Here is a 66396-nt window from a genome sequence, read left to right as displayed (position 1 = left end):
CGACACACAAAAGCGAATCCGATGCAGGCAGGCAACCAAAAAGTTAAAACCCCACAAGCGAACCAAACAAGCGAAAGCGAAAATTCCCGCGACAGAACAGAGAGTTAGAGAAACCAACACGCTGTGGTGATAAACGAATGTGAATGAGTGGATTTTAGAACGCTGGTGTCGGACGCGGGTATCGAAACCAACGCTGGTAAAAAAAAACAGAACAACGCGAGCGTGAGGTGAGACAAACGCGCGAAAAAACAAAACGAAGGAAAACTCTTGCCCAAAACAACAAAAGTGAACCAAGTGCGGTGTAGCTAGCGTACGATCGCGAAACAAGACGGAAACGTCCGTAACGAGGCTGCGGCGCGGTAGAAAGAAGAAGAAAAAACACAAAAAAAAGCTCCCGGGTGTGTGTGTGTGTGCGCGCCGCGTAAAGGCGTTTAGTTTGGCGTAAGCGCGTCCAGCAGCCAAACCAAAGGCAACCGAGGAAGCGGAAAGCGAACGAAGTAAAGCGAAGAAGAAGAAGAAAAAAAGTCCCACCAACCAACAATCCCACACCTCGCACAGCACATTATCCTTGCATCTAGAAGAAGAAGAAGAAGATCGCGATCGCGAAAACGAGCGTGGAAAGCTTTTTGGATCGTGCATTTCCACACGACTCACACTCACTCTGCAATAACTCTTTCGGACCTAGCTGTGCTTGAGGTTAACAAAATTTTATCACCCACACCCCCTTTTTCCTGCCCTTTTTTTGGACCGTGTGTGCGTTCATTTACGTGTAATTGACAAAAACAAAGATACATCGCGAATTCCCGTGAAGTCCGCGAGTGCAAAGGTTTCCATTCCAAGGTAGAAAGTGAAAATCAGCGTAGGAAAACTGCGTGTTTGAAAAAAAAAAAAAACGAAACGAACGAAGGTACAATTCCGTGCAACCATTTTGACGATCGACGAGTGTGTGTGTATGTGCGCGCGATCGTGCATGTGTGTGCGGTTTTTCGTCTCCTCCACGCTCCATCCGTGATGATCTTGGAGCTCTGGTGAAGGTGACGCGTGTTCCGGAAAAAAGCGTCAAGGCAGCAGCGTCTCTGGAGTCAGGACGAATCGAAAGGTAAGTCGGCCGCAAAATGTCGTCACATGTGCGACAGTTATTTTTAGGGGTCTCTTGTGCGTGTGTGTTGGTGTGTTTTATGCACAAAAGTGCAGCACGCCCGAGCGTTGCACAAATGCACGCCCGCGTCTAGACGCAGCGGGACACAAGGACACGCCGCTAGCGAACGGTATTTTTGTGACCAGACGCCACCAGAAGGCGACGATCCTGTTAGTCTGCAGCATGTGCTGACGGTCGGGGTTTTCTTGCTCGTTTTTTGTTGGTGCATTTCCAACCAAAAGTATGCCGTTTCGCTTCGGAGAACCAACATCGACATGCTTCCTGATATTCGATCTTTTTACCATCGCCGGCTGGGTCTCGATGGGCTGCGAAAAGGACGAAGGACGAAAAAATGTGCAACCAATAGTCGGTAGAATTTTTGCAAACACAAAAAAAAGAGAGAAAAACCACCCGCAAATCGCTCTGGCGCCCTTTCTGCGTGCTGATAGTTTCCCGCAGGACGCAGGCCTCTTTCCAAAGGGCAGCAGATAGCGTACGCATTTACACAAGATACGGGTGTCTGGCCACACGCTGTCCGCTTTATCGCTGCCCGAGATTGTGCGCAACCTCGAGCTGCGTTGGTGACGTTGAGCGGGAACCAACGTTCGTCACGTCCGCCGCGACCGAGTTCTTTTTGGTGATTAATTCCGGCCTCTGCACGCTGAATTGCGCAATCGAGGTTCGCGTTCTCACCAGACAACCTCTAGATGGGAACATCGGGACGCTTTGAGGTGAATTTGCATAATGCGCTTGGCATCGCGGTCCCATCCTTTCACCAGGGTCGTCATAATTTGCATAAGTTCCCGTACGGTAGAAAGCGGAGAAAAGCGTCCCAATTTCACCAAAGGGCCCTTTACCAACAAGAAGCCCTTTAACCTCTCGCGACACCGCTGGTGGCATTTCGCGTCGCAACCACAAGGGGTGTCCCAAAATAATGGCGAAAGTGATGCGTTTGTTGATGCGCACCTTTGGCCCACGAATGAAGCAACAAAAAAAAAAAAATAATTCACCTACGAAGGATGCGAGCAAAAGAGAGACGACGGAAAAGGATGCACCCGAGGGAAGGATCGAGATCGAGAAGCAAAAAAAAAAATCACATCCCAATAAAAGGACGAACCGCATTCGCGCACTGATGATCTTCGAATAGACCGAGGCGTTGCAATCCGATGCAATGCATCGCCGTGGGAAAGCAAACTGATGCTGGGTGCACCCGTATGTGTGTGTGAATTCGTCCTGCTTTTTGCGGGTGACTCGTCGTTAGCTCGTGACCAGTGCAGGTCCTGAAACTGGCTTGTGCGAAACATTCGACCTGCGGGGTTTGCGAGCTGCCGGAGTTACGGCAGCGTGTCCTGAACATATTTGCCGGCCTCATGTGGGTGTGTGTGTGTTTCGCAACATAATTAATGGTCACAAGGGCAGGGCGGATCGAGATGCCGGTACTGTAACGCATCCCTGCGGGTATTTTTGGGTCGATAAATCATGACGCGCTCGCGCGATTGCCGGACAATGAAACCCCTCCCGATAGGATGCTGGGAAATGCTGCCGATCACGGATCATCGTCGACTTTGTGACCGTCCGATTTCGATCGGATCATACCTGCCTTGGTTTTAAAAGTACGATCACGGAAAGGGAAAGAGAAAAGGACCCCTTCGATAGCCTTTTTGCTCGATATTGCACAACGCCCGCGTCAAGCTGCCGTCCTTTCGACCTCTCGACCTGTTGAAAAGGGACGACTTTGAAGCGTTGATTTATTTCTCGCTGCACACTCCCGTTGACCTGCACCTTCGGGACGCGCGTAAAGTGCAAAAATCCTCCGCTCTAATCCCTATTCTATTTCTGCGTTTGTTCACCTTCCCCAGGGACCGTGTGTGTACGTTTTTTTTGCCTTTCCTTGCTCTGTTTCTTCTGCTCCTTTGGCACTCGAGCGGGACGAAATTGGCATTAGGTCGCGCCGGACGTGCCGTATTTATGCGTTACGACCAAATTAGGACATCAGGAAGTGGATTATGGCCTTTAGGGAGGGCAAGTGAAAAGAGGAACAAAAAAAAACAACAAACGGCCAGAATTCCAACCAAAAATCTGCACTCGAGTTTCGGAGAACGCACAAGTGGCTCGTGTGTTTTTTTTTCTGTGCTAGCTTTTGCCTAGACTTGCCAGTTCCACTGGCCACAATACCAAACGGTACCCGAAGGTTCGATTTTCGGAGCCTCCTTCAACGGGCGAGATAAGCATCAAACCTGCCAACGGGAAGAGAAAAAAGAAAACGGCAAAATTGGAGGTGGATTTGCGAAAGCAATTCCCTGACTTGCTTCCATTTCCGCTCACCGACACTACACCGATCGTCCACACGGTCACCGGATCCGGTTCCCATGGACCCGGTTTTGCGCCACGATTTCCACCGAATGTGTGCGAAAAGAAGCACAAGAATGGAACGATTCGAGCCCAAAAAAAAAAACAACCCCACACACAAACACACACACCTCAAATCCAAACCGTAAAAATAACCCCAAAAGTCAACTCCTTCGGGCTCTAATTTGGGCAATAAAATCGGCGCAGAAGCATGGTTTCGGTGGTCACGCGATGTTGCAAACTCTGCTCCACGCGAAGACAAACCCCCCGAATCAGATAAGCGCGAAGCGTAGGTGCCACAAGTCGCGAGGGACCAGCCCTAGCGCCTCATTTCCGGCCGGTCAGCTAAGACGCGGGCGTGATAAGACGCTCGGATACGGTTCCGAAGGGATATACGGTCCAGGGAGTGGACGGAATGGGGCGGCCGATAGCGTCCGGTGGGCGGTTCGTGTGTGGCGTTGTTTTCGCACGATATTCGCACGACAAAACCCCGGTGCCCGTGGTGTGCTTTTGCTCCCGCGGTTCGTCTCGTTTTTCGTAAACAAAAGTCACGTTACCAGAAAAGCCCTACAACGAGGGGCGTGAACCCGGTGGAATGCGCGCCGGGGTGAGATAACACCGTGTGGTAGTGGTGGTGGTGGGTGAGCGAAGGGACTCGTTTTTGTTGGATGGAGGCGCCGTGAGTCAGCCTGGTGTGTTGCGGCCGAAAATGGCACCTCCGCCTGCACCTTGATTGCGATTATCACCACATTCTTCTGCGCGCGTGATTCAGGAGTCCGGAGGGTGTGAGCAGACGAAGGGCGAGCCCTGAACACCCGTAAACAACGTGGAGCCGTTGGGTGGCAAAACAACGGCCCTGCCGCCGCTGGAAGGTCACCGTGGTTTTGCGCGCCACAATTGGAGCTTGTTTTCGCGTTCTGATCCGCGTGTGCCAAATGAAATGACGGCGTTATGAATCCTCATGCGTGTTGTGCCTTTTTTGTGTTGTTTTCCACCCCCTGGTTTTTACGGGCTGGGTGTTGAAATATGTTTACACAATGTCGGTTTTGGTTTTTGTGTGCGCCATTTTTTTGTTGTACAAACGTCAAAAAACTATACAGTTCTCTCACATCCTTGTGCTAATGTAAGCTTCTTTTTTTCTGTTACTTTTTCTTCTCCCCATTGCGTTTATGACCCATAGTAGAGCCGCAGGAAGGTTCCAGACATCTCGTCAACCATTCAATAGCGACAACACACAAACGGCCTTCAAAATGGGTAGCAGCGAAGGGCAGACGTACTGCCTGCGGTGGAATAACCACAAATCGAATCTGGTCGAAATACTGGACGCTCTGATCAAGATGGAGTGCTACGTTGACTGCACGATCTACGTCGACGATCAGGTGCAGTTCAAGGCGCACCGCGTGGTACTGGCAGCGAATTCACCCTACTTCCAGACGATCCTGCAGGACGTCCCGATGGACCACTGTAGCATCCTGTTCCCGGGCGTGCAGGAGTTCGAGATGCGCGCCCTGCTCGAGTACATGTACACGGGTGAGGTGAACGTGACGCAGGCGCAGATCCCACGCATCATGAAGATCGCCGAACAGCTGGAGGTTAAGGGTCTGTACGATATGGCCGACCTGAAGGGTCGCTTTGACAAAATGGTCGACGTGGAGCATCTGATGCGGGATCGCGACCCTGCAACGACGCTACTCGCCAGCAACAACAACTACAGCGGCAAGAGTGCATCAGCAACAGGACCTGCTGGTTCCGCACCAGCGTCTACGTCCACCTCAGGCTCGTGGAAGGACGCACCAGCGACGAGCAGCGGTGGAAGTGGTGGACACTACTCCCATCATCCACACCAACATCAGTCCTCGCCAGTCATCTCGACCTCGACGAATATCTCGATCGCCCAAAGCAGCAGTGCATCGCCTCCGTACTCGTACAAATCGCCCTACTCCAGCCTCTATTCTCGCAGCCCAGGAGCAGTGGAACGGGATCGTGAACGAGAAGAACGCAGCCGCGATCGATCGTCATCTTTCTCGCATACCTCGGCCACGTCTCCATCGCATCGCATCCAGTCCACGTCCGGTTCGTCAGGATCTTCGGTTTCGGCACAAATCGCACTGCAATCACAAGCTGGAAATCACCAAACGGCACCTCATCCATCTGGTAGTTCCTCCACCGCAACTTCGGTATCCTCGCAACCCTCAACGGCGGCGGCAGCAGCTGCTTTGGCCGCCGGATGGTCGGGTCTTGGTCAAACGCAACTGCACAGCATGCTCAGCTCGGCGTACGATTCCAGCACGGACATGAACCCACTCAAACGCAAGAAACTTCAGTCAATGTCGAGTATGCTCCGTGACACACCGATCCTGCGTAACGTGCTGGCACAGGCCAACCCGGCTGACTCGTCACAGTCGACGGGCGGTGTTGGATCCGGGGCAGGATCTTCGACATCCGTGGCCACCATCCAGACGATCCAGGGCGGCATGAAGAGCGATCCCGAGCGTCCTAGCAGTCATCACTCCAATGGCAGTGGATACAAGGTATGTGTTATTGGAGGGACATATATTATTTTACATCGTTTGTTTCGAAGTATACCTTTCTGCAATACTTCAGCACATTTAGCATTTAGAGTCCGCTGTATACAGAAGCACCCAGTTCCAAATGTTTCTAGATTTCGGATTAGTCGGATATCACGGATTCTTTTTATAACACTTGGGAAATGTGAATCAAATATTGTGTCCTTTTGACAGTTGGATTGACGGATGTACTATATTTTTCACCGATAAATAAACATTGCACCATTTAACGGAGTGTCCTTCTCTCTCTCTCGGTTTCTTCTATTCCCCTCCATCCGTGCAGTCAATCAAGGAACCATCGCATTCGCCGTACGCCGACAAATCGTTTGAAGATGAGCTGCTGGATTCGCCGCACAATTTTGGCGGTGACGCTCGGTTGGCCTCATACGTGCCACATCAACAACAGAAACCAGAGTGGAAGCGCTACAAACAGTACACGCGGACGGACATCCTCAACGCGATCGAGTGCGTGCGAAAAGGCATGAGTGCGCTGCAGGCTTCGCGTAAGTTTGGCGTTCCTTCGCGTACCTTGTATGATAAGGTGAAAAAGCTCGGCATCACTACCGGGCGTCCGATCAATCGGGCGTTGAAGCGATCACCCAGCTCGAGTGGTAGCCCAGCATCCTTCCCGTACGGGTTGAGTGGAGCGAGTCACATGTTTGCTACCGGTAGTGGAACCTCAGGTGGTGGTCCACATGGTAGCGAACATCATCAGCAGCTTCCCTCGCAATCGCAGCAACAGGACGACGAGGCATCGGCTGCAGCAGCAGCAGCAGCGGCGGCCGCAGCTGCAATGGCGCACCACGAAGCCGGACGGATGATCAAGCTGGAACATGGAAGCCACCATGGACTTCCGCCAACGATCCCACACCCAGCTGCAGCCTTGCTTGATCCGTCTTTCCTGCAGCAGGCTTTGGAAGCTCGTGGTGGGGACATCGCTGGACGTGAGGCTCTACATGCGATGGCTTTTGCGGCAGCAGCTCACGCCGCCGTGAATGGTATGAGTACGTCCCCAGGTACACACGGCACTGCTAGGTCACCTAGTCCGAGTGCGCTGATGAAGTACATGCGCTCCGTCTCGATGAGCTCCCCTGAGGATGATCGTCATCATCCGATCCAGCTCCGTGAACGGGATCGTGATATGGCTGAGCGGTCACACGCTGAAGATCATCACCATAATGGGTCGGATTCGGTAGCGGCCTATGGAAGGCGTGATCACCATCCGATGGAGCAGGATTCGATCGACGAGACTGGTAGCGAGTGTGGAGGTCGGCCTTCTAGCGTGGGCGGTCCTTCCGATGGCCAGGATGATCACGTGGAGGACCTCTCGATGGGTCCGAAGCGAGACTCGGAAGAGCGTGGTCCCTCAGTATCGCCACCTCCATCGACGGTCGTTCGAGCGGCGCGTCGATCGCGATCACCATCACCGCCGGCAACTGAAACCAGTCCGCGGGTATTGCCACCTCAGCAGCAGGGAGTGATCGTACCGGCACCTGGCAAGCTGAAGGAGGACTACAACATCCCGATCAAGCGGGAGATCATCGCTGACAGCAACGCGCCGTCGGAGTCGTCGTAGGCAGAGGATCGCGTTCGTTCCCCTGAAAAAACCTAGTGTCCTCAGGGGGGGACCGAAACGTAGACAGTACTCGACACTGGATTCGTACTACAGCACTGTGAAACAAACGAAAGTAGAGCAAAGATAGAAGAAACACCACAAACGGGTAACTAAGTTCACTGAATTTTAATCCTTATTATTTTTACTAGGGAGTACGTTAAGATAAGTTTGGCAATTTGTTGATCCCACCATGCTCTACCGCGTAGGCAACAGCAGGTACCGTACCGCACTCTAATTCCTTTATCTTCGGTGCCGACATTCCGGAACCGGAAGCTAAGTGAAGATTCCTAAACGTGTGTTCTCGCGATCCTCGCGAGGACGAACGCGCGCGTTGCAACACGAGTTACCTTGAGGAAGTTACTGAACCCGAACCCACCAATTTAGTTACTTTCGCCTTTCGCGCCACAGAAGTTCTAGAAGGTATATGACGCTTGATTGCCGAATTTTATTCTACTCTTCTGTTTGGTGACGGAGGCGTTTAATGCGCGCTAGTAATGTAGCATACCAAACCACCCCTAGGTAGGAATGATCCCGCGGGAGCGGTTTAGGACAATTTAGAGTATCATAATTTATAACCACATCCACCACATGAACGCTTCTCGTGCAGAATCTCTACCTTCGTAAGCATTCTCTGCGCCGCCTAGCAACCGAGAACCGATAGACTGATACGAGAGTACTCAAATAAACCAACCAACCCACCAATCCAACCGGCAGTTGATTCCACAGGCATCGAAGGATCGCGCGCTAAGTAGTTCATAAGCGTGTTTGTGCGTTTCTCCATGCTTTCCACAACAGCAGAAGTGCAATAGAAGCCAATCGGACGGACGAACGATCCACCCGATGATCCACCATCATCACTTTCTTCTTTCTTCGTCGTTTTTTTACGTTTAGGTAGGTTTCGATCATCTTAGATGCGTTGTTTCTTTTATAGCGTTTATGATTGCGTTTAGGAGCGTAAGCGATTATTTTCCTTTTTGGTGGAATTGAACCACGTGTGTCTTAGATCCTTTCGTCTCAGTATCCGGTTCCGCTACACTAACCGAGAGGCAGGGGTTAAGCAAGTGCTCTGCACGACGTATCCTTTGGATGTAAGGCTCTATTGAGAATGAACACAAATAAAATATTCAGCAAAAAATTATAACACGGTTACGAAGTAAACCTACTGTGCATTTAAAGCCCGCTTCTTGCGAACGGAATGCTATAGACCCGCAGCACTAGAACGATTCAGGCATCTTTTCCTTAGCAAAAAAAAACAAACGAAAGTAAGCTATTTTATAGGCAAAAATGCATGTTCATAAAGTAAGCGAGTAAACCTTGGTATCACCAAAATTGTACTATTATTTGTAACGTTGCGTGTAAGTTCCGTACACACTTTAACTTTTTTTTAGTAGGTTTAGTTTCCTTTCTAAGAAAGTTATCTCTCCCTCTCCCCCATTCGCAAAACCACCACCGGTTGGAATGGGGTGCCTTTTCGCCGCTATTCGCTGATTCGGTGTACTAATTAGTTTGTAACACTTTACGGTTAACGTGACACCCAAGACGACTGCGTGTGTTTTTTGTTGTTATTGTTAAAAAAGGGAAAACGAACGGAACGATTCTACCATCGAGTGCCTATAATTATGATGATTCCTATATGAGTTTGAGGTGGCGGCCGTGAGCGTGTGTTGGAGCTCGAAAAAGGGAGTTCCTGCATTTGTTTAACGTTGTTTCGCGCTCGGTTCGAGCGGATAGGCAGGAGTAGAGTTAGTCCTCGTAAAACGTTCTTCATCAAACCTCTCCTATTAGCTAGTTTGGCTGACCGTACAGTAGCGTACGGATTATCGATAAGGACCTACAATATGCATGTGTATACATTTAAATGTGAAACGGTAGGATTTTATTTTGCGTCCCTCAAAACGAAGCCATATCCTACTGGTGGGACGTAGGGAAATGGGGGAAAGGGTTGGAAAAGCATACATAAATCAAACTATATAAGCTGAGTCGCAAGCTAGAAGGAAGCGTGCGTGTATAATACACGAAACCGTTGGTTTTTCTCATCGTTCAGATCAAGGAAATGTGTTAGTTGAATGTAATGCAAAGTTAGATTAAGCGATTATGATGTAGCATACCCTCTAGGTGTTGATGTAGCGATAATGCAATGATAATAATACTGGAGAGCAAAAAAAAAGGAAGAAAAAAACGAAATACGAAAAAACAATGCCATATAAATATATACACACGTTTATGTTTACGCATAAACCATATCTATCGTGAAGCGTGCGGAACGAAATCAAACTAGAAATCAGGCAAATGGGCAGGGTCGTGTCTGGGTATTGCGAACGGGCCGGCCGGGTAATGGTTAAGAACACAAAATGATATATGATTATTATTGCTGTACCAATTATAAGAGTAATTATTGAAAAGACTGATTAAGATCCTGTTTGTTGTTACTAGACATTGGGCTTTAACACGAGTGAACGTACTACAGAACGAAAGGGCGGTTCGAAGTACGAAGACAGACGCAAACCCGCGAAGGCGCGATTAGGTGCAAAGGCAAAGGACCCGCGAGGACACAACCGCGATTCGGTTACGCGAGTTATCCTTGTGACGCGCAAGCAAGATTCCCACCATCCGTAGTTATATCCCCTACTCTCCTGCATTACGTTACGCGCGGATACGAAAGACTGAGTTTAATATTTACCAACCCACACGGGTCGGAAACCGTAGATGGCCGTTTCATTTTTCGCAACACCAGGCTAATTCGTATTTATTTTTGTTTACTGTTTTGTCTCGTTCAACATTCACTTTCTAACAGCCTAAGCAGCACAATAGTTCTCTTCCTTTTGTTCTCTTGCGTAGCTCGCAGGCACCGAGTCGGAAAGGATAGGTTCAATAGGTGTTAAGGAAGCCGAGTAGGGGATGGACGGTACGAGTCCTTGAAATGTCCGCTGTCGATTCGAAGTAAAAGTAAAGTGCTGGGGCGATGCAATATCATCATTGTAATAGGCGGGACGTCGGCGTCTCGTCGCGACACGCAGGACATCCTCCAGTATTGCTAGTAAGCCAGCAGTCGTCTCGCAGGAGCTGTAAAGTCTGTACGGTAGGGTGACCCGGTGGCGGCACCAAGCCTTGTAATCCAAATTAAGTTTGTGAAATAGTCATTGAATTATTTAGAGAAAAAGGGAATCAGGTCTAGGCGTAAAGGAGACGTTCGAGTTTGGCACGATGCGACAAGCGGAAGCCCGTAGTAAAATGGTTAATAAAGAAGCGTATGCTATATGAACTACCCATGATCGTGCTACTGACTAGATCTGTCTGAATGTACATGATGCGCGATATTATGTTACCCGGTACGCGTAGAGGTGTTTGATTAATTGATTTTGGCACATAAAATCTTCATATCGCTCGAACCGTGCCGGAGCAGGGTGGTTTAGGACGTCATACGACGTATAGAGTAGAAAATTGTGAACGTTTAGCATATACGTGGAATGTTGCACAATCAACCACATTACATCGATATCCGCATTTGGAATACCATGAGCATAAACATAATAAAATCTTTGTAGAAACATTACACAGATTGGGCATTGTTAAATTTCTTTCACTGAAAAACAAATGATTGATAGCGTTTAAAGTAAGTTTCTTATCCGATTACTTTATGAAAGAACTGTCGAATTTAAACAATAAAAGCATTATGTACCGGTGGGATTTCCCTTTTCTCCTCTGCATCACAGAGATAAATCTTCTTGTTCCTGATGCATTTTCCAGTGCCTCCGGAAGCTTGGTTTCGTTACGAATACTTTATCACAGAGATTGCAAGCGAGTTTGCGCTCTGCAAAGTCCCTATGTGAGTGTTCATGCTGGCGCAGATTAGAGGAACTGGCGAACCGTTTCTCACAACCTTCCTCGTTGCAGAAGAACGGTTTCTCTCCCGTGTGTGTACGCTCGTGCTTAATCAAAGCCCAACGAAACAGGAACCGCTTGTCGCACAACTTACAGCCGTACTTACGATCCTTCGTATGGCTCAGTTGGTGAGTACGCAGGGTTTTAGCCAGCGCAAAGGTCTTGCCACAATCGCCGCATTGAAATTTTCGCTCATCGGAATGCGCAGAAGATCGATGAAGCTTCAGTTTACTCGAGCTGATGAACGCTCTTCCGCACTGCTCGCATGTGAACGGCCGAATCTTTGTGTGCGTGCGTATGTGCACTTTCAACGAAGTTGTTCGTACGCCGCATAATGGACACATCTTTCCATGTGGCTTCTTGTCGTCTTTGTGATCCAAGGGAAGGATTTCGGCTCCTTCAATGCTAAGCCTAACGATACGCCGTGATGGATTATTTGGTTTTTCAAAATATTCCTCTTCTAAATGTTCGTAATTTGGCATCTCAAAGCAGTCTTCCTGTTCGTCTACATCGCTTCCCAGCACTGGTGAAATTTCATCATCTGAATGCAATTGTGTTGTACTAAGATTAATCTTATCATCAACTACGGGACAAAGCTCTTTTGCTTTCAGTTGTTTTGTATATCGATTTTTATCTCTTATCAGTTCTGGTGGTTGCTGAATAGCCTGTAAATGATCGCTCAACTCAGGATACGATTGAATCATAAGCTGCTTTTCCAAGTACAATTTTGAATTTTGTACTGTTCTCATAAACTTTGACACGGACACCAGTATCTGACTACAACTTTCGCACATCCAGTTTGGATAATTATCCTGGCGCGAGTACTAGAAGAACAGCATAGTATTAATCAATGCGAACGCTTGATAAATTATTCGATGGAATTACTCACCGGTATATCGAGAATCGTGAGCCCATGTTTGATAGCTGTACTGATAGTTGATATGCTGCTATTCACCAAGGATGTAGAGATTGGTTTTAACAAATCGAGGTTGGATTCTAAGCAGAATCGACAAACACTCCTATTTAAACTCCTACGAGTAGATTCTCTTGAAAACATTGTTCTGTATCGGAGTTTTGTCGCATGCGTTTATATTTCAATATTTATATACAAAATAAACCTTCAAATAATCCACTGGTTTGTTATTGTTTACATCGGGGTGGCATTTGACAACGTTCTCTTACCACCGGATGGCAACACTGCTCCCCATGTGAGGGACATTTTGAATTTAGCAATAATTTTTAAAATACAAGCTCGTAAAAAATCATTTCCAATCGTCTTCAATATCACGTGTCTTGGATTTTGCATGCTTGTGTAGAACTCACTTGACCATTAGTCTTATTTTCATGTTTAAGCATCGGCTCGTGGTTGATGAGCACCGTATAACCACCACCTAATACCGTCAGGACCATTGTGCATCGGATTTTTGCATTTGACAGCTTTCACTTAAATTTTTTTGTATTCGTATTTCTCGCACAGCAAAATGCACAGCTGAAGGAAAAAACATTTGCGCCGGTCTGTGAAATCTGTGTACGAAGCGATAATATAAACATTTGCTATGTAAATGATCTTCGCCGTCCGTGGAGCATAGTTTCCGTGTGCCGTCGAAACGGCGCAATCGTCGCAGGCGCGTGCACTCTCGGGGGCTGAAGCAACAGTCGCACACCTGGGGTTGTATCCTCCCCATCGCGGGTTTGTAGGTGAGCACAAACGAGGCAAACAAAGAGTGTTCGGTTTTGTCGATCGGTCACAAAACGACGGCGACCGCGAAAGGCACCTTTGACTTTGGGACGACTATCAAGGGGCAACCAGCAGGACGATTTTGGGCTGGTGAAACCCTCCTCTACGAACGTGGCACGATCGGTCCCGGTAGAGTTTTCATCGTTGTTGCTTCGACCCAAGGGTATCGCTAGGTGGTAGGTGCCAGCTGTGGGACGAAGTGGAAGTGCATTCGGGCTCCGGTGCGTAGTTGAAAAACAGTCCCCCAACAGAGCCATCAAGGAGATTGTCACAAACACACGCACACAGCCATAAACGGACGGGTTTCCTTTGGGGTGGAAAATTTTGCTCCAGCCTTGATGCGAAGAACGGTTAATCTGCAGCAATGGACGAAACATATCTGAAGAATCTCGAAACGGCGGCCCATCTAATCATGGTAAGTGTGGGGGAGTATTGCGAGTATCCGGGAAAAACAAAGGGAACGCAGGACCTTGGGATGCGTGCGCGATGCGTGTTGTTATGGGGTCCGCACGGCGCAAGGAAAATCGATAGCTCGTTGTTTTGCTTGCTCCGCCCAACTTAACCCATCCCAGTGTGCTTTGGCTGGCTGGGAAGAAAAGCGACCGTTCCTTTGTTTTGATTGCATCTCTTTCCACCCTGCATCTGTTTTTGTTCGAGTTTTTCTCCCCGCGATGTTGGCCCAACCGAGCTGCAATAGTAACTGATGGGGGTGTTTTTTCCTTATTCTTTCGGTAATAAAAAAAATAATATTACACTGGCCGCCCTCCTCCTCATGCGCACTAGGCACCGCCGAATTCCATCTCCAACCAGCAGCGCCAGGAGTCGGAGTCGATTTTCACGAGCTTCCGTAAGACGAAAACACCGTATGCGCTCTGCCAGGCGATCTTGGAGAAGTCGTCCGTCGATTTGGTCCTGTTCGAGGCGGCCGACGTGCTGAAGAAGGCCGTCGTTGGAGAATGGAAGTTCATCGCGGAGCAGGACCGGGCCTCGCTGCGTCAGTACCTGCTCAACTACGTCATCCAGCGAGACGTGCCGGTGTTCATACGGGACAAGCTGCTGCAGGTAGTGGCGATCATGATCAAGCGAGCGAGCCTGGAGGATCACGGCGTGGAGCGCGGCCAGATTCTGGAGGAGACGAAGAAAATGCTCACGTCCGGGGAGCTGAAGCAGCAGATTTTAAGCTGCAGCATCATGCTAGCGATTCTGGAGGAACATTGCAACATCGTGCGATCGGATGACACGGGACTGAACACGCTGGAGCATTTTAAGGCGAAGAAGCAGTTCGAAGAAACCGATCTGCTTAAGACGTTCTGCATGACGCTCCAGGCGATGGTGGACATTGTGAACGGGTTCGATACGTCCAACAACATGCAAATGTATTTCTTCAAGCAACTGCTCACCGTGATGGAGACCGTGCTGACGTGGGGCTTTCTTCTTCCCAACCTGCGGAACGTCCGCGTCCGCCACGCACTGTCGAAGAGCATCATCGATACGTCGGAAACGGTGACGAAGGCGTTACACGCTCCACCGCTTCGCTTGCAGGGTCAATGGAAGAGCATAATCTTTGACCCGAAGGTGCTGGAGGTGTTTTTCCACACTTACTGGAAAACGCGCGAAATTGAAGATCTGCAGCCGAAAACGCTAACCTGCATCTTGCAGCTATCCACCCTTCGGGGTCCGATCGTTACGGAAAATGTCGACGAAAGCATGTCCTATCTGGCGAATTACCTGACGCACTTCCTTTCGCTGATGACGAAGTAAGACACGAGGACGAGTGCGAACCAAGAATTTGGTCTGATTTGTGTTAACATTAATATTTGCCCTTCTACTTTCAGCATCGAAATAAAGGACAAGGAAGCGTACAGCTTTTCTCTGATTCTGCGCAAGTTATTCCAGTTCCTGCCCACAGGTATGCTTAAGATGCTACCGAACTCCCTGTTCGATGCAGCCCTGCAGCAGTGCTTCACGCTGACGATGAAGTTCTTCGAACAATCGGCGGCGGAAGAATCCGTAGCGCCGGACGAGGCCCTGTACGTTGACGCCCTGACTAATATGCTCTGCATATGGATGTCATTTTTTGACGATAAGCAAAATTTCCCTGTCGAACCTATGCTACCGTATATTACGCAGATGTTCGAAAAGTACGTCCAGTGCCATTTGGCTCCACCGCAAGGCATCCGTGGTGCGGGCGGTAAGGACAACGATGCCGGTGAGAACGAAATCACCGACATGGAGGAGTCAGATCGGGAGCGTTTCAAGGAGCAGCTCACCATTATGGGCATTTTCGGACGGCAAATTCTCCTCCATGCGCTCGGTTTGCTGGCGAAGCTGTTGGAAGACCGCACGAGAAAGCTCGGCACGCATCTGCACATGCTGCACGCGTCAAAGTCGCTCTCAATCTCGGATGGGATGAGTTTGGAAAATTTGTTCGAAGACATCCACTGGCTGCTGCTGATCAGTGGGCACGTGATCGCATTGGAATCGATCGGTGAAACGCCGCTAATACCGGAGACGATACTGACGCTGTGCAAACAGCAGATTGATTCTGGTGCGACAGACGTAACGAACAGCATGAAACTGCTGGCGTCACCCAATCAGGATATCCAGGAGATACCGAACGCGGAATCGAACGTTGATCCGGTGATACGGCTGATGGCGGCCGGGTTTCGGTTGTGCGAACTAGAGAAGACCGCCATCGAGGTGCGCATGTACCAGTTCCTGAGCCCCGAACTGAGCGCCTCCGTCATGTGGTTTCTGCGGCATTGGTGCGGAACGTACGTGATGTCCGCGTACGAACCGAACGCGAATCATATTTTCTCAAATGCGTTCGGCATCGGTACTGCTGGCGCGTTGTGGGTGATAAATTATCTGCTGAACAAGATATGTCTGAACGCGCAGCATCTTCGCGGAGAGCCTGCCGTCATGGAGGAAACGATCGAACTGCTACTGTCGCTGCAACGGAACCGCCATCGTGCACAAACCATCTTCAACTCGGAGTACTTCCGGTCGATCTGCGATCTGAAGAGCTTCGACCTGCCACTTACGGTGAAGCGCAAGTTGTTGCGGGGTTTCGTCACAATCGGGAGCAGCGTAGAAGGGGATGAAGTACGTAGCGAATACATCATGCGCATCGTGTTGGGCACGAAGGAGAAGTTCAATCTCCTGCAAACCACCCTCCAGCAGCATGCTCACGTGCACCAGAGTGAACAGTTTAAGCAAAAGGTCATCGAAGTCCTGGAGGAAACGATTGGTTGCGTAGAGGGAGCATTTGACAATCTGATGCTGACGCTGTTCAACGAAATTCAACCTATCTGCAAGCAACTGAGCACGTTTATGACCGTGTACAAGAACGATACCGTAAGTGGCACGATCCGGGCTATTCTATGGAATTCAGAAGCGATCTTTCACGTATGTTTCTTTGCTACTCATTCCCTGCGTTGTAGGTGATTGTGGAGCTTGTGCTGGAGCTGCTGAATGAACTGGAGCGATCGGCGGAGGTAAAGGAGGTACGAGTGGCACTGCACCAGTACAGCATGGACGTTATCTGCGTGTACGTGAAGAACAACAGCAATCGCATCTCGCTCGATCCCACGAACAGCGAGCGCGACCCGCAGGATCTCATTCTCATCTTGAAGCTTATCCACGGGCTGAGCTCAAGCAGGGTTGCCAATGACGAGGAAACGTTGCAGCAGGCCTCGGACGTTTGCATCTACGGGTTGACGAACATTGTGCCGCTGATTACGACGGACCTTATTCGCTATCCGGAGCTGTGCTACCAGTACTACATCACAATAACTTCCTTCGTTGATTCCAAGCCATATGTGGTGAGACACCGCGATGAGTGTAGTAACGAGCAACGCCCCAGAAAAGGCTAACGTGTGCTTACGTTACAGGTACCAGCGTTACATCCCGACTTTTTGAAGCAACTGGTCGCCTCGGTAGAACTAGGGTTGACATCGTTCACATCGGAGGTGGAACTAAAGTGTGTCGAGTTTATTGAAGCGTTCGCGCAGGTCGTCCGCCTACATCAGAATCCAGAGGCGTTAGTCACGCAGCTGTTACAATCGTTCCTAAAGCTGATGCTCGACATGACGATCGGGCAGAAGATCGACTGGAATAACACGAGCGACTGGTACAAAGCGATGTACACGGTCATTTGCTGCTTCCCGCAAACGTTCAAGGACATGATCCAGAGCTTCCTGCAGGAGCACGTGGACAGCAGCACCGACAAAGCGAAGGAGATGATTGGCGACAGCCTGATGCGGCTGAATCAGATAGAGTTTTTGAACATGCGCTTGATGAAGGTTCGGTTTGTCGACTGGTACGATCGATTTGTTTCGCTGGTGAGTCTTATGTATAAGAAGTAGGACAAAACAAATCGGACCTAGGCGTTCCACTTAAGCTGCCCTGCCAGGCAGAACGCAAGGAAACGAAGCGAAGGGAAGCAATTGTAAGGGGACAGTTTTTTTAAGCAAACGCATTACGCACGCTACGAAATAGGAAGCTGTAACACCAATCTTACGACGCGAAGATTAAACATAAGTACCCTAATTTGGTTCTACGGTATGTCTTCGTGGGGGAAATTTTGTTGTGCTGTTGCTTAAATTTCCCGTTTGCCATTTGATTTGATAGATAAGATTGTTTGTCTCACAGATGTACAGTTCCTTTGTTTGCGTGTACACCTTAGAATGTAACAACTCCGGTTCGGTGGCAGTGTATGCCGTTTAGAAATGTGTAGGGAAATGATTAGTTATGATTTGAAATTGAGAGAGTGCAGATCGGTTCGGGCATACTATACCAGGCAGATGATGGTAAAAAATGACAAAGAAGAGTATTTGGACGAGGATAGGTTTACAGACATAGATAGAGGAACCATTACTTACACTAAAAAGCATAGCTAGGGGCTTACTACAATTGTACGAGAACGGACACTCGGCGCGGATAGTGAACAAGGGAAGGTAGTGCCACTTGAGCGAACGCTATACTAGAGTCGGAATTTGATGCGAACAGGACCACGTCGGTGGTATCGGGGAGTTCCACGATCGATATGATTACACGTTGTTTCCAGCAGTTCTAGGCAAAACGGTGATACAGATTTTTACAAAAAGCATCGCACTTGTGCACATTATCTTTTTTATTTAGATAGTATGTAGAACGATTTCGAAATCTGCACGATTTTTCTGCATCGCGACGCACAGAATCACCCTATGCAAAGGGGAGCCGAAAGGAAAGGGAAGATTTAGCGCTACCGATGAGGCGACGATAGATTAGCATTAGTCAAAACGCCCCTTTTCTTACTTCTTCCCTTCCTGTTTCTATACATATTTACCCGTATTCGAATGCAAACGCTAAGGCGCAATATACTGTTATCCTCTCGACCTTAACGCTGAACGATGGAAGGTCCTGGAGTGTGCGTGCGTGCGGAGCCTGCCCGGCAAGTTGTGGGTCTTTTTTATAAACTCTGCTTGCTTTTTGCGTATGCGGCTGGCGATGGTTACATTCTCTAAACCCCAGAACAACCGTCTAGGAAACTAAGAGTGAGAGGCGAGCGGACAGTTGAGTTTGGTATTGTCGTTATTTAGTTTATTGTCCTTTCGTTTTGTTGTCGTTATTTGTATCCGGAATCGAGTACCGACTGGAGCGAAGTAGATGTAACAGCAACAGTTGGCGAAATTTGGGTCGGCCACGGTTGGTCTCTGTGTGATATTCGACTATGATAGAGCGACACAACACCACGAAATGTCCACGATGGAAGCGAGTCGTATCGTAGGACGAAAATATGACGGTAACTTGGTAGCAATTTTCGCGTACAGGCAACGTGAGTTTTGAAAAAAAAAAGACATCAGTAATCGACGTGGCAGAGCATGTCGTTGTTTTATATGCCAGTTTAGTACCATCCAACGATGTCCGCGGTTATAGCTAGATTTGATACGAATGTGAAGTATTTTCGATGGTTTAATCGCTACTCGTAACAGCGATACTTAATTTGGCACGCCAGACTCGAATAAATCGATGCACGGAACCACGCCGGTGTACGTGTGTGTGGCTGACAGAGTGTATTTATGTTGTAACGTGCGATAATTGTCTGCTATCAGGAAATGAACAAAAACCGAAAGCTGAAAGGATGTTCAAATAGGATAGCTTTTAAGTTTCGTACCACGTAGAAGAATCTACACACTCGCATGCTTTATGTTTTATACTGATACTATCGTTTAAGAATTCGTTTTTTTTCTCTCGAAGAACTTCAAATCAAACATACCATGGCGATGCAATAGTAGCGTTCTATGGTCGAAACGAACGACAGATCAAATCTTAATGATCAAAACTCCTCATTCAATCGATATACAATTATCGGTGTGATGACGATGACAAGTACTAAAGTGAAAACAAAACTGCAAACGAAAACTAAAACATCTTAAACGAATCGCTGTTCAAAAATACATTTGTTACGGGATTTGAGAGTTTGAGCAGTTGAGAATGTGATCGTATTACACTACCTACAGCCGACATAGCTACTGCAGCCGCGCATGCAGGCGGATTGAGTACAAATTACTACAACGGGCGCTATGGCGAAGATCACAAAGCAAATAATATATAAATCGAAATTACACGCCACGATTACGTGTAAAATATCACTCTGAACATAAATGATGTGATCATGGTTCTTGATTAGAAAAAAACTTTCCAAAATTTGCAGCAAAAGAGAAAAAAGCAGACTGTCCCCTTGGGCGTTTGCAAAGTCAAACTACATAGCATTTAACTACGGTGGCTACCGGCTGCTGCTTTGTTTCTCCGAAAAAACGGCGATGATCGAAAGGCCCACTCGGTTTTGGCGTGGGTTTCATGGGGTCAAGTGTTACGACTTTCTGGGGATATGGGATGTGAAAATAAATTTACCATTCGGCTATAACTCAATAACAAAGCTAACCAAAAGACAAACGAGTTGTTTTATGCGGCGATCTGTAAAGCGCGAAAGAAATTCCCTTTCACAACTTGGAAAGCACGTAACATACGTTTTATTGTTGAGTTTTGTTGCAGTTTCTGCGTACGAGGACTGGACGAAAGAAATTTGTACGGAAAAAAAATTACGAAACTGTAATTACATACGTACGGAAGCATATGCGACACATTTTCCGGCTCGTAGATAACGAACCCGTACGGGGTAAGCATTCTAATGCGATGCACAGGTGCTTGTGCAAGGCTACTAATCGATAACGTATCCAACTAAAATCCATTATTCTATAACGAATTCGCCACGAACGCGGGCTTAAGCATTGCCAGAGAGAGCGTTTCCATTGCTTATTGCTGAAAGAAAGCGACACAACAGCTGTACGGTCCTCGAAAGCGCGTTCTTTCTTCGTATTGCAGCTACGTCTTGTATTGCGAGCAGAGCTTACTCCTTAAAATAAACCCGCTTGCTCTTAGAGTACGTAAAAAATCCCCGGCCGGCCGCAGTTCATAAGGACGAGTAAACCAGGTTAGTCACCGCCGTTTGAAGCGCGTTGAGGCGACTAGCCGGTAGATTTGCTTCGTCGATTCGTTGTGCAAGCGCTTCAAACAGCAGTTGGGTGCTGCTTCGACGGATCCCGCAGTTGGCCTCTAGCTGGATCGCTTCGGCCGCGGTTTTTATGATTTTAACGCATTCCGACTCGATGAGATCTAGGTGACGTTTCCGGCTGCTGGTGCCGGTGCCAGTTGGAAGGTCAAGCGTCACCGTAGTGCCGTTACGAGCGTCCGTAGCCGTGTATCGTTCGGTGTTAGTGATTCCGGAGCCACATTCTACGGCCACAGTTACCGGGGCATCATCACGCACGAACTGTCGCGAAATTGGATGTTCACATTTGATATCCACATAACGTTCTTCGCCGAGGTACATGCCGTCAAGGAAGTTTGCAGAGGATCTGTCGGAGTAGGAAATGAAACCTTTACGTCACTGATTGTTCTACGTTTGATGAAGGTGTGATGTGAACTAACAGTGATGCTTTGTTGTATCCTTGGAGAAACGTCAAGCTGTCGAAGTATCGCCATTTCTTCGGTTGCTCTTCATCGGAGGTCCCACGGGCCGATTGTTCAACTCGGCTCAGTTTAATGAATTTGTCCCGCAAACTTTTCCATCGTCGTTTGCATACTTCCACTGTAGGAAATAAAGAATGCAAAATTTGTAGTCACATTATTACAGCTGATGTGCATCTAGATAGACTGCGCTTAAAACTACAGGATACGGTGGAGTACCTTACCTGAGCAGTTCAATTCGTATGCTATTTGCTGCCATAGTCGTTCCTTGTCGTTTTTTCGTCGGTAATTTACATTCTTCACGTTGTACAGTACCTCGTTTGCGCGAACTTTTGCTATCAATTGCTCTTCGAATGTCATATTTAATAGAACGTGTTTGTCGCTTTGTGATGCTCAATGAACGGTTTGATGCAACAGAAACAATTGTTCCGCACATAAACGTATTTCACAGTAATATCACCCGGTCAACCAACCAGCTGTGGGATCATTTCGTTCGTTTTTTGCCTCATTTGCAGCAGTTGAGATATTGATCTTGAAACCAGATCAGCAATGTGAGATTCGATCGTATCTATACTTTCAATACATTGTATGAAAGACCACATGTAAGAACCACCATTCAACCTAAGAGCTTCACTAAACCTACCCGGATATTGTTTAAAGATTGGCTGAATTATTGCTAGGAATTTTCACAGACGAAACCGATTCTCTCATATACGACGCACTATGAACAGCGACGACGAAATTATTCGCAATCGGTCGCAGAAGGCTAAAATAGACAAACAAACTCAATCAATTTCCGTCACTTTTCTTACCACGAATAAAAAAAACACAATACCACACTAACCTACCTTCTAATATGGGTTTCAAAACTATAACAAATTGATTTGGTTTGCAGAAAAAATACTAGAATAAAACTTATCTTGCAGTTGAGTAATTTGTGCAACTTTTCCCTAACAACAATTCACTCCAAAACAATCGTGCACACACGCCCGCATATATCCATGTTGTCATAACAAACGTCAGATGGGGTGTATCAGGATCATTTTTAATTACAAAATGTCAAGCATGCAACCGTTGGTATGATTTTATATTCAAATCCCAATTTAATCGATTGATAGGATCGAATGTCAACTATTTATCGTTTAATCTGAATAAATATGTTCTTTATAAGAACTACTTATTACATTTTTATGGGTAAATAATAAAAGGACATATTTAAAACGTAATTTGTACGAGTTTATTCAGAACGTTGAAAAATATATGTACACTCTACTTGCTAGTTCCATTACACGGGTTTTCTACAATCCTTCGAATCAGCCGTTACGGCAAAATATCGCTTCAACTATATAACAATCTATTTGGCGCGTCTATGCTACTCTACGGAGCAGACAGCTTCCTAACTTTGGCATTGAATTTGGTATGGGCGCGTTTTGGGTTTTAACATCTGATATCTAGAACATCGTCTTTTAAAATGTAGGAGTCTTTTCTGCAATCCTCCGCTAGGGTATTCAAATTGCTATAGCTTCCCGCCAAGGGAGCGAAACTAAACGAGCAAATGGCGTTCCCGCCTCAAGAGTGCTCTCTTTGCATCGGTGACCGATTTTTATGAGAAAACATCCCCATAGCTACAAATGAATAAAAACAGCTCAACAAATGGTACTGTTGATAAAATCGTAACAGCTTAGCGTTAATTCCGTTTTCTTGTTCAGCTTGATAAGGTTCAGTTTGTATTTAATGTACTCCTCGACCCAGGATTGCGTCAGGTCGAGGTACTTCTCCGGCGGTCCTGGCTGATAGTCCCGGAAGCCAAACACAGGAATGGCCGCTTCAATTTGCGTCCCATCGACCCAGTTGTTGTAACTGTTGATGGTGATAATTTGAAGGTTGTTTTTCAACGACGTGCGCCATCCGACGTCAAAGTACTGGCCGTTCGATCGATAGCGCTTGATGTTGGTAATACCATGGTTCTGGTTCACATTGCGATGGTACTTACGGCGATCGTAATACCCGGGTCCGATCGTCGGCACGAACAGTAGACGATAGCTGTCAGCGAACTTCTTCAACTGGTTCCAGTTCTTCCACGTGGCAGCGTAGTTGGCACCGTTGCTCGGTAGGTACGTGTAGAAACCATCAAAACCCGCTCGTCTCACCATGGACTTGTGGTCCTTCGAGGTGATATGCGCCAGTACCACGGCATCGTAGTTTGCACCACGAATAGTAAGAATGCCATTTCGGTTCAGCAAGCGCTTCCATTCGGGATCCGTTATTCGGTACGCCTTCCGGATGTAGAACAGGGGAAGTTCGCGCTTTTTCGACAGGACATTGTAGTAACTGAGTGTACTGCTGGTGCCTGCGGGGCCCTTACCAAATCCATCCGTGAAGTACTTGATATTGCTCCGTATACTTTCGATCGTTCTGTCCGTGTACTCGAGTATCTCGATCGCTATCTTTAGATCGTATTGATCCGCCACCTTGAAGATCGTACGCAACAGGTACTCCGAGAAGGTGGGCTGCCACCCGAGGATCACTGTGCCGATACCACAATTTTGAATCTCGTTGAAGTGCTCCCGTACAATCGCTTCGCTCGTGTTGTACAATCTCCTTTTCGGGTAGAACGCGGTGTTGATCACGGGATCGTCATTTGGTTTGAACGACACAGAGTTGTTTTCGAAGATGCGTGCAATTATCCGATCGCTGGATGGATGCGTTGGACGCGATTTGTACCATGCGACCGTACCGTGGTAAAAGATCTGCACGTTGCGATTCAGCGGGAAGGTCCGGTTGCGGTGTTCCGACGGAGGTACGGTGGCCGTATGTGGGTTGTTATTACCGACGAGTCGCTTGATTTTATCACGAATGATGCGCTCCTTTACCTGGTGCTCGTTGTACTTCTCCGGAATGATCGTCTGGCTGCGCCGTAGCTCATAGGAAATGACGTTCTGGTAGCCCTCGTTGGGCAGGGACAGAGGAGCTACCTCTTTTTCCGGCGTGCTGATGGTTGCGTAGAGGCAGAAGATAAGGAGCAGAAACGAAGACACACCAATCAGGCAGACGAACAACTTCATCGATTTGATGCTGCTCAGCTTTTGGGCTCCCAGGGAAGCCATTTTGGGCGATTGGTTGGGCGGTTAGCTAGTTCAATGGTTTTATTGGTTACATGCTGCAACGCTTTGATAACAGGCACCACGGAGCGTAAATTACGGACACGAAGGAGCAGTTTGCTCGTACGGGATGTTGTTTTCGTGAGGGAAACTGACAACCGATAAAAAAGGACACGGAGGAGTGGACAAAATCGAAGGATACCATAGGATGTGCGCATGTGCACGCGTTCGGGCATCTGTTTGTCTAGCATCTTTCCGGCAGGGCATGAGAAAAAGATAGGAGATACGGCTGCTGCGTGAGAACAAAAGGGAGTTATCGGAAATATTGTTTGTAAACAAATTAATAATGTACAGTTTTCAGCAACCTGTAGGCTGTTGTTCCACAGAAAGAAACTGGAAGCAGTTGTACGGACCGTTTGTGAGCAGGCTTTTTAGTACAACTGAAGCATTCCTCATTCATAGGCTTTTGCAAGAATCTTTTTCAGAGAAAGTAAATCAAATACATCCTTGGTAATGATGTCCTTTTCCTTGTTGCTTACATAACGTCCTGTTTCATATGTTCAAATATTAAACGTTATTTATGCTACAAACCGCCAGGTGGCTCTGTGACACTACAACGTCAAGTAACGAGCTAGTAGGAAGAAGACATAGGTGGGTAAATAACGTTGAGCTGTTGGGAAAGCACGTTTGTTGTTTGTTTTCCAGGATACGCAAATACTAGCCAGAATGCCGCAAGATACAAAAAGAATAAACGGGCCAGAGGTTTCTAAATCGTATCTGGTCCACATCAAAGCTAACCAAAACAAAACGTTCGAAGATCGGTTACAGGAAGCATTCAGTAAAGATGGAAAGCGAAAAGACGGTCGATTACCGCAAGAAAGTCGCAAGTACTGTAAGTAACCCAATTTGAAAAATTACCGCGAGTAGTGAAATTACCGCTTATGTCTCGTCTGTTTGTAGATGTAAAAATTGGTGTGGTATCAACGGCTAAAGGATCCGCGTACGTCGAGTTGGGTAACACTAAGGCCATCGTGTCCGTTTTTGATCCTCGAGAAATACCGAAACAGAGCAAATTTAGCGGGCTCGGTGAGCTGTATTGTGATTTCAAGTTTTCACCGTTCGCCTCGGCACAGAGGAAAAACCCACAAACAGATGCTCGCGAGCGTAGTTTGGCTACGGCGCTTACTAGTGCCCTGAACCCGTCCGTTTGCCGGCATCTGTTTCCAAACTTGCAGATCGATGTGTTTGCGAACGTGCTGGAAGATGACGGATCGGCACTAGCCGTTGTAATAACGGCTGCTGGCCTGGCGCTGGGCGATGCCTGCATTCCTATGTTTGACATAGTAATTGCGACGTCGGCCGGCGTTCTTGGAAATCGCATTATAGTGGATCCGACGGCTGAAGAAGAAAGCTTATGCATCGACGGACATACGGAAGTTAACCACGGTATGGTGATGCTAGCAAAGCTACCAACGCTGGACCAGGTTACGGAGATACGGCAGTACGGATATATGGACACCGATACGGTTTGGAAATCGTGTATGCAATTGAACGAAGCCTGCGGTAATCTGGTACCCATAGTGCAGCAGGTATTGGCGACAAAAGTTAAGAATCGGCTTCAGGAAATAGCATTGCAATGCGACGAGGAAGACGAAGGTGAAGAAGTTAAAAAGACAGATGATGCCGAAAATGACAACGAAGATAGTTGATGGAATAAATGCTGTACAACAAACGAAACCATATGAACATATGTACCGTACGATCAATGTTTTATTACAAGCCCAAACGAATTAATCCTCCACTTTTTCCGGCGGCGGACCACAGGGTTGCAGCATTTTTTCCATCATGTTGAAGCGAATCCGTGCTTTCGACTCGTTTTCAGTGACCGCATAGTAGCTCAGCATGTCGTAATGTCCGAGGTAGCTAGCAAGTGAATCGCGGTGTTGATTCGTAAGCCACTCGTACTTTGTGGTGTCCGCGTGGCCTGTTCCGATGTATTTACTCTGGAGATGCTCTAGTTGACTGTGGATGTTGTACCGATCGCCCATTGTTGAGTTTATTGTCGTATTTTTACGCTTCTAGCTCACGAACTACGTGAAAGTGTTTTCTGCGGACGATAATTTGTTTATGTTTGGTCCAGGAGCTGTCAATTACGAAGTGACATTTGGTCTACAGTGCTGTACACAGTATACTACACACAACAGCACATTAGCGCCCCTTGCGAACGATAGGGAAACTTTTCAAAGTTGGTATGTTCAAAATATTCAAACGTAATGATCAATTCGGTGTGTCAAGATCGAACGGGCTGAACAAATGAATCCTTGAGAACCATTTTGATATACGTTTATAGCTGTAGCACGCCTGAAATATATTCAAACAACGTTGCGCTTTGAAGCGTGCTGAAGGAAAGTTGTTTGTGCAGCTGGTGTTTGTTTTTGAATGCGAATGAATTGCTTGTTTACGGCACTTTCAAAAGCCTACACACAGGGAGATATAGTCCCCAAAGTGTGAAGGATTTTAATTCAGTCGAGACCATGAGCTGGTTTCAGGTGGCAGTGTTGATCGTGTTTTGCTGGGTATTTCCAGCTCACGCAGATTGGTTCGAGTCGTGTGATCGTCAGTTTCAGCTGGCAAATGTAGCCGATGTTACATTAAATTCTCCCTTCTACCCGGCAAACTATCCAGCGGGAAGCTCCTGCCGGTTTGTGGTACGTGCTCCACCAGGTTACACGATCCAAGCCACGTGCTTCCTCAACATGATCAACCCAGGAGCCCAATCCGGTGCTTGCACGACAGATTTCCTGTACATTTCCACCGAGGGTTTCGCGTCACCGGTTGGCAGTGAATATTTCTGCGGCAAGGGCAACGTTACGCGGCAGTCGCTGTTCAACAAGATGACAATCTCATACATTTCATCCAGCGGTACCAACTCGGGCTCGTTCACGTGCCGGTTAATTGTGCAGCCGCAGCAGTGCGATTGTGGGTGGTACAAAACGGCAAAAATCGTAGGTGGTAGCGCGGCAAGCGTTAACGAGTTTGCCTCGTTTGTGGGGTTGCTTGATCCGTTGACGGCGAACGTCTTCTGTTCCGGGGTTTTAAGTAAGTATGCTTCCCAAAAAGCTTCCATTCCTGTTGGTAATGCTCAAAATTCCTCTCCTTAACAGTCAGCCCTCGGTATGTGTTAACTGCAGCTCACTGCACGCACGCCATTCCAAGCGCGAGTCGAGTAAATGCCCTCGTTGGTGATCATGACTACCGGAGCGGACTGGATACTCCCTATTCAGCGATCTACAACATCGACCAGATCATTCCACACGAGGCGTATAACGAACAGACCCGTGACAACGACGTGGCGTTGTTGCGCACCGTCACTGAGGTGGACTTCAATCGGGGTGTGGGACCCATCTGTTTGCCCTTCATCTTCAACACGTACAGCTTCGCAGGTCTGTCGGTTGACATTGCAGGCTGGGGGACAACAACCTACGGTGGGCCCATGAGCACGGTCTTACTCAAGACAACCCTCAGTGTGCTCCCGAACAGCGGCTGTACGGCACCATACGTCAACGATCAGAAACTGTGCACTTTCGCCGTAGGTCGGGACTCCTGTCAGTACGATTCCGGAGGTCCTCTGTACCTGCGCGGAAGCCAACGCATGTACTCGATCGGGATCATTAGCTATGGGTCGGCATGTGCGGCTTCATCACCCTCAGTGGCGAGTCGCGTCACATACCACCTGAACTGGATCCGTCAGAAAACCCCCGACGTGTTATATTGCGTGAAATAAAGACAGCTGTGCGATTTATTGATAACAGTAGTTCCATTCGGGTGTGTTGTTCATGATCCACTGCGTGTAGTAAAGGACGTTTGTGCTGACACTCGGTGCACTTGTTGCGCACGCGATCCCGTATCCAATCGTTCCGAGAAGGTATGCTCGTTGGTTGTACGCATCGGTGTAGAACATCGGACCTCCCGAGTCACTCTGACAGGTGTCCTTGTTGGGAGTGAGCGTACACAACTGTTGCGTGGGCGAGTAACTTGGGTAAAGCGAAGTACACTGCGTTGGGTTGACGACCGTCAGTCCCACCTTCATCGGGACGTTGGATTTGGGAGCGCCATAATCGAGAGTACCCCAACCAACAGCCTCAAGCTGAACACCGACAAAAGAGGCACCAGTGAATTTGAGCGGAAGACATGCCGGTCCAACACCCGTGTTGAACAGTATCTCTGAGCGAGTTCGTACGATCGCGATGTCGTTGCTGCTGCTGGTGGCAGCTGAATTGTAGCCCTCGTGAATCTTAATGGAGGCGAGCAGTAGTAGAGCAGTGTAGGGTGTTTCCGATCCCGTCTTGATGTCGTGTTCTCCCACGAGCAGCGCCAGGTTGGGGAGTGATCTTCCCATATAGCAGTGAGCAGCCGTGACCGCGTGGTAGTTCGTTACTGAAATAGGACGTATTAGGAATCAGACACTTGAGTGTAAACCTGACAGCAAGAAGAGACGCCTACTGATCGTCGCACCGCAGAAGATTCCTTCACCACTCATCGACCCATCTACCAGGGCGGCCATCATAGGGAACTCGTTGACCAGCGTCTCCTCTCCGTTGACGATCTTGCGCTAATGAAAAATGGAACAGGGGAAGGGAAGAAGTTGATGAGCTTCCGGCCTACTTTGATGTTGACGATCGAACGAACCGTTCGACGCAATCCACACTGGCACTCGATCTTGGTGGCGGTGCAATAGAATCGTCCACCTTGCGTTGCTCCGGGAATCTGTAAGGCGACGACCAGCCTGTTCGAGGTAGACTCGGTGTTGAGCACACCAGTGCCACAGTAGGCCTGTCCGTCGGAGAGACTGCTTTGTCCCGTCTTCGACACCACCAGTCGATCGGTGTTGCAAGAGGTGCTCTGGAAGATGACGGCAGACGGGTTTTAGACGATTATATTCTGCTCGAGAACCCGCCGGTTGGAGTTCTCACCATTGGCAAGGAAACGTCACTGCAAGCGAGAGCAATCCGTGAGCCTTGGGTTGTGCTCAGCGTCCATCGGCATTGCGTATAAGCCGGATAGAATCCACCGTAGTACGGCGAGTAGATCGAGAACGACTGTCCGCTGGTGACATCGAGCGCATAGTCACAACCGGCGTACTGAGCACTGGTGAGATTCGCAACGTCAAGCACGATGCAAACAAGCCATAAAACCGCTCCTGGAAGAGAACGGCGAGGTTTACGGAGAAAAGTCTTGGTTAAATGTTTGCTCAAAACCTGCCCCCCCCCCGGTAGATGCCGGTACCGAGAACTCGCTGGTAGGTACTTCCGAGGCTGACCTTCGCGAAGGCGCTTTCGCGTGAAAGTCACCAAAATGGCGCAGCTTCCGCAAACCGACACGAACAAACCAGCTCATTAGCCGGTGCGCACTCGAGCGCCCTTTAATTTGCAGATCACCAGGAAGTGATATTTAATTACGGTACGGAAGCAATCAATGAATTCCGCCCGCATCTTCCCACCCACCCCTACAACCTAGCGTACTTCCGGTACCGACTGGCTCGGCTATTTACCGAAAGATAATTTTAAATCCATTTTCGTTATCCGTTTGTTCGTCTTCTTCTTCTTCTTCGTCGTCGTCGTCGTCACTCCGCTTGTGGAACCAGTGATGGTTTATTTTCTTCACTTTCTCCTGTTTCCGGTGCCAAGAAATGCGACTTCCGTTGGTTATTAATTCGAGCCTCGACCGCTCCCACGTGCTGTCTGTTTCCAGGCCGAGGGGGCCAGAAGTGAAATGAATATTTAGCGCTCACTTATTAGTCGTTCTGTTTTTATTCTATTCTCATTGTGCTTTTCCCTGAGGCGGTGGAAATTCGCGCGCCGGAAAAGCGCCCTCGAATGACTGCCGTTTCCACTACACAACACTCCCGATTGGGTGGTGACCTGAGCTTGCCCTGTGCCCTTTTTTTTTTGGGACGGTGATTTTCGACCGAACGCGCCTGAATTAAACTGCGGGTGCTGGCGAACCCCTACTGGCCGCTACTGAACCGCTCGGGATAATTTCTTTTGCGTTTATAGTGCCCATTCCTTGGTCGGACTCGGCCGGCCCCCTTCGCGGATCGGAGACTGCAAGCGGATAAAGATAACCAGATAAGCGCCCAGTTGGGGATGGCGAATGCTGGGAAATGTTTATTTCCTTCTCGGTTCTGCTGACATGGGTCAGCTTTTTTTTTTATTCGAAGCGAGAGGAAGCCCGGATTCGGGTGTCGGTGGGTGTGCCCTATTGTGCAGTCGTAAAGATAAAACAAGTAAATATACTATTTATATATTTATCTTTATACACGCAGACGAAAAGCGGAATCAAATTGATAGTGAGTGAGATTTTATTTGCGCCCAGATGACGGGGGGTGAGAATTTTCATTTCATTTCGTAGCAAAACTTTCGAATTCTTTTAGTGGGCATGCTTGCAATCGTCCCTTTCGCTGGGGGATGAAAGCGTAAATTGCGTAGGGAAGGAAAAATTCCTTCCCTTCCCGAGCGCCATTACTGGGGGTCCTCGTGGAAAGGGAAGCGAGAAGGAATCTCGAGAGGGAGCGTTTATAGTTTCGCATAGTTCAGCCCTGCCTGGGTGTTTGTGTGAATATGTGGGTCACATTCTATCACGTGGCTTTCTGGAGGGGCAGCATGGCGGTTAGTTTTAAGGCAGCAGCAACATATTGAAATGAAACAAACAAAAAAGCGTAGATTAAAAAATCCGCCCAGTCACAACGATATCTTTCAGCAAATGGTGTGCAAATGTTCGGTGAACCAAAAAATGGGGTCAAAAAAGTGAGAAGAATGGCGTATTTTGCTCGCTTCCTAGTGAGATGAGCTTTTTCTCCCCCAGCTTTGATAACAGCCTATAATGGAGGGGGCGTGCAAAATGGGTTAGGATTATTACCGAATACTTTTTTGCTGCTGCTGCTGCTGCTGCTACTGCCGCTCCTAATCTCTCAAACGTAGGCTTATAGAAAAGCGTCCTTCATCAAGCGCCGTAGCAAAAACTGGACGGGTCATGAAAGCCTCTCGCTTTGAGAGGGTAATTCGGATGTTAACAAATGGGACGTGTTCGCAAACAGATAAGAGGCGCACCGAAATTCAAAGAAGACAAGCACGCAGACAGCACACGCACGCTAAACGGGGTGTGGGTGTGTGTGATAAGACATTTGGGAGGGGTTGAAAGGTACATTTTTGCATATCATCACGCGCCCCCGGGTGCAATACAGTGGTGGGTTTTATGCGCCCCGAACAATCATCCCCTATTTCGTTTGGGAGAAATTAGGAATGGATTTTAAAGCGTTGGCGGGATAAAAGGGTTTTTGTGGATAACGCGAACAACGAATGTGTGTGAACTTCTCCCTACACGAGGTCCTGTACTAGGCATACCCATCGAAGCATGCCAATCACATCTCGCGCTTGATGAACAATTCACTGTTAAACGCAAAATCGAGTGAAAACAAGGGCTACTGAGTTATGCCTTCGCAATCGCATTATGCGCAAGAGAAATTGCCCATTGTTGGTGGATTACGATTACACAGAGGCAGGAAATCGTTTGACAAAAATTTAATTTTACGCTCAACTAATTTGACGAAAATTTACGATCTTTTCCACGCGTTTCCCAGGTCTTACCCATTTGGAACGTAAATATTGAATTTAATTGCAGTGAAGCGCGGAATAAAGTCGAAAAAATAAAAACAGTAACGAAAACAAAAGAAAAAAAAAACGACCCCGAAGCTGATTACGAATCCGCGAACCGGTTTTGCCGCGCTAATGGATGGAAAATTTAATGCCACTTGTTTCGGTGCTTGAAATTATTAAATCGCCCCGGATACCGATGGGGATATTTTGTTTTTTTGCTGCCTGTTTGTGTGGTTTAGGTGTGCACAAAGAACAATCGCGCTGAAATGCGAATGTAAATTAATAGTTTTTTTTCACAACGAAGGCTCTTCTGCCAGTAAAGCCTTCCGAATTGGGTCGGTTGGGTTGCATAGTGGTAGAGCCACGCCAACGCAACCTGCAGTACGGCCCATCCGACCGTAAATGATGCGGCAGTAAAAATCCCACGGGCTCTGCTGAGGCGTGCATTACGTGGTGATGATTTATGGAACCGTTTTCAGCTTCATTGATTCACCGGTGGGGCTTCCGAGGGCTTCCGGTGAGTTGCCCAGAGGGAGAATTGTTGAGTGAGAGAAAAAAAGAAAATAAATTGTACAGTTTTTACAATGATCCGCCATGGTCGGGTCCCGCTGAAGGGCTCAAAATAGAGAGCGCATCCTTTATGCTGGTGGGTGAATATGTATACACACGCCGGTATTAACAAAGAACGTGTTGATTGAAAGGGAGCAACAAAAAACGGACCATTGCAGTTTCGGACAATTTTTTTTTACCCTGCGTTATTTAAAGCTCTCTGCATTAAAGATCCCTTTTTCCACCGATCCTGGGTGGGTGACTCGCGACAAGCGCGAATCGATTAATTTGAGCGTTCATCTACCGCAGGCCACATGTTCGGCAGGTCACCTCCGTAATCGAGCTGAAGCTAGAGGGAGCTTTTTCCACCCATCGTCCTATGGAACGTTTGATCGAGCGTTTGTGTCACTTTTCACCCACACACGGTGGAAAGCCATCCATCCGGGGCATGGCATGCGACATAGGAAGGGTCCAATTTTAGACTACGTCAATCAAAAAATAATCAAAAAACTAACCTTCCCTCGCTTCACATAGAAGGGGGAACCGGTTCTGCCAAACTTGCGCCCAGACGCCTGCCCCCCAAACAGGGGTGTTATTTATGCTTCCTGCTTGCAGCCGGTTGCAGCATTGTTGCGCTTTCCGATCGTTGATAGGGCGGGTTCTAGCTCCACCTTGCGGGCCACAGCGAACGTATTTAAGTATGCAAAGTACACCGCTGGCTCGTTAGTGCGCTGCGTGCGGTGGGAATTCACGCGTGGGTTCGGGTGTTTTTCTGCGTTTTTCGCACAATTCACGTTCCTTTAAAAACGCCCCAACGCACCGGAACAATGTGGCTAAAATTGGTGCGCCTGCTGGTCGCGTGTGCCGGCGTACGCCTCGTGCAAGGCCAGTGTTCGTTTACGCTCGATATGAAGTTCGGTTCGGTGTATCAGCTTATCTCGCCCCAGTATCCATCGAATTACCCGCCCAACCTACAGTGCACGTACTTCATCCGGGCACCTTACGGGTACCGGATCGCGCTCGATTGTCCCACGTTCCAGGTGCCTAGTGTGAGTGGCCAACCGAAGCCTAGTGGCTAGCGGATAGAGCGCAGGTTTTTTTTGTGTGTGTTTTAAATGTCTTTCTTTCGTGGTTGCACCCAAAATAGAGCACCAACTGCAGGCTGGACTCGTTCATGGTGTCCCGCGGTGGCCTAACGGACTTCTCCGATGCGTACACCTACTGCGGGGCTGGTGAACTGCATGAGAAATCGAACGCCAACCGTCTGACGTTGCGCCTGACGTCGGCCCCGACAAGCACCGGGGGGAAGATTTTATGCAATCTAAGCATCCCTCAGCAGAGCTGCGAATGCGGGCGTAAAAAAACGGTGAGCCAACGGCGTTTTCCCGCGTTTTCGGTATCTCCAATGGTTACTTTGTGATTTCTCTCTACTACCCACGGGCGAATCCCCCTAGCAACGCATCGTAAACGGAGTCGAAACGGCTGTCAATGAGTTCCCGATGATGGCGGCTCTGATCGATGTCAAAACGAAAACTGTCATTTGTGGTGCCACTATCGGTGAGTAGAATTGCAGCCGCTGGTTCCAAAATTACCCGGTACATGTCGATTTTTCCCTCTCAACCTTAACCCTGAACCCCGTTTCCGGGTGGGGGATGCACGTGCCCCTATTTTCCGCACTCCAGTCACCAACGAGTACGCGCTGACGGCGGCCCACTGTCTGTTGCAGCGCGCGACGAACGATACGGTGCTGCTGGTGGGTGATCATAACCTTAAAACCGGAAGCGACACCAGCTACTCGCAGGTGTACGTGTTGGCGCAGTTCCTGAGTCACTCGGGCTTCACGCTTAAGCCGGTGGCGAATGATATCGCGCTGGTGCGCACGCAACAACCGATCCAGTACAATCCCGGCGTTGGTCCGGTTTGTCTACCGTGGCGCTACACGACGGAGTCCTTCGACGGTAGCAGGGTCGAGGCGACTGGTTGGGGTGACCTCGATTTCGGAGGTCCTCGGGCTGAGGCGCTCAACAAGGTGCAACTGACCGTTGTCGGAAATGGCGAGTGTTCTCGCAGGGTTGGATTGACGGTGCCGTATCAGCAGCTCTGCACCTTCACCAGTAACCGGGACACGTGTCAGGTAAGAGGTGGTGGATTTTTTGAGTTTCCCAAAAAGTCCTGGAGATTGAACAGAGATTCGTTTACCATTAGGCTGATTCCGGAGGACCACTGTTCTACACAAACGCCACAACCGGGCTGCTGTACAACGTGGGCATCGTAAGCTATGGGTACGCGTGTGCGACAGATCGACCTAGCGTTAATACGAGAGTCACCGAGTTCCTGGACTGGATTATGGCCAACACGCCTACGTCGTTCTACTGCTACCAGTGACATGCTTCTACAAGCTTTTTTAGAGACGCTCCAAACACCCAACACTCCAGATGGTGCCCGGATGGGGCGCCGGAGTGAAGGGAAAGTAAATATATACACAGAAATGAAAATTGAAAACGATATGTTTGGGAAAGATGATTTGCTGCCCTTGTTTGGTGGAGTAAAATCCCACCGAGATGCAACGCTCGCAGAAGCGCCGCATCCTCTGTTCGTTGTGACCGGAGTAATGACAAATTGTTTTTCCTAATTTTATGGAAAATAAATGCAACTTTCCGTGTCCCCGCGATGGGAAGGACGCTTCGGGGTGGCGTGTCGGTCCATGGTTTCGGTCTCCGGGACGAACCCATCGTCGAGAGTACGCTCGCTTTCCGGACACGGTACGGACGTCCGAGCTGGGTCGAAAATCTGTCCGTACGGTCGGGAAAACCGGAAGCAAACGAAGGCCCACAACATGAAGTAGAAGATGAAAAGAAAAAAAAACAGCCCCACCTCGTTGCCACCCGAAAGCAGCGAATAAATATTAAAACCAACTGTTACAGACAGCGGGCTCGAGAAGCGAATCGCGCCCAGTGGTAGATTTATGCAGCCCCACCACGAATCCGGCTGCTGTTGGGGTTGCATCCTCCCTCACCACTGGACAAAAAGGTGTAGGTGTCTTTCGCGACGATGCGAAATGCAAAAGCCCCGGATTGACTTTATCCGAAACCCGGTTACAACTCACCCACCCACCACCCACCAAATAGTCGGTTTTCCTGAGCGGTCCACAAAAAGACGCGAGTTTTTCTTCTGGGCTCAGGCAAAAGGGCTCGCACCCAGGCCCGATCGCTCGGTCGTCTGTGACTGAGCTGTTGGGCGTGTTCCGGGAGTGCTGACGGTTTGTTCCCGCCGAAGGACCAAACGGGACACACACACACACACGTCCTACGGGGGTGTGTACGTGCGTGTTTTTGTGTCCTACCATGGCATCGGGATATTTCCAGCACCGGAGGTTTCCACGTCTGCTGCTGAAGCCGACTTGCAAGCCGTGTTGCAAAAAGTGTGTAATGAACAACAATGCGCCCATGGTTCCGATGGTCCACGGTGGCGTACGAAAGAGGCCGGGGACTCGGGCGCACAAGGAATTAGCGTGGAAATGATAGTACATCACGACGGTGCCGGCTGTGCTGCTCGAGAAACGCGAGAGTGAGTGAAAGAGAGAGGCGAACGAGGCCATGATGCATTGTGTAGCTGGTTCGCCGGCCGTGATGTCGGCAACGCAGCATTCCGGGTGGAGTTTTTATTTATGGTTCGAAAGCGCGAGGTTTCATGCCGACGAATGCATCCGCTTCCACGAGGCCCTGTTTTGGAGGAAGAAAACGCGCGCGCGCGCTCGCAAGGACGTAGGGACAAAAATAAAACAAAAAAAATAGAAATCGTGGAGCCGACCGAAAAGCTATTCACCGTTGAATTTATTGCAGATTGTTGCAACTGTTTTTACACCAACATTTGATGCATTTCAATTGGGATGCAAGCGCCCGGGTGTGGCCGAAACGTCCGTTGGCGTCGTGTTTTGCTTTCGAGAGCTTTCAAACCACACCGGCCAACGCGAGCCGCTGCGATTTTATTTCCCGGCACGGTCCGTTTCGGTTGCGTCCCGGTGGGTCCTTTTGTTCCGTACGTTGGTTCGTTATTTTTTTTTGCGGGGGCGCGTTGTGTGATAAGAATATTTTGACAGAAGGTTAACGAAAATCGCTCATTTTACAAACGCGTACCGACGACGGTGGTGCTCGCCGCGTGGTGGGCATACAAATGGAAATCCTCGCACCATCGTGGGGGTAAAAAAAAAACCCGTTGCAAAAAGAAGGCATTCGAAAAGGAAACAAAACGACAAGAAAACCGGCATGTCCAACCGGAACGGAAACGGAACGCATAGCAACGAGCTAACCCTTGCCCTCCCTTTTGCTGACGGGCTAACGGGTTTAAAGGATCGAGATTTTGGGGTGAACCCGCCGTCCCCGCCATCCCTTTCCATGAATGCGGAATTTATCGTTTTCATTAGTGCGCCACGGGAATTGAAAGCAACGCGTGGAAAGTCGGAAGGGTGTTCGGGAATCGTAATCGGGCAAAAAAGAAGAACAGCAAAAAAAATGATGGGGGGCTTTGGGAATTTTTCGATACCGTCCATAAATGGCGCTCTGGAAAAGCGGTCCGGCAATGAATCACGGCACGCTGCGTGTGTGTGTGTGTGCGTGCGTAAGTTGCAGCGCGTATGATGAATGGCTCCGGGAGGGACATTTCGGGACCTGGGCCTGGGTGGTTGTGAATAATGCATCCGCTTTACTTATTGAATAATGGATCGAACCGTGCTCGAGGGCCTAAAAACCTTAGATTTCTGATGTGATGGAAAGATGCGCGCTTGGGATTGAATAGAAAAACAACCTCCACGTTTGATGAAATGGCAAAGAAATGCCTAAAATCTCCTTAAACAACGTACGGCACCTTTCGCCGGCTTATCAGCGGGCGCTAATTGACACTCAACTCGCAATTAGTGTCAATTTTATTGACACCCATTCAGCACCAGACCCCGATGAGTTATTACGCCCCGAGTAATTGCGACCATTCACACGGGCACGGTTGCCTTTTTGCCACGTAACTCCTCACCGGGTTGAGCGACTAAAACACTCCGCTTCCCGGACATGCTCGAATCGCCGCTGGGGTCAGTTAATTATCTGTGCCCCTTCCGGGAAACGGTGCTTTTGGCGAAAAATCAATTACCGGCGTGCAATGGTAGGATCTGCTTGCGATGTTCGTCGTCCCTTTTTACCGATGGCGTCAATGGCGCGCGGTGTGGCAACGGCTTTTACAAACAAAATTATCCTAATCCAACCGTTTAGTAGTGTCGAATCGATTCTGGGATGAGAGGACGGCGTGGTCGGAAAATTAGGGTGTCACCATTCAACCCGGAGCACTAACGGTTACGATGGCTGTGACATTCACCACGGACACCGGGTTGTCGTCGTTAAAGTGTCGTTTCGATTACACCACCCGGCCCCGGGCATTGGAGCTGCTTTTCTTTTTTTGTTTTCGATCCTCCCAAACCGTCGGGCAACAGGACCTTCGACGCATGTAGGTTCATGCTTTCTGTCCACCTGTCGCGAGTGGGTGGGCCCCAATGTGAAAGCGGTTTTGCGAAGCGTTTCATTACCGGAACCGGTTCCGCTCGTGTGGTGGCGGTTGCTGCTGTTCACTTCACCGGCCACGCGCGCTCCATCGATGCATGGTGAAGTGAAATTTCATTATGTGCCAGTGAAATATCGTAATCTCGACTACCCATGGTGGAAAATTTGCGGCCAAGAGATGTGAGCCGAAGCGGCGGTTGAAGCGCCAACGGAAAGAAACCAACTTCGACTCCCGTTCGAGTCAGCGGTTGTGGGTTTTTCCGCTGCCTTTTTTGTGTGTGTGTTTCGCGCGTGTCCTCTTTTTGTGCCGTTTCTCTTTTAAATACACACGCCCATTCGCCGCGAAGCGTATCGGCATCGCGTGTGCGTGAATAGACGCGTGACTGAAGCAAGCAATGGCGGCTCTAGGATGTTTCGTTAATGGATTAAATTAAAATAAATAACGAGCAACAATGACGTGGAAATGACAAAAGTTTTGCGCGCGCGTGCGTTCGTCCTTAAAGCGCTACAAGCTGTCGCCTTTTGATGCGCACCGGAGGCTGGTTTTAAGGCGCGGGAAAACATGAGGCCCGGGAAAACGCGGGCGCTCACACAAAAATCTGCCGCACATGCTTTAAATTAAGGGTGAAAGGGTCCACAACCACCGCGCCACGTCGACTTTTGGTGGTGTGCTTTTTATTTTCCTTTTACTCTCCCCCACACGCTCGTACGTTGGCTTCTGCGGGCTTTGATTTATGGGTGATAATTAAATTGAAATCCGAAAATTTAATTGTTTCCTCCCGTGTACCATCGGGTGAGGTAGCGTTGGCCACAGGAAGCGACGTGGCCGGGGTCGGGTTTTATTTGCATACACTGTATACGGCCTGTGTGTGTGTGTGTGTGTGATTGCACCCCAAAAGAGGTGGAAGCTTCCGTGCAGCGAAAAGTGCGAAATGAGAGATGAAATTTATGTATTTTATATCTGCACGTTCGTTCGGACTATATTGGGATTCTTCGTCAGCGGAAAAATAAAAGCATAGCCGCACTGGTTAATCGGCCCCCGGCAGCGTTTGCTGCGATTCCGCATCATACTCAGTGCGTTGCCATTGCGACATAATTGTTGTGTTTTTTTTTCTGTTGCCCTGCGCTCATGTTTATCTTTTTCCTCTTTCACTAGCTGGGCGTTATTGCTATCTTTTTCACTTTCGATCCGATGCGATGGAGGCGCCTGGTGCCGTATGGCATGGCAGCTTCGACTGGCCCGGCGTTGATGTTGAGATTTTTGTCAATTGAATTAATTGCACCCGGACCGGGTTCGCAGCGTGCCGTGGCCAGTCTGGCCGGACATGGCGGCACGTCCTTCTGGGTTATTGATGAGCCGGAGACACGCAGACGCCCGTGCCGCCGTTTGCTGTAGCTCGCGGTCTGATTGGGTTTGGGAGGCGAGTGAAATAGTAATCAATTAATTACCGCTCGTAACTGGGTGCTTCGGGTTGCGAGTTGTTGCCGGATATGTGTAGGTAAAATCGTAAACGCTGAACCAGCGCGGTATATGAACGGGTAAATTGATTTCATGTATCTCTGACAGCACGGAAGAATTTAGGACCACGGAGAAATCGCCTTTTTTTCAAGAAATAACCTGCAAAGGAAATGTTGGATCACAGTGGATAGTGTAATGGGTAGCATAAGCTTGTTTTTAGTGTTTTTTTCACGAGAAATGAGCCTTGTTGGTTAATTGAATATAAATCGTACGTCAATATTTCATGAGCCTCTGGCGTGGAATTTTCCAAACAAGAATTTCAAGGAGCTTTTTTTTATTTTAATGTTTATTAAAAGTACATTTCAATTAATAGTTTTCCGTCGACTGCTTTAACTAAGGATTAACTGTTACAAGATGCGCTGAGTTAAGCGATAACAACAAATTAATTACACGCAACCCCGAGCGAGTGCTGTTCATGTTTGTTCGCAAAATGTTTGCTCCTTTCGGTCCTTCTCGGTGCAATTACACCTGATTGGTGTTATTATTGCACCGGGACCGCTTGGTCGTTGGACGCACCGGTGAAGAGGCAAACATGTGTTTTATGTTGAATGTAAATCATCGCCGTCGATGCGATGGTTCCACCATCGTGTGCCTTGCTTACATTTCGTCGATTCGTTCTCTGGTTTCCGAGAACGGAGCGAACTTTTGATTGAATTTCGTCATCGGAAGCAGCAAAACATGCAGCACGAGCGTATAATGGGACGTAGGCGAGCCGGAGGCTTAGTAGCAGCAGCAGCAGGAGCAGCCGGTGGGCGGTTGGTTCAAAATGGCAGCAATTGATGTAAAGTGCCGCTTGTCGTCGTTTATATTTACTTAAACGGTCCTTTCCGACCAATCACCGGGTGAATGTGGCTCATTTTTTGGGACCCTCCCCCAGTCTTTCGGCAGGCCGTAAAATGTGTAAACATGTTAACATTTTTTTTGTATCTGTTTACCCAAACACACACACACACCCACCCACCCACTCATACACACTCCCGCGCTCGATCAGATTCGCTTTAAACGGTTCCTCGATCCGTGCTGGAAGTGGCGGAAAATAATAATAAAAAAGAAGATGAAAAAAAAACTGTCTCCGAATTGAAATATGCATTATGGATGGGAGCCCGAGTGTGGATGGATGGATTTTTCACCGAGAACGCGCGGGATGGTCGTGGATGTGGAGCGTTGGAAAAGTTACAAATCTAACTTAACTTCCTCGGGCGCCTCCACCGGAGCTGGGCTGGGAAAGTAAGCTGCCACGCTGGAGGGTGGTTGACGGTGGGTGAGAAATCGAAAAACTTTCACCACTCACTGCACGCTATTTGGCGCCATTTGGCACGGCGATCGCTGCACGGATGATTCATGGACATCCGCCGGCGGGCGGTCGAAATGGATGGGTGGGCAGGCAGCCATGCGTGAAAATTTGATGAGCACCTAATACTGGTAAGTGACGCGACGAGTCAGACGACGGGTGACGGGCCGGATACTTACGCACGGTACGTTTTTTTTCTTCTTCGATTTATCTTCCACGCGCGTTCCGCCATTTCTGTTTGCCCACGTGAGCCGCGCTGTTCGATCAATTTCGCTTTATTAATCATGCAAATAGACCGGTAACGGGGGACTTGTATTTGCGTGCGTACGTTCGCCGAGATTCCCGGTGGGTTGGCTGTAAATGAAGATAGACTGTAACTGAACGGGACGATGGTTGGGAACAAACGCTACGCAACGGTTAACGTGAACCATATATTTATTTGATCTGCGCAATGCACGCGTACAAATGACAAAGAATATATAAACCATCTCTCACTCCTGTATTACTCCAGGCGCATATGCCTGGACGCACCCGGCAATGATTAGAAGGCTCGTTTTCAGCTCGTTCTCTACTTTTATACCTCTTTTGCACAGTTCTTTTTTAAACTTTTTTTTTGCCAAACATGGATCAATCAAACGCGATGTTTAGATTTCTCCTAATGGGAGAAACATTTGCAGCTGTGTGCGATGGTGTTTCGCATGATTTGCTTCCATCCCAGGGATCGACATTCGCAAATAGTTGCTAGTGTCCTGAACGGTTTCGGTCTCGGAGGAAAGGGGACAAAACACACTTCACCCGTATCGGTTTCGTTGCATTTTTCCACCCTCGGAAAAAAAACACGGTATGGCGATTTGCAATGCGCTCCAATCAACGCCAGTTGGCTCGATGATCGATAGTGGAACCGTTTAGGAACTGCAAATAAAAAGTTCAAATTCATTCTTTAAAAAAAATATGGTCGGACAGATTAAAGGCGAATCCCGGGACATGTGTCCTTAGCTGTCATGATTTTTTTGCTCTCGTTTCGTTGGGCCATTAGAGAGGACATGTGTCGTTTGTAGCAGAAGTTTGCTGTTTGTGGGTGTCTCCGATAAATCAGTGTCATGGGGGCGTTTGCCTAATGCGATGGCAAGGGCATCGCAAATCACCTCGATCAAGCGCAGGTAAACAGATGCAGAACTGTGCCCGTGATTCTCTTCTTAAACAAGTTTAAATAAATAAATATAGTTGTTTTTTTCTTCTTCTTACGTTAAATCCCAAACGGGAGTTTGTTATGACTGTCTAACTCCTCGACGTGGTGTTCTATACACGTTCCTACGTCTAGTAAGTAAACAACACGCGTTCAAGGATCGGTGTTGACTCTCCAACACTTGACATGGACACTCGAACGTAAACAAAATGGAGGGCAAGTTTCTCCTGAGAAAGAAAACTTTGACTTCCTTCTTTAGCCTCATACTGTGGCCGGCTTGTAGTGAGCCGGATGTCCTGATAAGCTATTTTCTTCTCTCTCTCTCTCTCTCTCTCTCTCCCCAGATGTTTTCCATTTCCTCTCACAGCCCTTGCACACGCACGCAACCGTTTGAACCCTCTGGGAATGTGGAGAAAGTTCCGACAAACGCCATCGCTGCCCGATGGTCCCTGCGTTTACGAATATTGCTATTGAATAGTTAGCAATTAGTTCCCTCCGGTTTTGAATGGAGCCACATTTTCCCACCCTCCCTCCGGTGGGATTCGGGGGGGGGCCAAAAGTTTACTCCTTCCCGGATGTTTGCACCGTTCTCACCGTTCACTGCCGAACAAGGACGAGAGTGATCGATGACGAACGCCCCGAAACTGATACAGAGCGCCATCTGGCGGGCAGGCGCCATCTAACGAGTCCTTATTGTGCTGTTGGTTTTTCCCGGAAAAGTTCGCCCCCCCCCATGGCGAGGATGCATTTTTCATTGCACCCTTCGCAACCCGCACAATCACGGTCCCGGGCTTCGTTGTCGTCGTCATCGAACCGGCAGGTGGCAAGTGTCGTGAATAATGAATGCCGGAAAAGTTTAACATAATTTTCCTTGCCCTCCGGCGCGCGCGTGTGTGTGTTTGGGTGCTGCAGGAGTGAAGGAGTTTTCCTTGGCTTCTCGGCGAGCGTGTGACTAATGTTTGACCGATGGTTTTAAATACCCACTGGACGAAGGCTCCGGAGCAGCCTTACCACGGAGGGGCGATGAAAATGGCCACTCGTTCGGTCGAAACTTTCGCAGCATAATTATTTCACGCTGATAATATAATTTGCCCTCCTCGCCCAACCCTCCTCTTTTTCTTCTTCAACTTCCTCCACTCCGTTCGCTCCACCAGGGGACCGATCGAGTGGAAAGAAAAATTGTTCAATTATTTTTGCTTAATTAAAACCTCTCCCCATTCACCGTTCAGGGAGGTCCGCGAGCAACGATGGCTCAATTCTATCGTTCTCTTATTCCACCATGTTCTCTCTCGTACTATCCAACGCGCTGCCGGGCTGCTCAGCCACACTGCCCGCTAGGGCACCGGGAATCAAAAGGCTGCATGCCGCATCAGGGAAGCCATCTGGAACTGCTCCTCGGCCAGCATGTGCCAGTAGGGATGGTCAAGGATGCGGGAAACTTCGCGTTCGGTTGCTTCCATCGACGCGGATGTCGTTTGAAGCCATTGGTAGAACTCGTCCGTCCATTCGGGACACCGGGGCCAATCGCAACCGAGCCGGACGTGACGCCGGTTCACGTACAGGTGGCGCAGGTTCTGAGCGGATCGAGCGATCAGCAGGATCGTTGCCGTCGAGACGCACTCGCGGATCATCTGCCATTTTGCGGATTGAAAGGACATTCAGACGGAGTGAGTTCGAGGCTTTCGGGTGACTTACCAAGGCGTTCAGCCCGGGACAGGAGCGAGCCAGAAGAAGGAGTAGACTATCCGGGCGTTCCTGGAACTCCCCATCCGGAGGTTCGACTGGCAGCTGCTCATGTCCGTAAACGGTCAGCGTGTATTTGTAGGCATCGACGGCCGCAACCAGCTGGTCTGAGGTAATCTGTTGAGGAGTGTTAAAACGACGAGTCAAAAACCGTGCAAAAACGAGAGAGAGATAACGAGGGAAATTCCGTGTGAAAATGCTACCGTGTCCGATTGTGTCCCGGGGTTGTTGTGGAAGTGGCACCAAAACTCATCTAAAACCCACCCGTTAACACTGCAAGCGAGAATCCGTGAGCCAATTCCGGTGCTGCATATGAATGCGAATAATCAACAAACTATCACCAAACTTAATTAAACACTCCGTGCTTCCTGGTGGGTAGAGCTTTTTCAGTGGGGCGTGGTATTGGATTGTGTTCTGTGTTTCTTTTTTTTTCGTGCCTCAAATTTTCCATTTCCCGTGAAAAAGGGTGAGCTTGTAACGTACGCACACCCCCCCCCCCCCCCGGCACCGAACTACAATGCGGGTGGGTGTTCGCGGTGTACGGTGGAGGCAAATAATTTATCACAATCGTTCGTCCTGGCGGCGTGCGCGCGCGGTTTGGTTTCCGTGTTTGTGTTTGTGCTTGTTACGGCTGTTTACCTTAACCGGTGCGGTGTTTTGTGGTTGCCCGTGGTTTATATTGTTTGCTTTGTACTAGAGTACTTTTCTTTTCCCACCCCTTCGCGCTCGGTGTGTCGTCTTTGTGTGGGTTTCCCCGGCACTAGCTTCGTTTGCCGCGGGTACTACGGGTGCGCTTTCCCACCGCAGCCACGAGGGTAGCTTTAGAAGGTGCTTCTGGCTTTGTATGGGGGCAAAATTTGCGATAAAGCTTCATCGTTTAAGCAAATAAACTTCGGCTAGTTTGGGAGAGATGTGAGATCATTTTACAGTGCTCTGAATTAATGTCCATTTGATAGTTAAAAGAACATGAAGTTTGAAATAGTTCGATAGTAATCTGTCAAAGCTTTGAGAGTATTAAACAACATTGTGCTCTGTTATATAAAAAAAGTTACTACATTAAAACATCCTCATTGTTTCCCCTGTTTGTGTGAAACAATATTTTCCATTTTTTTGTTTTGTTCCCTAACAAACACTTTCATCTGCAGGTAAAAGCTTTTTCGCCTCACCCTCACTCTCCAGTGCATCGACAAAAGGGGACTGAAGCACTCCGGCGAAGGAATTATTAACAAGCACTCAGATAAAGTGAACACCGACGGAACGAGAGTTTACAGCCACCGGCGGCGCTAGTGACAGGATTTGATTGCAAAAACTAAATAGAACTTGCCGCCAAACAATGCGCCACCCGTGCGGGAGTAATGATATTCGTCTAATTTCGCAACGGAGACTGGTTGGAGTTTCGCAGCTCGCAGTTCGGCAGAACGCTTGATGAAACGCGACCGAGAAACGCCTGGGATGCTCACGATCGAGCATAAATTGTCACCATTTCACGTCTTCACGGTGACGTCGCTAAGTAAATTCCAGAAACGCATCACACACAAAACCCACACGGCCACGACATATGGCCACATCGGACCGGACCTCCCCACGCGGAACCGGACAACGGAACGGTGGAAACCCGGAACATAGTTACCATTGTTTTGGGCGTCTGATAAATCATGCTGGCGACCGGAGCCTCCGGTTGCAGCAGCATCACGGCGTTCGTGGTGGACTCGACGCGTAGGTGCACCCGCAACCGGGGATTATCCCGCCGGACGACGAGCCAGGCTTTGGCTGAGCAGGGGCTGATGGCAAGCGCGGGTGGTGTGTAGCGATTTTGCAGCAGAGTGAGATGCTTCACCTTCGAGTCGGCGAGCAGCGTCAGCACGTCGTCGTCAACGTTCTGTGGCGAGACCTCCAACACCTGCGGGGTGAAAGGACGAACACCGGGAGAGAGCACGACGACAAGGGTGATTAATCGTTTTCGGTTATTAAATATCTGTCGCGCTCGGTGTGTCCTTGTGGGAGAGCGCGTGAGTCAATAATAAGCTGAACGGTCGGGCCGGGTAGAGTCAATTCTAAACGGGACACACGCACACACACACATAGACACACGCACGTGCTCGTACTCGAAGCGAAAAGGACATTCGCCTCGCCGCACAGGACGAGGTTACAAATTGAACGGTTATGCAAATTGGCCGTTGCGCCTTTAAGCGCCCGGAAGGTAGGCAACACGCCATACAGCCCAGCGCACCGACACGGTTTTGCTCTCCGGTGTCCTAATCCAGGACCTCGGTTTGTTAAAGCGGGCGTGAAATTGATGATGAACCGTACGATAGTGAGCGTGGGTAACGCCTTTTTCCCACCCACCGTGCTCGTGACCCCCCGTCATAAAGCAATGGAATTAGCGCCAAGGTGCTCCGTCACGTGGAATCCTGGAACCTGGGATGATTCAGCAGTTGAGCGTCGGTTCGTTGACAACGTTAGCGCAAGCGAGTTCACCGGCTGATTGGTATCAGCTTTCACCTCGACCCTTGGTGAGTCGTCACCACTCACCTGTAGATTGAGGAACAACCCGATGTGCATGATGGGACAGTGGTACGAGGTGACGTTGACAAGGCAGAGTCGCCGTAGCACGAGGCAACACGACTCAAGGACCTCATCCAGCAGGTGGTTCGCTTCATACCGCTCGAGGATGAGATCAACCAGCGAGAGCGAGTGTAGGTTGGTGAGACAGAACATGAGGCGTTTGAGGGCTGCCAGAAGTTGACCGCCCGTTCCGAACAGCTTGATCGATTCCGGGTCCTCGCTCAGGGCCATGTTGCACGGGAACAGGTAGTTGAGTGAGCGAATGCGTGACCCACAACCGACCCACTCGCGAGGACATCCGGACGTGCGTGCGTTCTGCTCCATGGCCCACGAGATGAGTGACATGAACTGGAACATGTTGTTGAAGCTGACCTGCGGCCGAAAGTCGAGCCCCCGGATTAGATGCCCAACTGACAGCAGGCAGCTCTGGAGACGTGAGTGATCGAGTACGGGTTGCCAGCCGGAGTAGTAGTTGTACCGCATGCGACCGAGTGTTGCGTCTTCTACCAGGAAATTGGACCATACGTGCGGCAAGTAGAACGCCCTGTACCATCCGTAGCAAGTCTATCGGGTTGAGAAAGCGAGAAGGATTTCGTTAGTCGCAAGGGTCATCAGCATCATCGTCATCGAGAAGTACCCTACCAGACTAGCGTAGTATCGCTCCTTGATAGTGAGATGCGAGAAGATGCGCTCGAGGATGTGATCCGGTAAATTGCTCCACTGCGTCCAGCCATGCTCGGGGTCATCACTGTTGCGCTCACTCTCGACCTGCCGGCCGATGGTCTCTGTCTCAAACGGTTCATCCTCATCCACCTCGATGTAGCAAGCTGCAGGAGCGTGGCAACGCAGACAAAAAAAAAGAGAACGGCAAATAAAATATTTATAATTCCCCGGTCCGTCCGGAGGATTCGCCCGGTCGCGTTCGAGCACGAATGTTTCGCAACGAGGACGAGAAGCGAAATAAATGGAGAATAAATTTGAAATAAAGACGATAAAAATGGCATCCTGCCCTATCCACTCCGAGTTCCACCTGAAAGTGAGCCATAGTGGGTGCTGTAGCTGCTTTTGGCTCGGGAGTTTGCCGAAGTTGAATTAATGTCTGTCGAAAGCGCATCGATGGAGCAGATGTGAGGATTTAAGATAAATTCCCAAAATGAATTACGCATCGCTGTCGAGCTGCAACTCGACATAATAAATTGCAACTCATTTTCGTTTGAGTGTACGCGCAAAGTTCTTCAACCGCTGGTGGTTTTGCGCAACTTTTCAATTTGCATTAGCAAGCAAAGTCACAAAATCAATGCCAATTCAATTATTCATTCCTTGTTTTTAAGGGATGCAGTTTGTCAGAGAGAAGCGAGATCTTGCATGGTTTAAAGCGCTGCAACTAGCAATTATTTTAACAATCTTTGTGAATCTACTGGCTAGGTTGCAGAGATCCCAAGGAGATCGTCAACAGTTTTTTGTGCAGCTTACAAGAGGCTGTCTTCCTTCGAAGGATGCACGAACAACTCTTCGGTCATTGAGCTTTGAGCTACTGCCAGACTGCGGGAGTAAATTACTACAAAATACGACCCCTGGTTTCAGGAATTCTACGAACTTCTCCTCACGGAATAACGCGCCGTAACAGTAACCCATCAATCCTAGCGATGGGCGAGAAATAAAATCCGTACCGTTCGGAACGTGCCGTGCTCGTTTCTGAGACGGCCGGATACCGATTGTGTGCTTTCCGAACCATACCGGGCAGTTGAAAGATGAATAATTGAGCGCGAACAATCGAGTTCGAGAGCTTTAATTAGGGAACCGTGCAACATTTATGCCGCATTCGGTTGGCCAGCATCGCCTGGTTTTAAAGGTTTTCTCCCTTTTGGGGTGAACCGATGGGATGAAATCGACTAAAGCTTTGTTTCACGGCGTTACATACTTTGACAATCTTTTAACGATCCTTACCGAAAATATGGCACACATTCCGACCGCGCAGGGGGGTAGGAAAAAGGATTTCACCCTTCTGGAGGCGCGGTTTTAAAAGTGGTAATTTTTGCGCGAAACTCATAACGATTGGCGTGCGGCAAACCGACACGGCCCGGTTCCTTTTTGCCACGCGTAGCCCCGAAAGATTATGACAATCGCTTCGGTGGCGCGCACCTTTCGCACGGGGGGAATTTTGAGGGCGTGAGATTGCGTTTTTTTTCTCTCTCTCTCCCCCATCCCCCACTCTTAACCCATTCTCTTGCTTGTGCCTGCGTTTTGGTTTTGTTTTCACCGAGGCTGGGCCGGGCTGGCGGGATTCCCGTGCCTCGTTAACATTCCGATTTATGGGCACGAAACTTATTAAATGAGCTTCTTATGACTTTTCTCGGCTCGTCTTCCAACGAAACTTCCAGCGCAGGATTGGGCGGAGGGAGCTTTTTTTGTGCGTGAATGTGTGTATGTATGTGTGTGTGTATGTGTGTGAGCACGGGAAGACAAGGTGCTCATTGTTTCCGACCCTTTTCCCAGCCGGTTCCAGGCTCGTGGCCCGGAAGAAGCGAATCTTGCTCGCTAGCTTAAATTATTTAAAATCCACCCTTCGCGCCAGGACGAAGCCATAGCACGGTGTAATGCGCCCGAGCGGTTGTGCATAATTTATGCTCCAACATCACCCCGGTCTGGAGTGGCTTTCCTTTCGCAGCAGGCCGGAGATCTCTCCGCAAAGGGACTTGCCTGTTTTTAACCCACTTTGATGATGGTGGGCGAAAGAAAGTCTCAAAAAAAAATCAGCACGAAGGGCTCCAGCGGATGGCTCGATCGCGAACGGACGGTTGTGTGGCAAGATTTAATGGCGTGTGGTGGCGAATATTTATGATCCCGCCTTACGCCGGAGGTCTCATTTCTTCTGCCACGGTACGCAAACTCGACCGCTTTTTTCGTGCGCGCTCATGAAGTCGCGTGAAGATGTCGGAGGGTTTGTTCTTTCGATTAAATTGTCACCCTTTGACGGCCGAAATGTCTCCCTGTCGTGTCTGATCCGCCGCCAATCGGAATCCGCAAAAGGCGCGAGAAATCGAGCAAGCAATTATGCACAATTATTCGCTCGTAATACACGCGCCCAACTCCCGGCTTACGCTTTGCGAGCAAATTAAGGAAGCCATCCGGCGAACCGTGTGAGCCTTTCGCAGGCCACAAAATTCACCCGTGTATCAAGATTTATTCGCTTCCCGTCGGCGGATTTACGTCGGTCGCGCGTGCACCCGGAACAGGCGGATAATTTTCCTTCGCGTTCGCGTATTTATTGCACCTGCGGGAATGCGCCCGGCCCGGTTGGGAATTACGGTTTCCCTGGATGACGGTAAACTAGGCGGCAACCGGAGTACCATTACATGGGGCAACCAGCGTTTGGGAAAGGGCAAGCTCGTGGATTCGGGTTGGGACCACGAGAAGTAGTCCGTGTGGGATCCGGAAAGCAAAGTTTTCCATGGCCTTCAATTAAGGTAAAACGTGCTTGAACCTCGTGGTGGGGATCGTGAGTGAGCTACAGTATTCACGCGTATTCGTTTCGCGCTGATTGCAGTCGCCGCGCAAGCCGCATCATCAATGACGTCATCGTAAATCGAATTTATTGCACGCGGTAATTATTGACTTCATTGAAGAACGTTCGGTGGCATTTCGATGGTTGACGATCAAAGCAGGTCACAGAAAAAAAAACACCTCGGCACGTTCCACAAGTAGTGTACGTAGCGTGGAACGTGCCGTTTTTCTTACAACTGCAGACTTGCACCAGGCTGAAGATGATTTAATAAACGGAATTATATCAGTCGCAAGATGATTCGAAGCGTCGAAGCATGTTGTAAGTTTAGTTTGCTAAAGGTGTCAAGTGTTTTATTTTCCCTCACATTAGTTTTGTGTTGCTAAGCAACCATAATCAATACTGATACATTTTATCTTACGTTTGACACTTGTTTGCTGTCGATTGATGTCCGAAATACTCTAAACAACAAGTCTGGGATTGTTTTTTTATGATTTGGTATCGGTTGAACTTCAAGTCCTCGATTCGTTTATTGAACTGCTTGTGGTTCAATACTCTTAGTATTCAAAATAGATTGGCAACTCGATATCTTGTTAGGTTGACAAGTAGAAATTAGAGAGGTTAATTCTCTCGATAAAATTGTAGGGATCCTTATGTTTGAACGTTGTAGGAGGATATTTTCCTTTCTAATGGAGATCTATATATCAATCTCTTGCTCAGAATTGGAACTCTTTTCTTCAGAAAAATTATAGCATTTGGAGCAAGTAGCAACATAAGAAAGGAATGAATTAACATGACCACTCGCATTTCATTTCCAAAATGCTCGTAGCATGCATTTGCGCTCTCGAATGGTCTAAAATAAGCACGCCACAAATCACGACCTGGCAGTCCATCTATGCGTATTAACCGGGAAAACCATCGTACAAAATGGAACACGTTTAATTTCGGTTTCATTTGTTTTGCGTTTTCCCCCAAGTTCATTTTTCACTGCCCAACCGATCGATCACAACAACGTCCAGCATCACACACACACGCACGAGCATACACACACACATACGCACACTCGATCGGCTTCCTTTCGCAGTGATCGTGATGTTTTAGGTCGGTTTTCACCGTTTGCGCAGCACTTCCCATCCCGTTTCGAGCCGGTTCTCTTCGCCTGTTGTAAAATTTTCCGGCCCCACTTTTCACGGCCACACGCTGCATCCCGCGGTTCGGCGTTTATCTCAGCTGAGCCGAAATCACACTACCCGTAATCGCACAAACACACGTACACGCCTCAAAACGCCGCGCCGCCGCCTCCCTTTCGACCGGATGGTTTGGGTTTAAAAATACAACAAGCACGCAATTACGGCCAAGCATTCGACCGGCCTGCGGGTGAAAATGGCAAAAATTGCGAAATCAACCTGGCGACGCTGGCGACGGGTGTGTGTTTTTTTTTTTGCACTCGCGCAGAAAACCGATAGAGGGAAATTGTGTAACGTTTGTGTAACGCAAACGATCTGCAGGATACCTCTGTCGTCACCATCCAGCTTCCAGCCGGCGTTAACCGCCCTGGTCATTATGAAGGTTCACCGGAATCACTCGAGCACGCCACACATCCACCGGTCAGTGCGGGTCTTCGGACTTCACAGCGTTTCACTGATAATGGACTAACTCGCGAGCTGCGATGGGGTAGATGATTTGCGATCGACTGATCGTTGGTCAGCGTTTAGCCGAACGTCCTGAACCAGCGGGCCGAAGAGTGTTGGTGTTGGTCAGGGTGGTCGATCGTCGACGATTCATGCGAACAAAACCACCTTGCACGTAGGCCGAACCTCGAACCGAAAAAACGGTGCTGATTCTTGAGACGATGCTCAACTAACGCCACTATAGTGGATGAGCATGCGCACTGCACTCGGATGACGGTGAACATAGCGTGCGCGTTTGATCCAGTTGGCGGTGATTCGAGCATCAGAGAAACGGCCGCCTTAGACCTTGTGGCACCGACGTTAGTCATTATGTCAATAAAAATTCCCGTGGCTATTTGCTTCTTCATTTCAGGTAACAAAGCATTGCATTAATACTTAGGGTGTGGAGGGGTTTAAGATATACGAAAGGGAGGTTTGCGGATGTGGAGAAGCCTATTGTGCGCTCTTAGTAAGATCTAAAGTTGCAGTTTCTCCCTTTCGATGCTTCGTAAGCACTGAAATAGCTCATTTCCGATGACACCGTGGTGCTTCTATTACAGACTCGTGAGTCACGGAAACAGAGAGGCGTCTTGTAAATAGGTTTGTAAAACATTAGATCTTCAAGGTCATTTGTATGTTCTGCGAGAAACCGACAAGTGACAGTGAATCCGAAGGTACCAACACGAATTACGAATGCCTGTGAAAATGAAAATTCTCTGATTGTTTTCGTTATGCAAAGATGCTGATTTATTGTCGATAGGGAAGAGGGCTTGTAATCATTCGATGTATTAGTTAGCTCACTGTAATGCAGCTGCAGCTGCTTTTCCAGTGTACATTTCACTCACAACGCACAGTACGAGATGCCCGGGGTCATGCTCTGGATCCAAGACAGATGAGACGTAATACGGCTGCTTACAGAGGGTTTGTTAGACGCGCACGTAACCCCGTAGTTGACGACACCGACCAAATAAACGCGTCCGCCAGTAGTATAAAACAGTGGACCTCCGGAATCGTACTGACACGTGTCCCGTCCGGACGTGAAGGTACAGATATGCGAATCGACGATGTTAGGCATGGCCGATTGGCATGATTGCGGTGTGATGACGTTGAGTGACACCTTCCGTAGTACGCTGGAAGCCTGCGCACCGAAATCTATCGTACCCCAGCCAGCCGCTTCAACGACTGAGCCAGCGAAGTTGGAGCTCGAGAACCGGAAAGGCAGACAAGCTGGACCAACGCCGGCATTGAACACGATCCTGTCAGCTGTTCGTACGAGCGCAATGTCATTCCTAGACGGACTGGCCACGTACGATGGGTGATTGATGACGGAAGCAAGCCTCATCAGCACGGAGTATTTGGTGTCAGTGCCTGTCTTAGTGTCGTGATCTCCTACTAGTAGGGCTGCCGATGAGATGCTGCGTCCTTTCATGCAGTGTGCGGCTGAGATCGAATGAAACTCGGAGACTTTAAAGAGAAGTCAAACAAAAACAAGTGAGAACAGTTCCATTACGCTTACTGACGAGGGTCCTTACTGATCGTGGCACCGCAAAAGACAATCCTCGAACCGGAATCAACCATGCCCGCCATCATGGGAAACTCGTTAACCATCGTTGGCACTCCGTTCACGATCTTTGACGTACGGCGGACTCCACAGTTGCAGGTAGGTGCCTGTGCCACCACCTGACACCGGAATCGACCGCCTCTCGAGGTGGTGTCCGAGCGTAAAGCAAACGTCGCCGAGTTCCCTGCGGATTGCAGCGTGAAAGTGCGATCCCCACAGTACTTGGTGGCGTACAGCAGCGAAGGATCCTGTCTAAGCGATATCTCCAACCGATCAGACGTGCATCCATTGGACTGAAAAGATGAAGCGTTTTTAGGCCTGCAAGCAGCAGATTAACAATGAAAGACTTCACACACCGTCGCCAGGAACACGTCGTAGCAGTTGACGTAGATCGTGTGGCTCACCGGAGCCGTCAGCTGCCAGCGGCAGTTCGTGCCCTTGGTGAAGTAGTTGGGAAAATTGGGCGTTTCGACGTAGTACACCTCACCCGACGTCAAGGTCTTCTGCCGGTCACATCCGGCGAACTGGCCTTGGGTAACCCCAGCGAGGGCCACCGTCAGGAGACACACGATAAGAACGCTGCTTCCGCGCATCACTAGCTGATAGAACGGACTGAGGTGCACCGTACGTGTCGCACCCTGTTAGATAACAGGGTGAATTATTATCTCGATTGTCGTTTTTTCACTCCTTCCCTTGGCGCCTGTCTGTCCCACCCCCACGAATCAACCGAACAAACAGTGGTGGGTGGGGGTGTATTTGGTAATTTTTTTACACATGTTTTTGAACCAACGATAACCGGAACGCCTCCGAAGAAGGAGTACAACCGACTGTGTTATGTCGGTCAAATGTATCAGCTGCATCCAGTGTTCTGCCTGTGCGAGCGTGCTCGTGTGTGAGTGTGCCACAACATCCGGAAAATATTTTCGTTTCGTTCGCCAATCGCGATCCAATTTCGCGTAAAAGCTTCTAACCAGGGTCAATGCTTAGAGCATGGAGTGAATGGCAGCTACTGTTGTACAACGACAACGTTCGCTGGACTTGTTTGTGGTTGGGAAGCTTCAAAACAACCACCGGCACGATTTGTGGCAGACGATCATCTAGTTTGTAGTTCGGGGACGATATATTTGATCAGCTGTTGGATCTCCAGCGGACGCTGGTAGGCTATCCAAAGGTTAGCGATTGCGTTAGGCGTAGACGAGGTGTATAAATTGTTTAAAAATGCGATCACCTCGAGATCGAACCGATTAGTGAGCGTTCTCTATCGAGCGGAGAGAGCACCACACTGTGTGTTTTGTATTTCGAGTGTGAGCGCGTAAGTAGGTCTCGGAAAATGGTGTCCGAGGTCAAATGGACGATCGGTATCCTGTTGGTGCTGGTGGGAATTGTTGCAGGACAGTATGGTTCGTGTGACTACACGTACAATTACGCCAGCGGTCAAACGAGCTTCATAGAGTCACCAAATTTTCCGAATTACTATACACCGGGTACGAAGTGTCGCTACACAGTGAATGCTCCCGTCGGGCACACACTTTATGTGCAGTGTTACGACATGTACTTACCGTCCAGTACCGGGTGTTATTACGACAAACTAGCCATCTCTCTGAGTGGCGACTCCACGCTTGCGGATGCACAAGCACGCTGTGGTACGACCACGTTTAACGTGGAGTCATCGTACAACAAACTTGTGGTGGCCCTGCTCGGAGATTCCTTCACAAGTGGCGGTCGTTTTCGGTGCCAGATAACGGCGCTGCAGATTCCTTGTGACTGTGGTCGACGTAAGGCGGTAAGTTGATCGAATAGAAGCAAGGATTCAGGAGTTGATCGAATAGAAGCAAGGATTCAGGAGTACGATCATAACGCGTTTTTGTCCGATGATCCTCAGGCCACGATTGTGGGAGGATTTCCCACCAAAGCGAACGAGTATCCGATGATGGCGGGGATGGTGAATATCCCCACGAAAGACATCTTCTGTGGTTCTACCATCGGTAAGATAGGATCCAAGCCAATGAACACACCGAATGCTAACTAAAATGTATACCATTGCAGTAACCGATCGGTTCGTATTGACAGCTGCTCACTGTTTGCTGGACAGAACAATTCCGAATACGGGCGTCCTGGTTGGAGATCAGAACATAAACACAGGAACTGACACTAGCTACTCGGTTCTGATGCTCGTATCATCGTTTGTGCCTCATCCGAGTTACAATCCGACTGCGAAGGAAAATGATATCGCACTAGTGCGTACTACCAACACGATCGTGTTCAATCCAGGTGTTGGTCGGGTTTGTCTACCATTCCGCTACAGCACATCTCAGTTCGCGGGTGTCCGCGTCAATGCACTTGGCTGGGGAACTACCGATTTCGGAGCGCCAAAGTCAAACGAGCTTCTTCAAACGACGTTGACCGTGATCGACAGCAGCACTTGCTCGACACAGCTGAAGCGGACGATCGCATCCTCACAAATGTGCTCATATGCGGCTGGTAATGACACGTGTCAGTACGATTCAGGTGGTCCACTGTACTACACGGATCCTAGCACGCAGCTGGTCTATGAAGTAGGTATAGTAGGCTCTGGAGTAGCCTGCGCGACTGCTCTTCCCAGTCTCAACATGAGGGTCACTTCGTTCCTGGATTGGATCCAGGCCAATACAGGATACACGTTTTGTGAGTAGTAGATACTGTATATGCGTGGAATGATTAGTTAGTAAATCGCTGTACGTTGAGTAGTATATGGGTACAGATATTAGCAGTCGAATTCTATTAGGGAAGATATCATCCTTATCTAGGTAATAGGTTATGTTGGCATACTTTTTCTTTTAGGTTGGTGCAACATTTGTTGGACGTTCCAGGTCAACTTTGTTAAGGGATTCACTGACTTTTTACTTAGCTAATTACAGCTCTAATGTAGTAAACCAACATTTGTATTTGAATACTATATAATAAAATTTAGATCAAATTAAAATAAATTCTATATGTTTTGTCTTTATTAAGCCTCTTATTGGGCGATTTTATTTAACTGTTATTTTATTGTTTTGTTTAACATGTATATACACTCTCATGATCTTTCCATTATTGAAATTTTCGTATTTGCTAACATTTGCTAACGTGCAAGTTCTATGAGTCTCCGTGTCCGATCAATCTGGTGATCAATCAATGTCAAGATGCAGTTGCAAACGATTGCAGACGATAGATTGACAAGAGCAATCTGCTCTTTTAAAATGAATTGAATTGATCAGTTATTTTTTTTCCTAAATTACTAGAAAGGTTCATAAGAACAATGGCTGATTTGTGCCGTCCAATATTGGAGATTACTGTTTAGAAAGCATGCTTGTGGTTGTTGTTAAAAACTAGACTTTTCTTATGTGATTGATGATTGCAGCTAGTTATACGCGCAGCTATCGCGTGTAGTGTGTTCTAGGGATCTTGAATTGGAGTAGGATGTGATCAATTCCCAGACCTAAATAAGATTTTACACATAGCGACAAAATTATTTCTTCCAAAAAATCATAGCCTGAATAAAAAAATCTTCATCGAATGATACATTCACTTATTTCAATACTCCTGATATGCATCCGGTATTCTGTGCAGACTGTTCTTATTTAAGGTCATTTTACACAATAACATTAAAGCTGAGAAGTGAGAGCAGGTGAGCAACAAGTGGTCAACATGATGGCGATTAGAGTATTTCATTTCGTAAGTCCCTAATCCTGCTCAGCTTTTCAGCTGCTCAGCAGTAACTGGTTGTCCCAATGCTGATCATCTTCGAGTAACCCAAGAATATGACATGTCGCTCTATACTATATTCCAATTGCCTTAAATCCGCCTTCGTCTGGGTTTTAAAAGCTGTACAAAAGATAGCCATCATTGTCTGTTATGTTTTCTAGACGAAGTTGCCGAAAATACTTACATCTAAACTTGGCATAAATTTCATCCTTCATTTATGGAGAGAGAGATTAAAATGCCAGCAAGCTTCGTGCATCAAATTCATCGTTATGACTTAATACAATCAGGATCCATTTTTAAATTAGGAAGATACGTTGAAATAACATTGTAGATAGCCGCTTAATGAACGTTGTCTACCTATCACAACACATTGTATGAAAGGTGCAAAGGTTGTTTTCGCCATTCGAATGTACACACCCCACATCTTTGAGTTGCAAAATAGTATCCTCCTGAGATGACATCAATCAATTTCGATTGTTTTTACCGAAAAGCTTCGGTAAAATCGTGACGATCGTAGGGGGTTTGGGCATTGAAAAGACCATCCCTGTTTTCAGTTCAAATTGGGTTGCGAGTAAAAGTAGTAAACAGGTTTAGTCGATCGTACATTGTACTCGGATACGTCAACGCTTTTTGTATGTACACGTGCTTCTGCAATCACCATTGCAACGACGTTTTCAATATTTAAGTTATTGTTGATAACTCTCAAATGGAAATAATCTTCATCCCTAAGCTCCGTTTCATATATTTGATGTAGCGAAAACGTTTGGATACAATTTTTTAGTACATAAAATAAAATGAGGGAATTTGCTACATTGCAAAACATGGTTCTTATTATCTGTTCGGAGTATAATTCGGAAGCTACAACAATTTATGGCTGATATTTTTCAGATAGTAGGTGCTCTTTTCATGGGATTTTTTTACTAGTATTCAAAATGGCATTCATACTTTGCATAATGGAATAAGAACGTATATTGAAGACGGTATGATCGACCAATCTCTAAAACCAATTTGAGTGGGGTAGTCACCATCACCTCACAACACCGTGCCTATAGATTACTTTATCAACCATATAGATTACTTTATCAATCCGTCGTAATATACAGCGTATTATAAAGCTTGTGGTGTTGAGTGATCTGATGATCGATTTGTCTCTGTATGGTGAAACACGAACCCCCTGTTTTTGAATACCTTTTGTTTCAAACGAAGAGATTTGAAAACACTTACGTTTTATCAAGAAATATTTAGTAACGCGTATGTAGTGGAATTTCAGGTTTTTTGAAGGCAAAAGATTAATTATTTCCTGTTTATACGCTGCTCATTAGATTCAGTAGACTTAGATGAAGTTGAACTTCGGCTTAAACTGGCAGGTCAAGTCGTACACCAATCGAAAGGTTCAATAGACCAGGATGCAAGTACTCGGTGTATAAAGTTGAACAGCCAAGATTGACGCGATCAGCATAGATGCACTTACACGTTGATTAGAGTTGATCGAGTTTGACGCTGTTCAATAATCTCAGTAAACCAAGATTAAATTGCTTTTTGATGTAAATTGATTCTGATATCTTATTCTGACGACGTTCTTAAGCGATAATCGATTCTCATCTTGCTCGAATGTTTTTATTGATCTAATCCTTCGGCTTCGCTTTTCAACAAACTGAACGTTTCAGCTTATATTGTTTGGCATCGGGCAACACCTTTGCTACCAATGATAGTTTTCTAGGTGACATTTTGCTTTTTAAATCTTCGGAGGGAGCTTCAAATCATTCGATGCATATATTAACTTAATGCAATGTAGCTACAGGTACTTGCTTCATGTGTTTCTTTCACACGAAGTTACATCACGGTATCCATTGTGATCAAAATCCACTAGAAAGTATCTAACCAAAATATTGTGCTCTAGATGAATGGCAGCTACTGTTGTACAACGACAACGCTCGGTTAACTTGTTTGTGGTTGAGGAGCTCCAAAACAACGCTCCAGAACGATTCTTGGCTGCCGATCGTTTTGTTTCGGAGCTCGTGGGAGACATGTTTGATCAGCTGATTTTCTCCAAACTCTCCTACTGGGGAGAGGCGATCGAAAGAGTAGCGATTGCGTTAGGTGTAGGCAAGGTATTGGAAGTGCTTAAAAATGCGATCACCTCGAGAAAGAACCGTAGTGATCGTTTGCAATCGAGCGGAGAGTGCACCATTAAGTGTTTTCGGGTGTGAGCGCATAAGTAGGTCTCGGAAAATGATGTCCGAGGTCAAATGGACGATCGGTATCCTGTTGGTGCTGGTCGGAATTGCAACAGGACAATACGGTTCGTGTGACTACACGTACAATTATGCCAGCGGTCAAACGAGCTTCATAGAGTCGCCGAACTTTTCAAATTACTATACTCCGGGTACGAAGTGTCGCTACACAGTGAATGCTCCCGTCGGGCACACACTTTACGTGCAGTGTTACGATATGTACCTACCGTCCAGTACCGGGTGCTATTACGACAAACTATCTATCTCTCTGAGTGGTGACTCCACGCTTGCGGATGCGCAACAGCGCTGCGGAACGACCACGTTCAACGTGCAGACGTCGTATAATAAGCTCGTCGTAGCTTTGCTCGGCAGTACCAGCACAAGTGGTGGCCGTTTCCGGTGCCAGATAACGGCGCAAAAGATTCCCTGTGACTGTGGTCGACGCAAAACGGTAAGCTGGTCGAGTTGAAGCAAAAATTCAGGAGCACGATCATGATAGATCTACGTTTGATGTTCTTCAGCCTACGATCGTGGGAGGATTTCCCACCAAAGCGAACGAGTATCCGATGATGGCGGGGATGGTGAATATCCCCACGAAAGACATCTTCTGTGGTTCTACCATCGGTAAGATGGGATCTAAGCCAATAAACACACCGAATGCTAACTAAAATGTATACCATTGCAGTAACCGATCGGTTCGTATTGACAGCTGCTCACTGTTTGCTGGACAGAACAATTCCAAATACGGGCGTCCTGGTTGGAGATCAGAACGTAAAAATAGGAACTGACACTAGCTACTCGGTTCTGATGCTCGTATCATCGTTTGTGCCTCATCCGAGTTACAATCCGACTGCGAAGGAAAATGATATCGCACTAGTGCGTACTACCAACACGATCGTGTTCAATCCAGGTGTTGGTCGAGTTTGTCTACCATTCCGCTACAGCACATCACTTTTCGCGGGTGTCCGCGTCAACGCACTTGGCTGGGGAACGACCGATTTCGGAGCGCCAAAGTCAAGCGAGCTCCTCCAGACGACGTTGACCGTGATCCAGAGCAGCACATGCTCGACACAGCTGAAGCGGACGATCGCAGCCTCACAAATGTGCTCATATGCGGCTGGTAATGACACGTGTCAGTACGATTCAGGTGGTCCACTGTACTACACGGATCCTAGCACACAGCTGGTCTATGAAGTAGGTATAGTAGGCTCTGGAGTAGCCTGCGCAACTGCTCTTCCCAGTCTCAACATGAGGGTCACTTCGTTCCTGGATTGGATCAAGACCAATACAGGATACACGTTTTGTGAGTAATAGAGACTGTAGGAGTGTTAAATGGATATAGACTTAGATATGATGACGGAATACGTTATTGTACTTGTTGGTAAATTCGAAAACAAACCTGGTGTTTTTCTTTTTTGAGTTTTTCTTTCTGACCAGAGAAATTTAGAATGCTACGATGTAGGAACACGAAGGTCACTACCACTCAATCTTAGGCATAACCTTTCTTATACTGAACTTTTCTAACTTTTTCTAACTGAAATAGTTTTTTAACAGCTTTTCTATTTGCAATATATTCTGAACTAGCTGGGAGCCTCTAGAAGGTCAATAAATTTCACTTGGTACTTCTTTGCGGTACTTAATTGTTTAAGGATGAAAACAATTTGAAGAAATTTGTGAAATTTTGTTTAAGGATTAATTTGGAAGTGAGTTGAATGAGGATGTATGCAATGTTTTAAAGGTTTCCTAATTACTGAATAATTCAAATCTATCGAATACTTAAATAGTTAGTGTTCTCTACTATGTGATCGGTTTGACAGGTTGTAGTTGTCAAGTACACTTAAATGGGATTAATTTAAAAGGCTTCAAGAGTAGCGTTTCTTATGCTGTGGGTAGCGGCTGAGAGTAATTTGAGTCCAGGTCCGGCAGTATAAAATACGACCGGCAAGAGCTTAGCATCCAGCCAATGGTAAGGAGCTACTTAAGAACAATTTCCCTTTGACCTGAAGAAAAGTTAACTAAACACCCCCCGTTGCCAATGAACTGGGTGCCGTGTGGTCAAGGGTAGCCGTAGCACTTTCCCTGAAATTCTACGTTCAAGGTTCTCTTCTCCAACCAAGCCATTTGCCCTGGAAGGACCGAAACGTCGCACGCAATCCCGCATTTAAGATCAAACGGCTACGCTCCAGCTGGGCAGTCATTATTTTTAGCAATTAAATGGGTTGCACATTCACCGACCGGGCTGTCGAAGTCAGTTACAGTTACACCTACACGCCATTGAAAAATCACTCCCTATCCTGATGTTGGGTGGTACGGTGTAACGATGGCGGGGTTGGAAGGAAAAAACGACCCCATTTTACTACGTAATGACTTTCGGGAGCTAATGGCCACTGTCAATGAACTGTGTATAATTAATCTAGTACTCATAGCAGCCTCCCCGTCCAGCTCAAAGGAAACATGCCACAATGCCAAACTCCATTCGTTTGCCTAAATGGCGAGCTGAAGCTGGAAAGGAACGCCACAGCTGGACTGACGCACACTGGAAATTAGCTGCCGGGAAGGTTGGCGCGGGAGCACCAGCATAGCCGCTTTGTCTCCGGATTTGCTGTGGATTTAATTATTTATCGAGCAAACTGAATTTCGATAGGGTGCTGGTGCAGCATGGCGTTCCTAGGGCTGCACCGCCTAGAAAGTTTATATCGTTTGAACTCCCTTCTTGGGGGTTTTCCCAGCCGGCACTCAAACACAGACGCCTCGACGGTCGGTGGTCGTTTAATGTTTTTGAAATTCGATGATAAAACCTGACACTTTTCCGAACCTCGAGACCGAGGTGAAGCCGGTGGGCCGAGATTTGTTCCCTGGGGGTGGTGAGGGTGTAACAGTTCACCCCCTCTAAGGTTTAGAAGTTTGAAGTTGAGTCAGCCACCAGCCTCCCGACGGGAAGGGGAAGACGGAAGCTGCAGCAATCGGAACCACTCGGTACGGAAAGTTGTGCTTCCTTTAATGCGGCGTGTGGGAGAAGTCCACTTTAGCTAAAGGAAGTACGGATCTGTCTTCGGAACCCGTGCAACTTGGGACAAATCGCACTTGGAATGAGGTTAAGGAGCGGCTAGCAATATAGCTAGGAAATGTTAAATTTTGTTTCAATTTAACGCCACCCAACACTGGCACCCGAGGTGCAACGTGGTGCACTGCTAGTGGAATCAGTGTCTTGTGAACTTCTTAAGTGCATTTTCCAAACCCCCGACCAGGCGGCCGATAAGAAACCCACGATCTCTCGCGGGAGAGAACGAGCTGGGGGCCGGTTTATGATGGTTTAAATTTCCACCACCGGAGCGAAACTGCACTCCCAAACCGACAGGAAACGATAATCTCGAACCCCGGTGGTCGACACTCGGGGCTTTAATGGCAGCTTGAGGGCAGAAACTTGTCAACGATAGCATAGCCCGTCCTGTCGCAGGCGGGCTAATGTGCCGTTGGCATTCGGATTAGGGCTTCGTGTCATTCGGAGTCGATCAAATTAGCAGGATTAGTTCGTGAAACGGCGCGCATACTTGCCAGAAGTGAGGTTAAAAAACAGAGCTGCGATGCTCACTGTCATGGCCGCTCGTACGGGGCTTGGAATGTGCACGAAATAACGTCGAGGATGCGAGCTCCGGACGCGGGACTACGGGCCGCGGTGACTGCTTACAAATAGTGCGATGTTTAGCGGTCAGAATGACAGGTTAATTGGTATAATAACATGAATTCGTAACAGCTGCCGGGCGCGGTGGGAATAAATTTTAATTGACATCCACCTCGGGCGGCTGGAGCTCGGATCGCTGGTTGGAAGCCACAACACGGCCCAGCACGGTCCTCGTGGGGTCACCAACGGTTGCCTTTGCCCGAGGAACACTCACTACCGGCACTCTGCCACAGGCATGTTCGTCGGGAGACAGATGTCCGTCCGTTTCGGGAAGCAAAGGAACCGCCTTGCTGCCTGTATCGATTCCTGGTTTGTGGTGAGCCTACCAACCCTTGTCTAGCCGAAGCTCGCAACAATAGACACCCACCAGCAGTGCCGGGTGTTGGGTGTGGGTGTAAAAAGGACACTGCAATAAAATGAGGAGCCACCTGCCAGAGCGAGAAGGCGACCGTGGGCGAAGGTGTCTGTTGCTGTTGCTAATGGTCGTGTTAAGCTTGACGGCGCCATCGACGCCTACTCGGTCGAAACTCGGTTAAGGACAATCGACGAGAAAACAACTCACTCCGGGAAGTCGGCTGCGGATGGCTTTTCTGCCTGCAGCTCACTTGCCAGCGCTTTTATGAGTTGTTTGCTGCACCTCTTGATTGATTGTGGCTTCGGGTGGGAAGTGATTTGTTTGTGCCATCGGTGGACGCCTCGGTTGGCAACAGGGTCGTTTGTCTTCAGGTAGAGGACCGCTTTTGTATGTTATCAGTGAGTCTGGGCCTCGTTGGCACTAGGAGGATTGTAATTGAGCTTTGCAATCGAGAGGGCTGCAAAATTGGAAGGTTTTTGGTAGTTTGTTTCCAATTTGCTTCCAATTATGTGCAGCATGCAAATTTGTTATACGGTATCTGTTCAAAAAACATTCGAGTTTAAATGTAATTGAATTCAAAAAACAAACGACGAATAGTTAGATTTAGCGTTTACTCATAGCTATACGTGTTTGATGAGTTTGGCTAGAGTAAAAATATGTCGTAAGATTGTTTGGGAATGGTAAACTTTACTAGGTTCCATGCATTTTCAAGGTGCTCGAAACACCTAATCAAATATCACACTGATAACTAATAAGTAGATGATAGCATTTCTCAAATTGTAGCATGTTCAAATTGTTCTCAATATTATGGAAAACTTTTTCTATTTCTTTATAAGGAATTGACTGCATGAAGTGTAACAATGTTTTAGTTAACGATTTATTTTTTAAACATTTTTTATGTAGGAAGAAAATTATATTATAATTAAAATATTATAATTTTTAGTTAAATTTGGATTAAAAATTATTCTATAAATTTTGATCAAGCACTGTACTGCATCTTTTGCGAATGTAGTATTTAATATACTCGTTATTGACGCTTGAAACTTTTGAACGCACGTATGATAACCAGCACATAACATAAACTATTTCCAGCCATTAACTTCGATCACTTAGCCTGCAGGATCCGGTTGTGGATGGCTAAAGAGAAAAAGGCAAAAAAGACAAACGCTATCCCGGGGCTCGAGAAATCAGCATTAAATGCACGGTTTTGTGTGTCTGCACCCGCCACTATTAATAAAACAATGCACCGGCCAGGGGAATACGCTAACGGCACTAATAAGATCGAATGTGACTCGACCCGGTGCTGGTGGTGCTGACGGTGGACCACTCGATGGCATAAAGTACCCGGTTCCACCCGTGATGGCGGTGCGAGAGAAACCCCCGGGGGCTCTAATGGGGCCATAAGCCTCGGGAAAGGGAAAATCGAGCGAGTGAATTGTAAATAAAATAACTGTTTGCAGGGAAAACGCAAACCGATGGTGGTCCAGGAGCGAGAGAGTGAGAGAGTTGCTGCGAGAGGGAGTATCTTGTCGAAGGGACGCCCGGGAGCCCCGGACGATGAGGGACATGTTTTCAGTGGCACCATAATTAAACTCACTAAAATGACCCAGAGCTGATTAACATAGTTCATTACGGGCGAATAGGTGAGTTATTTAAATGAATTACCACCGTGCTGGGGACTCGTGGCAAAGGACACAAAGGTGGCTGGGAGTTTTGCGGTCCGCGGTCACCGCGGGAGTGGTTTTAAACCGCATAATTTATGACGGCAATAGGAAAACTATTCCCTGGTATCCTGTTTTATGTTGTTTTTTCTTCTCTCACACGACCGTGTGGTGGAGTCGGCACAACGTACGAGTTAAGCTATTGTGTCAACTCTGATATGCACCGTCGCAAGAGTCAACCGAGCTACCGGGCCAGCTTCGTTCATTTGCATCTGCCGGTTGTTTAGTTTCGGTGGTATCGAGGGACAGCGGAATGGTTTAACAGCTGTGGAAAACTTCACCGACGTGCCAGATGTAGCAGCGGGCAAACAATAATTTGAAATCGATAATTACATTGTTCCGTAGCTGTAGCTGTTGATTGGGTGGAACTGCAAAAAAAGCGAGCTCCCACCCATAAATCTGAACCTTTCTAAATCCGGAATTTTATCGCATGGCAGTGGTGGGATGAGCGATGCAAGTTTTACCAGCACTGCCTCTGACAGGTCGCATAATCAGCAATCGTTTGGTGTAAACAATTCAATCGAGTTAGCTTTGACGTTTAATTAAATCCCTGCGCTCAGAAGCTGAGGGGGTTTATACGGGCGCGTTTAAAGTGCTACCCTTTACATGACGGGACATATTTACACAATCCATTAATAATGCTCCACCGATGGGAGCATCTGATTGTTTTATTTGACGTGTTTGTGCTTAAATAGCGATGATTTAAATCAACAATTTTGAGCTGCACCCGGAGCGGGAGTTATGGAGTTTTAATTTTATGGCTGTTTTATCGAGCGTCATTTGATTTGTTGTGAAATATTTAATCATCGCGTGGCATGATAGCGTGTGGGTTGGTATTTTCGATTTACGCACGGGAACGGTCGATGGAGGCGCCCAGTGGATCACGTGAATGTAGCACGTTGTCGATCCGTTTTCGATGCGAAAACCCCCAAGCGGGAGCGGTTCGAAACGTCCTATAATTAATTAATTTCAACCAAATCGTCCTCTCTGGGGTGTGTCGTGGTTTAATGAATAGATACAAAATCGTATCTCTAGCGCGACCCGGAGCCAAGGATCATCACGTTCGCTTTCAAGTAGCGTTGTCGAGTGCTGTTGTTCGACGCGGAAGTGGGCGCAAATTTCGCGTCAAGATTAGAAGATAATGATAGCTCGTCCGGTCCGACCGATAGTGGTTAGTTTGTTTGCTTAATGCTCCGAGGGGGTGCTCGCGCGAAATAATCGTTTCCGTGTACTGGGTGACGGGGTGATGGCCACCATAAACCACTTCACTCATTATCGTGGCGTCTTGCGATGACAGCGCATCGCTTTTCGCCATCTATTTCCCGACGCGGAAGGCGCGCAGGTGCTCAATAGCCCGGGCCACTTTGAAGACGACCGATGTAGATAATGACGATGAGAACGGCATCGGCCGGATGGTGGATGGTGACAATTATCGCGCTTAACTATCGTTACTTTCGTCCTGGGACGGGAAAGCGTCCTGCAAAAACTCTTCCC

At 48.1% G+C, this 66396-nt stretch overlaps 13 protein-coding genes across 13 annotated transcripts; 7 read left to right on the top strand and 6 right to left on the bottom strand.

Annotated features, from left to right (window-relative positions):
* Window positions 1–4737: 4737 nt before the first annotated feature.
* LOC128732135 (longitudinals lacking protein, isoforms A/B/D/L) lies at window positions 4738–7630 on the top strand. The gene is made up of 2 exons (XM_053825304.1): window positions 4738–6018; window positions 6338–7630. Exons 1-2 carry the CDS (start codon window positions 4738–4740, stop codon window positions 7628–7630), a joined length of 2574 nt encoding a protein of 857 aa, XP_053681279.1.
* Window positions 7631–13653: 6023 nt separating this feature from the next.
* Window positions 13654–17656, top strand: LOC128720413 (exportin-4-like). Its single transcript, XM_053814081.1, has 5 exons — window positions 13654–13704; window positions 14073–15046; window positions 15125–16646; window positions 16733–17113; window positions 17183–17656. Exons 1-5 carry the CDS (start codon window positions 13654–13656, stop codon window positions 17654–17656), a joined length of 3402 nt encoding a protein of 1133 aa, XP_053670056.1.
* Window positions 17657–20290: 2634 nt separating this feature from the next.
* Window positions 20291–22005, bottom strand: LOC128720246 (uncharacterized). Its single transcript, XM_053813905.1, has 4 exons — window positions 21946–22005; window positions 21527–21833; window positions 21264–21423; window positions 20291–21190 (listed from the first exon to the last, which is right to left on the bottom strand). Exons 2-4 carry the CDS (start codon window positions 21660–21662, stop codon window positions 20746–20748), a joined length of 741 nt encoding a protein of 246 aa, XP_053669880.1. The 5' UTR covers window positions 21663–21833; window positions 21946–22005; the 3' UTR covers window positions 20291–20745.
* A 549-nt stretch (window positions 22006–22554) lies between these two features.
* LOC128732247 (glycoprotein endo-alpha-1,2-mannosidase) lies at window positions 22555–24409 on the bottom strand. The gene has a single exon (XM_053825417.1). The coding sequence runs from the start codon at window positions 24407–24409 to the stop codon at window positions 22949–22951; it is 1461 nt and encodes a 486-aa protein (XP_053681392.1). The 3' UTR covers window positions 22555–22948.
* Window positions 24410–25079: 670 nt separating this feature from the next.
* On the top strand, window positions 25080–26112 carry LOC128726406 (exosome complex component MTR3-like). The gene is made up of 2 exons (XM_053820217.1): window positions 25080–25295; window positions 25364–26112. The coding sequence occupies exons 1-2, from the start codon at window positions 25130–25132 to the stop codon at window positions 26110–26112; spliced, it is 915 nt and encodes a 304-aa protein (XP_053676192.1). The 5' UTR covers window positions 25080–25129.
* A 79-nt stretch (window positions 26113–26191) lies between these two features.
* Window positions 26192–26451, bottom strand: LOC128720336 (splicing factor 3B subunit 5). The gene has a single exon (XM_053814001.1). It carries the CDS (start codon window positions 26449–26451, stop codon window positions 26194–26196), a length of 258 nt encoding a protein of 85 aa, XP_053669976.1. The 3' UTR covers window positions 26192–26193.
* Window positions 26452–26923: 472 nt separating this feature from the next.
* On the top strand, window positions 26924–28217 carry LOC128721280 (venom serine protease-like). Its single transcript, XM_053815017.1, has 2 exons — window positions 26924–27502; window positions 27568–28217. Exons 1-2 carry the CDS (start codon window positions 26938–26940, stop codon window positions 28185–28187), a joined length of 1185 nt encoding a protein of 394 aa, XP_053670992.1. The 5' UTR covers window positions 26924–26937; the 3' UTR covers window positions 28188–28217.
* On the bottom strand, window positions 28203–29976 carry LOC128721282 (venom serine protease-like). The gene is made up of 5 exons (XM_053815019.1): window positions 29955–29976; window positions 29377–29603; window positions 29093–29305; window positions 28907–29015; window positions 28203–28840 (listed from the first exon to the last, which is right to left on the bottom strand). The coding sequence occupies exons 1-5, from the start codon at window positions 29974–29976 to the stop codon at window positions 28203–28205; spliced, it is 1209 nt and encodes a 402-aa protein (XP_053670994.1).
* A 3458-nt stretch (window positions 29977–33434) lies between these two features.
* Window positions 33435–34992, top strand: LOC128731793 (venom serine protease-like). Its single transcript, XM_053824933.1, has 5 exons — window positions 33435–33656; window positions 33755–33973; window positions 34062–34164; window positions 34290–34741; window positions 34813–34992. Exons 1-5 carry the CDS (start codon window positions 33435–33437, stop codon window positions 34990–34992), a joined length of 1176 nt encoding a protein of 391 aa, XP_053680908.1.
* An 8503-nt stretch (window positions 34993–43495) lies between these two features.
* Window positions 43496–51518, bottom strand: LOC128731788 (uncharacterized). The gene is made up of 6 exons (XM_053824929.1): window positions 51470–51518; window positions 47097–47281; window positions 46422–47018; window positions 45520–45789; window positions 43842–44006; window positions 43496–43777 (listed from the first exon to the last, which is right to left on the bottom strand). Exons 1-6 carry the CDS (start codon window positions 51516–51518, stop codon window positions 43496–43498), a joined length of 1548 nt encoding a protein of 515 aa, XP_053680904.1.
* Window positions 51519–52384: 866 nt separating this feature from the next.
* Window positions 52385–53783, bottom strand: LOC128731791 (venom serine protease-like). Its single transcript, XM_053824931.1, has 3 exons — window positions 53544–53783; window positions 53159–53480; window positions 52385–53090 (listed from the first exon to the last, which is right to left on the bottom strand). Exons 1-3 carry the CDS (start codon window positions 53778–53780, stop codon window positions 52468–52470), a joined length of 1182 nt encoding a protein of 393 aa, XP_053680906.1. The 5' UTR covers window positions 53781–53783; the 3' UTR covers window positions 52385–52467.
* Window positions 53784–54457: 674 nt separating this feature from the next.
* On the top strand, window positions 54458–55953 carry LOC128731792 (venom serine protease-like). The gene is made up of 3 exons (XM_053824932.1): window positions 54458–54970; window positions 55070–55172; window positions 55234–55953. The coding sequence occupies exons 1-3, from the start codon at window positions 54518–54520 to the stop codon at window positions 55857–55859; spliced, it is 1182 nt and encodes a 393-aa protein (XP_053680907.1). The 5' UTR covers window positions 54458–54517; the 3' UTR covers window positions 55860–55953.
* A 3148-nt stretch (window positions 55954–59101) lies between these two features.
* On the top strand, window positions 59102–60653 carry LOC128730787 (venom serine protease-like). Its single transcript, XM_053823866.1, has 3 exons — window positions 59102–59595; window positions 59666–59768; window positions 59830–60653. Exons 1-3 carry the CDS (start codon window positions 59143–59145, stop codon window positions 60453–60455), a joined length of 1182 nt encoding a protein of 393 aa, XP_053679841.1. The 5' UTR covers window positions 59102–59142; the 3' UTR covers window positions 60456–60653.
* Window positions 60654–66396: the final 5743 nt, after the last annotated feature.

Source organism: Anopheles nili, chromosome 2 (assembly GCF_943737925.1).
Source record: "Anopheles nili chromosome 2, idAnoNiliSN_F5_01, whole genome shotgun sequence".
Classification (NCBI taxonomy): domain Eukaryota; kingdom Metazoa; phylum Arthropoda; class Insecta; order Diptera; family Culicidae; genus Anopheles; species Anopheles nili.
The sequence above is the reverse complement of the archived record's forward strand: the minus strand, read 5'-3'. Positions and strand labels throughout refer to the sequence as shown.

Excerpts from the sequence above, each read along its gene's own strand:
- LOC128732135 (XM_053825304.1), top strand. The coding sequence starts at position 4,738 with ATGGGTAGCAGCGAAGGGCAGACGTACTGCCTGCGGTGGAATAACCAC. Across the intron at positions 6,019-6,337 it reads CCAATGGCAGTGGATACAAG|TCAATCAAGGAACCATCGCA; the intron begins GTATGTGTTATT and ends CCATCCGTGCAG.
- LOC128720413 (XM_053814081.1), top strand. The coding sequence starts at position 13,654 with ATGGACGAAACATATCTGAAGAATCTCGAAACGGCGGCCCATCTAATC. Across the intron at positions 16,647-16,732 it reads CCGTGTACAAGAACGATACC|GTGATTGTGGAGCTTGTGCT; the intron begins GTAAGTGGCACG and ends CCTGCGTTGTAG. Across the intron at positions 17,114-17,182 it reads TTGATTCCAAGCCATATGTG|GTACCAGCGTTACATCCCGA; the intron begins GTGAGACACCGC and ends CTTACGTTACAG.
- LOC128720246 (XM_053813905.1), bottom strand. The coding sequence starts at position 21,662 with ATGACATTCGAAGAGCAATTGATAGCAAAAGTTCGCGCAAACGAGGTA. Across the intron at positions 21,424-21,526 it reads ATACGAATTGAACTGCTCAG|TGGAAGTATGCAAACGACGA; the intron begins GTAAGGTACTCC and ends TATTTCCTACAG. Across the intron at positions 21,191-21,263 it reads GGATACAACAAAGCATCACT|ATCCTCTGCAAACTTCCTTG; the intron begins GTTAGTTCACAT and ends CTACTCCGACAG.
- LOC128732247 (XM_053825417.1), bottom strand. The coding sequence starts at position 24,409 with ATGGCTTCCCTGGGAGCCCAAAAGCTGAGCAGCATCAAATCGATGAAG.
- LOC128726406 (XM_053820217.1), top strand. The coding sequence starts at position 25,130 with ATGCCGCAAGATACAAAAAGAATAAACGGGCCAGAGGTTTCTAAATCG. Across the intron at positions 25,296-25,363 it reads GCAAGAAAGTCGCAAGTACT|ATGTAAAAATTGGTGTGGTA; the intron begins GTAAGTAACCCA and ends GTCTGTTTGTAG.
- LOC128720336 (XM_053814001.1), bottom strand. The coding sequence starts at position 26,451 with ATGGGCGATCGGTACAACATCCACAGTCAACTAGAGCATCTCCAGAGT.
- LOC128721280 (XM_053815017.1), top strand. The coding sequence starts at position 26,938 with ATGAGCTGGTTTCAGGTGGCAGTGTTGATCGTGTTTTGCTGGGTATTT. Across the intron at positions 27,503-27,567 it reads CTTCTGTTCCGGGGTTTTAA|TCAGCCCTCGGTATGTGTTA; the intron begins GTAAGTATGCTT and ends TCTCCTTAACAG.
- LOC128721282 (XM_053815019.1), bottom strand. The coding sequence starts at position 29,976 with ATGGATTTAAAATTATCTTTCG. Across the intron at positions 29,306-29,376 it reads GTGACGTTTCCTTGCCAATG|AGCACCTCTTGCAACACCGA; the intron begins GTGAGAACTCCA and ends GTCATCTTCCAG. Across the intron at positions 29,016-29,092 it reads AGTGTGGATTGCGTCGAACG|CGCAAGATCGTCAACGGAGA; the intron begins GTTCGTTCGATC and ends ATTTTTCATTAG.
- LOC128731793 (XM_053824933.1), top strand. The coding sequence starts at position 33,435 with ATGTGGCTAAAATTGGTGCGCCTGCTGGTCGCGTGTGCCGGCGTACGC. Across the intron at positions 33,657-33,754 it reads CCACGTTCCAGGTGCCTAGT|AGCACCAACTGCAGGCTGGA; the intron begins GTGAGTGGCCAA and ends CACCCAAAATAG. Across the intron at positions 34,165-34,289 it reads CATTTGTGGTGCCACTATCG|TCACCAACGAGTACGCGCTG; the intron begins GTGAGTAGAATT and ends TCCGCACTCCAG.
- LOC128731788 (XM_053824929.1), bottom strand. The coding sequence starts at position 51,518 with ATGACCAGGGCGGTTAACGCCGGCTGGAAGCTGGATGGTGACGACAGA. Across the intron at positions 45,790-46,421 it reads GGTTGTTCCTCAATCTACAG|GTGTTGGAGGTCTCGCCACA; the intron begins GTGAGTGGTGAC and ends TTCACCCCGCAG. Across the intron at positions 43,778-43,841 it reads GTCCCGGGCTGAACGCCTTG|ATGATCCGCGAGTGCGTCTC; the intron begins GTAAGTCACCCG and ends GCAAAATGGCAG.
- LOC128731791 (XM_053824931.1), bottom strand. The coding sequence starts at position 53,780 with ATGCGCGGAAGCAGCGTTCTTATCGTGTGTCTCCTGACGGTGGCCCTC. Across the intron at positions 53,481-53,543 it reads ACGACGTGTTCCTGGCGACG|TCCAATGGATGCACGTCTGA; the intron begins GTGTGTGAAGTC and ends TCATCTTTTCAG. Across the intron at positions 53,091-53,158 it reads CTTTTGCGGTGCCACGATCA|TCTCCGAGTTTCATTCGATC; the intron begins GTAAGGACCCTC and ends TTCTCTTTAAAG.
- LOC128731792 (XM_053824932.1), top strand. The coding sequence starts at position 54,518 with ATGGTGTCCGAGGTCAAATGGACGATCGGTATCCTGTTGGTGCTGGTG. Across the intron at positions 54,971-55,069 it reads ACTGTGGTCGACGTAAGGCG|GCCACGATTGTGGGAGGATT; the intron begins GTAAGTTGATCG and ends GATGATCCTCAG. Across the intron at positions 55,173-55,233 it reads CTTCTGTGGTTCTACCATCG|TAACCGATCGGTTCGTATTG; the intron begins GTAAGATAGGAT and ends ATACCATTGCAG.
- LOC128730787 (XM_053823866.1), top strand. The coding sequence starts at position 59,143 with ATGATGTCCGAGGTCAAATGGACGATCGGTATCCTGTTGGTGCTGGTC. Across the intron at positions 59,596-59,665 it reads ACTGTGGTCGACGCAAAACG|CCTACGATCGTGGGAGGATT; the intron begins GTAAGCTGGTCG and ends GATGTTCTTCAG. Across the intron at positions 59,769-59,829 it reads CTTCTGTGGTTCTACCATCG|TAACCGATCGGTTCGTATTG; the intron begins GTAAGATGGGAT and ends ATACCATTGCAG.